Source organism: Globicephala melas, chromosome 13, assembly GCF_963455315.2.
Source record: "Globicephala melas chromosome 13, mGloMel1.2, whole genome shotgun sequence".
Taxonomy (NCBI): Eukaryota; Metazoa; Chordata; class Mammalia; order Artiodactyla; family Delphinidae; genus Globicephala; species Globicephala melas.
Genome location: NC_083326.1, coordinates 66,869,160 through 66,937,262, shown reverse-complemented (window position 1 = coordinate 66,937,262; position 68,103 = coordinate 66,869,160). Strand labels below are relative to the sequence as shown.

Genomic DNA, 68,103 nt, shown 5'->3' with positions numbered 1-68,103 from the left:
ACAAGTCTCTCTTAGAATGTCAGGTGGGGAAGCTGAGGCTCAGAGAGGTGAAGACACTTGCCCAGGGCAGCACAGAGAGTTAACAAGAGAATGAGGCCTGGAGCCCTGGCCTCTGGCTTGAAGGCCACAGCTAATGCCAGCAGCACCTCATGCTGCGATGGGAGCAAGGGGTGGTGAGCTGCATTCAGGCCGCTTCTTCCGGGAAGCCTCCCCTTCCTCCCACAGCCCAGGTTAGCTGAGTCTGCCCAGTCCTGCCCACTCTCCTTTCAAGCGGGAACAAGTCTCATTCCTCCCTCTTTGAGGGCTTGGTTGGGGTCTGATCCTCATTTGTACTCTTGACAGCACCTGGCTCAGGGTTACATCAGAGCAGATGCTAAGTATTTTCTAAAAGCATTTTAGTTTCCAAAAGCTGTCTGTGCCAAGTCTCTCATGGCGAGAGGAGTAAAGTCTGCTGGTTGGAAGCATGGACTTCAGCCTCAGTCAGAGCCGGGTTAGAGGTTTGGGTCTGCCAGTTATGAGCTGGGTGACTTTGAGGAAGTGACCACATCCTGGCCTCAGTTTTCTCATCTATAAAATGGGAATAATGACACCTGTGCTGTGGGTTTGCTGTGAGGGCTCAGGCTCAGCGCAGTTCTGGGAGCCCAGCCAACCCTCTGCTCGTCAGCATTGATCCTCCTCACCGTGGAGGAGTAGGGGTTCTTGTCCCCATTTTACAGATGAGGAAAGTTGGGCATAATCCAGGGCTAAAGGGGGAAAGCTGGGCAGGAGAGGGGCCTGTTCATTCTCTCCTGATGGATAATGGAAACAAAACACCCTCGAGCCTCCAGCTTCTGGGGTGCCCCAGGAAGATCAGATGGGTTGCTGGGGGGGCTGGCACGGCGGTGGGCTCTCTCTCCCTATGTCCTATCCTGGCCCGTGACCAATCGCACCCCAGGCTTGAGCTGAAGACAGTGGCTGACCCAGCCTCACCGCCCCCAGGAGCTGATTCACCCCCAAGGCCCATCTGAGAAGGAAGGAGACATAGTTCAGCTCAGAGGGGCTTGAATCACCAGCCGCCCCCTGCGGAGCCCTGGGGGAAGTTGTGGAGGTGGGGGACAGCCCCTGCCTGCCTGTCTGTCTCTTTCCTGGGCCCCGGGGCACTCAGAGGAGAGGGTAACATGGCAGTGGCCATTGGCAGGGGGTGGCAGGGAGGTACCCTCACAGCCAGGCATCCTGTGTGGGCAGCCAGGAGCAGTTACTCACCAGGTAAGCAGCTCTCTGGGCATCGGGGAATTCCCCAAGGCTAGTGACCCAGAAACTGAGTGCTCTGGGCAACCCCCATTGCCCAGGCCGGCCCCCCTCCTCCCTCCCCATCCCTCTTCCCTGTCCCCATCTAAGATCTCAGTTCTCTGAAAACTCGACCAGCAGCTGCTCTCAGACATCAGCTCAGGCCCCGCTCCTCGCCTTGACGCTCCCACCTGGGAAACGAGCACAGCGGAGTCAGATGGGCCCAGGGGAGGAAGTTGGGGGCCAGAGGGAGTGGCCCAGGACCAGAGTTGGTGAGGGACAGCCAGAGGAAACAGGAGAAGCTCAGGAATTCCTGGCACAGCCCTGGCAGTTGGGTATCCTGTCCAAAAAGGCAAAAACACCTCATTATTCAGCACTTGAGAAAGGAGGATGTAACTACACCTGCAAGGCTGCCCACCTCCACCATCTATATGCTCTCATGTACTTTCCTGTGACCGCTGGCTCGGCTTTGCAAGTCACCTTTGGTCCCTTTGGGGCTAGGGTGGTAGTACCCATGAGTAAGGGTGTGTCTTACAGCCAGGCAAACATGGGTTTGATTCCTGCCCACACCTGTGACCTGGGGCAACTGGCTTCCTCTCTCTGAGCCCACTGAGAGTGGGGATGCGGTAGCGCCGGGCTCATGGGGCTGTCATGAAGATGTTAAGTGGGAAACACACAGTGCCTGCCACGTGGCAGCCATTCTAACCAGAGGTCGGGGTGGCCACAGGAGGGGCTCAAACCCCAGCCTGAGTCAGGGGCTTGGGTTGGGCCTGGGTCCAGGGGTCCATGCTGCACCCGTGATCTGAGAGTTAGGACAAGGAGGGCTCCTGGGTCCTCTCAGTAGACAGAGTGTGGCGTGGGTCCTGGGGGAACAGGCAACCTCTCAGAGCCTCTGCAGGGGAATAAGCAATTCTTCCCACCTTGGGAATAAGCAACACTTCCCTTCCAGCTGTCTTTGAGGCTCTTGAGGTCCAGCTTTGGGCCTATAGTCTGCCCTTCTCACCCTCACCCCATCAGATCTCTGGCAGGGACCAGCTACACACCCTCAGGGCCAAGTGGGAGCCAGAAGCCAGTCTGGCCTCCTGCCAACTGTCCCCAGCATCACCCCGACATTTCCTGACTGGTTCTGCGTCAGGAATCACACCCCTGGAGGTGAATCAGAGTGACTGCATATTTTTTCTTCAATTCTGATAGAAATTGCAAGGGAAGCAGCAGCCTACAGGGCTCCGATCATCAGTGGGGTCAGAGGCCTGCCTCTGAGGTCCATGCCAAGTTGCATGGGGCCTGATTCCACTGCAGGCTCTGTCCTCAACGTCTCCATCTTTAGAATGGGTGTCTCTCCTCCCTGATGGTTCAGGCATCAGCCCTTAATGGATCTGGCATTTTAGCCTCTGCAAGCACTCTGACCTCCCCCAGGCTCTCTCTGAATCTTGAACTAGCTTGAGACCATCGCAGGCAGAGGTAAAGAGCGATATTTTCACACTGTAATTATCTGCCTCTTAGTGGATCATGGATTAAATTTAGAGGGTTGCCGCCAGCACTTTTAAAAGAAAATAGAATCGCAAAATCACCCAGCATTGCCCAGAGCGAGGGCAAGCGCCGCTCGGCGGAATTTTGTTTCCGTCGTCTGGATGTGTCAGCGTGTGCATCACCCTCTGGTTGCAAGGTGCAATGTGTTTCTAACTGCGGGTCTCAGTCAGAAACGTTTGTAAGCCACTGGTATCAGTGATGAAAACCAGGCCCTGAGGGGCTGAGGAGTGACTTGCCCGAGGTCACTCGGCAGCTGGCAGCGTGGGGTTCCTGACTGCTCCTCAGCTGCCATCCCTTGCAGCCCAGGAGTGGCAGGAGGTGCTGCGGGCAGGGTGGGGCTGGGCAGGTGCTCACGGTCGGGGGTGGAGGCCTGGCATCACCCGATGCCAGGACAAAGGCCCTCCCACGGCCTGGCCTCTCACCATCCACTCCCTTCCGCAGCCTCAGATCCCCGGGCTCCCCACCCCGCCCCGCCCTGCCCGGGTGGGGCCCGGAATAGTCACAGGCCTTCCTCACTCTGCCACCGAGCTCTTCATCCTCACTCGGGCAGCGGGAGGGGGAAGCGGCTGCAGTCCCCGCTCCAGGGTAGCCCGTGGCCCAGAGGCCCAGCCCATTTCTGGGAGTGCCCGCCGGGCTCCCCTTGGGTCTGTCTCTCCGGCCGAGTGGGCATTTGCATGTGTGTGCGTGCGTGTGTGGTGAGGTCGTTTGTGTGGCTGTGTGTCTGTGTTGGGCTGTGTCTGGCCGTGTGTGCGTGTATGTGTGCGTGTGTGTGTGTGGCGGGGAGGGAGTCGGGGTGGACACACCTCTGGCTGACTTTGTGAGCCCCCTGTGTGATTGTGTGAGTGTGTGTGTGACCGTGTGCCTGGATCCTGTACCAGTGGATGTGAGTCTGTGCGTGCCAGGGGTCTCTGGACACGTGTGGGGAGGCGTGACCCTGTGTGTGTGTGTGTGTGTGTGTGTGTGTGTGTGTGTGTGCACGCGCCCCCGACTGTGTCTCCAACAATCCCTGCTCCTCACCCTCCAGCCCCCGCCCCTGGGAACTCTGTGGCAGCCTCACGTCACGGGGGCCACCAGCAGCTGGTTTCCTCCCCACCCCGCCCCAGCGCCGCCCCCCTGCCCTGGCCACCCTGACTCTTGGCTCAGGGACTAAGCTGATGTCAGAGCTGAGCTGACAGCTTCCTTCTCCCACTGGATTTTCCAAAAGAGAGAGACCACAGCCCGGCTCCTATTAAATAATCTCGGGGTTGGTGGGGGGAGGGGGGAGGATGTTTCACTCAGTGATTTCCTGAACTCAGAGGCAATAAACAGAACAGGAAGCAGCCCCGCGGACCCACTCAGCCTGAAACCGGCTGGCCCTGAGGTGGGGACTGGCGTCCCCTCCCCCAGACAAGCTCACTGGGGCCACCCTGACCCGACCCCAGAGCTGATGTGAGGGAAGCAGCCAGGCCCTCTCCCCAAACCGTCCTTCAGCGCCAGCACGGACTGAGGAAACCGTTCTGAGGATGGTGGGTGGGAGGTGATGTGAGCCTCAGGCCTGATGATAAGATGGAAAGAGTAGAGTAGCCCAGTCCCAATGGGCAGGGAGGATAGAGGGGTTGAGGCCCGGCTGAGGTTGGACCGTCCTCCTCCTGGGAAGAGAAGAAAAGATGAGCTCCCTGAAGTCAGGGAGGGACAGGACCAGGTAGGGGAGGAGCTGGGGGGAGCCGAGAGGAGAGGGCCAGGCTGCCCCCTCTGTCCTCCAGGTAACCTGGGTATGACACCCGTCCCCACTACCCTGCACCCTTGAGCCACTCCAGCCCTGCTTCCCATGCTTTCTGTGGCACGTAGCTGGCCCATCGCTGACCCCAAAGGCCTTATGAGCTTCTCTCCTGCCTGCATCCCCCAAAGCAAGCAAAGCACTCACGAGAGTCCCCTGTTATCTCCGGTCCTAACACCCATCCCCACGGGAGACACTTTAATCCTGGTTTTACAGACATGGAAACTGAGGCTCAGAAAGTTGAACGATTTGCCTAAGGTCACACAGGGTGCGATGGAGCGAGCTCTCCAGCCCACGACCCCACAGCCTCCCTCAAACTGGAGCCAGGAGGCCAAGTGTGGTCCAGGACTCACTGGCAGCAGGGGGCCAGGGGGGTCCCCAGGATGAGTCAACCCCAGGATCCCCTCCTTCTGCCTGGGCCGGCCGCTCAGCTGCTTATCAGCTGCAGGACTCCATGACACAATCCCGCTCTGATCTCCTGCCCAGCCTGGCCTCCTCCACCCCTGCCCCACCCCTGGACCCCGTTTCCGCTTCCTCCCTTTCTGGGTGGGACCACGCCCGCCCCAGGATCACAGTGGACTGTCTAGAGAGCTGGAGTCCCGCAAGCCCCTCAGTGGCTGTGGTCTCCCCAGAGTCCACTCTGGTCAGCAGGCTGGCAGCAGGAGACCCTCACATAGAGGGAGGACAGTGGCCTGTAGTTCCTGACCCTTAGGCTCCCCTCCAAGAGCCCACCTACCTCCTAAAGTGGTGTTAGCCTGGGAAACTTAAAGACCACTCTGGCCTCTGCCACCTCCATGTTCCCACTTGCAAAGGGAAAAGATCAGAAATAATAAGGGGGGTGTCAGGGGGTTGGGGCTGGTGGTCTCTTCAATCAGCCAGGCCTCAAGGGCAGTCCTAGCTCTGCCACTCACGGCCTCAGACATGTGACCTCATTGCTCAGACCCCAGTTCCAAGAGTATAAAATGCGACACAATGTTGTCAACCTGAGAGGTTAGCATCACCCTCTGGGAAACCCTGCAGCACAGAAGACATGCCTGAGTGACTGATAGTATTATTATCTTAGCTGTTAAAACTTCACAGGTGGGGCCCAGAGAGGGGAAGTGACTTTTCCAAGGCCACAGATTAGTGGCACATCTCCAACAATATGTGGGCTGCGTGCCTCCCTCAGGTTCCCAGACAAGGAGTCAGGAATCCCAGGTTTTATTCCTGATTAGCAGTGGGGATTCCAGAAAGAGACTCCTTTTAGGAGTCTCGGTTTTCCCGTCTGTAAAACCAGCCTAGAGAAGGCCATCCGTCTCCAAGGATCCAGAAAGGCTCTTTGAGGTGTAAACTATGGGATGGGGTTGTAGAGGATAGAGAAAGCCTCCCAGGCACCCTGGAGCGCTGGACGCAGCGGAGGTGAGGGCCAGGTCCGGGGCTCGCGGCTCAGCGCTCGCCAGCACTCAGCCACTGAGTTTAGCCCCAAGCCGCGGGCTGCAGCGCCCCCCACTGACCAGTGGGCAGCAGGCACCGTGGCAGGGGCACCTCCAGCCCTGGGTCCACCTGACTGGGTCAGTGCCTCCCCTAGGGCTGGGCAGGGCAGGATTTGGGGATTGAGGAAGTTGGGGTAGATGCCTGGGGCTCGGAATGGAGGGTAGGCCGAGGCCGTCAGCCAGGGCAGGGAAGGAGGCCAGCAGAGGGGTCCTGGAGGGGCCTCTGCCCTGCTGAGCACCTGGCGGGGAGGTGGGGGGGTGGGGGGGTGTGCATTGAGGACTGGCCACAAGGGGGAGCCAGAGACCTCATGCAGCGGGCCTGGGGTGGGGGCTGCGTTCCTCCATCCAGTGGGAGCTCTGGGAGGAGGGGCAGGGGTGGGGGGGGTAGGAGGGAGAGGAGGGGGAGGAGGGGGACTTCTGTCCCTTCCCACCCCCCTCAAGCCCCAGGACCACCTAATCCCCACCCAGGACAGGTTCTGGGGACAATGTCCCTGCCATCCCAGGAGCCTCTCCCCAGTCCTGGGGAACTGCTGATGGCAAAATTGGGGTCCAACCCCTTCTCAGGTTATTTATGCCAAGGTGCCGCCCGCCCCTCTGCCCCCCGGTGCCAAACTCTGTGAAGACTTTACTTACATTTCTCCTTTCTCCCTGCATGGTCCCATGAGCTGGTGCCCCCACAGTTAAGCCCATCTTACAGAGTAAGCAAAGCACAGAGAGGTCGAGTCCTCTCTGGGTCAAGGTCAAAAGTGTAGGGGTCATGACCTTGACCAACCACACACTCCAGAGCCTCCCTTGAGAGACTTCACTTTAGCAAAGACTCACTCTCTTTTCCCGAAAGCAGAGGCAGGCGGGGGCCACCCTGTGACCCACCACAGCCCCTTCTGGGGGGACAGGGACCCTCTACCTGCCAGGTCTCCATCCCAGGGAAAGCTAGGCTGCCACGAACTCAGAACCCTCCACTGCTCTGGGGAAAAGGGAACTTGAGGGCCCCTTGGGAATCCAGGAATCAAGACCCCCAGGGGTGACCCCTTCGGGATGACAAAGCCAGGACTCCGGCCTCCCCATCCAGTACTCTCTCCTCTGCCCTCTAAACCTGCCATGATCTTTAACCCCTCAGGTGTCCACATGACACTTTCACAACTGGTCTGAACTCTACCTCCACAGGCTCAGAGAGATGTGCAGGGCACATCTTACCATGCCCATTACGCGGTCGGGGAGACTGAGGCCTGGAGAGCCGGGTGGGCCATCAGGTGCCCCCGACACATGAGGGAAAAGGTGATGTTTGCCTGTGCTGAGGATAAATTCGGGGAAGCCTACCGTGGTCTGTGCCGCACTGGACCCTCCAGCGTCTGGCGGGGTGCTTGCTGGGTCTTCAGTGGGGCACCATCGACGTTGGGCCAGGCTCCTCTGCTTCTCTCTCCTGCTGAATCTTCTCTGGAGACAGCTCCTCACCCCGCCCCCGACTTGACTTCCCGTCCAGGGCCGGGTAGCCCCGAGGCTCCCCCCACTTCCACCCCACCCCCTGGCTGAAGGGTTGGGGGCAACAGGGGCCGGGAAGCCCAGGTCCCTGGCCAGACTGCACCTGACACAGGTGGGGCAGGGTCTTCAGGCTGGTTGAGGGGAGAAGCAGGGCCAGGGGTGGGGAGGGGTCGTCCTTGGGCCCGGCGGCCCCTGCCCTGTGCTGCGTGGCGAGGCCGCCGGGGCCTGACTCACGGCTGACTTGGCCGCGCCCAGCCCGCCAGGGTGATCCAGGCCGGCATAAGGCGATGACTGGGCAGCCCTCCACATGACCGGCCGGGGTCGGCCTTAGGTGTTTTGACTCAGACCTGCCACAGGCCGTGTGCACCAGGGCCATGTCCCCTTGTCCCCATCCCTGGAAGAGTCACAGGGCTGCAGCCAACCCCCCGGACACGGTGCCCCTCAAGCCACCACTCCTTGCCCTGGCACCCACCTCAGAACCCGGGAGCCACCTGGCCCATCTGGTCCGCCCTCCTCCACGGGCTCTGGGGCCCCACCTGCCCAACCCCCTCCCTCAGAGACCTTCGCCCCTCCCCGAGTCAGTGGAGCCCAGCCCTCGGGGACGCCCCAGGAAGCAGGGAGCGGGGTTGGCTGAGCCCAGGGCCTCCCCACTCTGACCGTGGACTGTGACCCTTTCCTCAGCATGGAAAAGGGGTTCTGTGGGCACTCCGGGTCCCAGGCCTGGCGTGGGTGGTGGCGGTGAGAAGAGGGGACAGGAACAAAGACAGAAGAGCTGTGAAGAAAGAAACCAACAAGGAAAAGGGAAAATGAGGGAGAGAAAATAAAGAGGACGTGGCTCGGGCACCTGTTCTGTGACAGCTTATGACGGCAGCGCCAACAGACCCTGCGTTGCATTGTTTCCCAGAAAATCTCTGCTCTGGCCTGGGAGGTGTCCAATTACCTGAGTCTGTTGTGCAGACAGGGAAGCCGAGGCTCAGCCCGGAGGTTACACGGGCCACGGGGCTGGGGTTTGAAGTCATTTTGCTGAACTCCCAAGTACTTTCCTGTCCCTTGAGAGAGAGAGCGTTCAAATCACATCAGAACTGGCGGGCAGCGAAGGCGCTGAGGCTATGGAGGCCAGAGACCCAGATCTGCCGTTTGCAAGCCGGGAGTTTGTTCTTTAGACAGACTATAAGTGCTGGCACCCCATCCTTGCCTTTTTTCCTGCAGTTTCCCTGGAGGGCCCCCCCGTCCCAGGAAACTTTCCATCCGTGTGTGTCATGTTCAGGGTTGACTGAGGGGCTGTGACTGTCACCCTGAAAAACTTGAGAAAGAAAAGAAAACCCAGCTTGTGGTCGATTCCAGCAGCAGGGTTGCCCGAGGACTCCTTATCTCCCTGACCCTGTACCAGCTCGCCCATGGCCTGCGGCTGCTTTGTCCCTTCACATGAGCCACTTGGGGGAGCATATGCTATTTGCAGGCTCACAGGACATCGCCACTCTGGGAAAAGCATGCCTTGTGGGGGATCAGCTTCACACTGTGGCACAAAAGCATTATTAGAACCCCTCCCCCGCTACCCCTCATGCCGGATGGTCATGGGAGCCCTGATCTCACAGCAGTTGTCGCTGTAGTGGGGGGGGGGTGATGATCCAAGAGGGTTCGTTCTGACTCCAGGTGCAGACACCAGAAACGACCCCTGCAAGCTGCCCTGCCCAAAGCCCCAGGGAAGCCCCGCCAGCCACTCTATGGGGAGTTAAGGAGGAGGGGCCTGGGAGGGCAGGAGGAGGGGGAGGGGGAAATGCAGGCACTGGGAGGTCAGGATGCCTGGATGTGTTGGGGGCCAGCTGAGCATGTAGCAAATGCAGAGATGAGCTGGCAAAGTTGGGTGGGCCTGAGAGCAGGGCCCTGGCTGGCTGTGCTGAGGAGTTTGGAATCGATGCCTCAGGCAGCAGGATGGGAGGGAGTCATCGAAGGTTTGTGAGCAGAAGACGTGACAGTGAGATGTGTCCAGGGAGTCAGGACCTGGCTGGCGGTGGGAAGAGAAGGAGGCACGTGCCAGGGATAGGGTGTTGGAGAAATCACAGGATCAATGGGGAGAGAAGAGGTTGAGGCTAAGGGAGGTTGAGGGAGGTGCGCTGGGGTTCTGGAACTTCAGTGGGGGCGATTAGGAAGCAGAAAGGTGTGGGCTTGGGGCTGAGTTCAGCCTTGAGGCACCCACAGGGCACCCAGCAGATGCTCTGGCAGCTGGGTCTGTGGATCTGGGCCCAGGCTGGAGATGGCACCTGCAGCTGTGGTCTCATCAGAAGACAGCGTGGAATTGACAAGTCCTCACTGATAGGACCCCCAAGAACCCCCCCCAGAGTCTGGGGCTCCCTGATCTGCTTCCTGCTGGGGGGGTGCAGCTCCAGTTCAAAGCAGCCCCAGACACCTCTCCCGGGGCTTAGCCACCTCTCTAGAGGCTGGCAGGGGGCCCAGGCAGGGGTGAAGAACAACTACCCTGGGCTTCCCAGCTCTTCCTCCGCAGACCAACTTCTATCCTCTCCGTGGGCAACCACATGCTGCCTTAGTGCCAACTCCCCTTCTGCTCCAGGAACCTGAGGGTGCCTGGCTTTCGGTGTCTGCCACCTCCCACCCAGAGGTTCCCAGCAGCCCAGCCCGAGGAAAGTCCCCCACCCCCATGCTGGGGGTGCAGCAGAAAAGAGCAGAGGCCAGCCCCTGCCCTTGGCCACACGTGGGTAGCGCCTGTCTAGGCCAGGCTCCCTGCCCTGCTCCTCACTGAGCTCCTGCTGGGTGCCAGGTACTGTGCTGAGAGCAGAGCAAGGCAGATGTGGTTGGTCTCCATCCTTGGAGACTCCAGGCTAGCGGGGGAGGCAGATGGCAAAGCAAACCAAGAGAGGCCCCCCACGCGACAGTTTTGAGGAAAAAAATAACCAAGTTGTTAGACCCAGAACACGGATGGGGTTAAGAATAGCCGAGGATGCATTAACCAAAAACCAGAGCACAGCATTGCAGACAGAGAGAAGAGCACAGGCAGAGACCTTGTGGTGGGAGGGTACCCTGGGCATATTGGGATCCCCAAAGTGGCTGGTGTGGCAGGAGCCCGAGAGCAAGAGAGAGCCCATTGGGGGGCAGTAGAGACCCTTACTAAGTGCTTGGTAAACAGCCTGGAATATATTGGGCGCTTGTTGGTTGGGAGTAAGAGACCTGGAGTTCTAGCCCCAGCACTGCACTAACTCGCTCCGTGACATTGAGCAAGATGCTTCCCCTCTCTGGGCCTTTTTGATAAATCAGCAATGCTCTCACTCACTATATCCTCATCCTTGAATGCTCGGAGCCTTTGCCCTAGCTCTTCCTGCCACCTACAGGCTCCACCCCTTCTCCTGTGCGTCATTCAGTCCTCAGAGTAGACATCACCTCTTCCAGGCACCACACTGACAACCCACATCACCTGACTCTCACTCTCTATTACATCACCGCTTTGCTTTTGCCAAGCTCAAGCTCACACTGCAACCTCAGATGCTCCTGTTGGTTCTTTTGCTTGTCTGTTGTCTGTCTGCCCCCACACTTGGGAGCTCCGTGCCCCCGGGGACTCGTGAAATTGTCAGCAGAGTTACAGAGGCTGAAAGGTGACAGGAGGATGCTCCTGCCCTGGCATCTAACGGGCCTGAATTTAAAATGTGCCCGCCCCCAGTAAATTTGCTCTGAGGACTCAAACTCTCTGAGCCTCGGTCTTCTCATCTGCAAAGTGGGTTATATCTATTGCGGGGAGTCCCACACAGGACTCTCTTCCACCCCATGTTAAATCCTGTTCCCACCAGAAATGGGACTGATCCAGGTCACGTTCATCGGCTTCTGTGAGCCCTTCCTTTGTAGCTGCTGCCTCAGCATGTCATCAGCCTATAGATGACCCTTCCGAGGCGGGGCCCTGAGCATCCGGAGAGAGCCAGGTGGAATCCCTATCCACCCTGGGGCCCTTCAGGAAGCAGTTTCAAGCACCTACCAGGTTACAGGCCACATGTGAGGCAGGATCTATTATTATCTTGTCTGTTTCACACAACACACATCAGCACACATACCCCCAGCCAGACACCCACAAGGGCCCAGAGCAACCCATACACTCCATCCTTCCTCCTTCCCCTCTGGCTCCCAAACCCCAACACCCCTGGTCCCCAGCTTCTCAAGAGAGACCCATTCAGAAACAACAAACACCTTGTCTGTGTTTAAGATGCCCCACAGTCAGAGCCCCCAGCTGACTGGGGTGTGCGACTTCCTTTCCTGGATAGAGCAAGGACCCCCCAGCCCAGGCCCCAGGTGGTGGATGCTTGTGGCCTTACCACATAGGGACCCCCCGCCAAGAGGCTCCCCCAAATCCTGTCCCACAAGGCAGCAGAGAGACACAGGGGCTTTAGAAACCAGGCAAGTTTTAAATATATGTTGGCACAATATTAACATTAAATACACATTATAAATAAGCCTTATAAATAGGAAACAGATAAAAACTGATTTAAAAAATCTATAAATTAGTCATGTCCCTCCAAGGAATTGGCCCAGCAGCTTCTGGGACCCCCTCCAGGAGGGCAATGGTTTCAGCATAAGAAAATACCATGATGTACCACCAGGGGGAGCAGCCAGCACCCAGGACCCAAGACCAGGCGCTTCCAGGTGCTAGCTAGGAGGTCTCTTCCAGAGAACTCAGTCTGTGCCCAGTGGCCATCTGTACTGCGTATCCCCATGTATGGAGAGAATTTGATATCCACCCTATGTCACAGAGTCCCAGCAACTGACAGGCAGAGAGGGCTTTACATGGCCCCCAAGCCCTTCGAATCACAAAGAGAAAACTGAGGTACAGAGAGGTAAAGCGGCCTTGCTGAGGCCACACAGCAAGTTAGGGACCAACCTTGGACCCCCCCAAATCAGTGCTCTTTCTAGTGCACTCTGCCCCATCACAGCTGCCTAAAGTGAGGTCATCCAGACATCCAGGGGTCTGGCCCGAGACGTGATGAGGCATAGGAGGCCAGCTCAGGCCCTGACCTCCCCGTCTTGGAACCAGGCCACTAGGGAAAGGAGGAAGTATGGGGGCAACGGCCCTGCAAGTCATGAGAGGGACAGTCCGGCAGGCCTCCGGGCAGCAGAGCAGGGGGTGGCAGCCAGTCTGGCCATGAGTCATCCTGTGTCATCAGACCCCTGAATCAATGGAAAGTTGGCCCCGTGTGGACCTGACCTGGCCACCCCACCAGACTGAGGAACTCAGGGCTGGGGGGCTCAACAGCCTGACCCTATGTCCCTAGCCCAGCCCAGAGGAGGTAGAGGGGCTGCACGGCTCCCACCCCTTAAAGTGCACTTCTGAGAGGCGGGGAACAGAGGGGAGCAGGATGGCAGGCCCTGGGGCTGCGCCATCCTGCAGAGTACCTGCTGACCTTTCACCCTAAGGCTACCGGGGAAGCTGTCCCCTCGGCATGAGTCTCCTGTCCCTCCGGAAGGGCCACGTCCTGCGGGCCCCCCCTCTGCAGGGCCTGGCGAGGGCTGTGTCTCCAGGGGCCCGGCAGGGGCTGTGTCTCCGGCTCCGGCTCCGGCTCCGGCTCCGGCTCTCCCCCCACTCCTGGAGGACCTGCCCCACAGAGTGCATGAAGCGGTGGTAGCCGTGCAGGAACCTGCAGCTCTTCAACTTGTGCTGGAAGGCGTCTGAGGGCGGCGTGGGCGGCGGCGTGGGCCCGGGGCCTGGCTGAGTGGGCTCAGGTGTCTCTGCCTCTGAGGAGCTGCGCAGCAGCTGGGACATGCAATGGATGTTACTCCTGAACCCGCGGATGTTCAGTCCCACCAACTGCTGGGCTTCAGGGAGGTCCTGATACAAAGCAGTCAGTCTGTGCAGGACGAGGCCCAGCGTGGCATTGAGGGTCTGCAGGAAGCTCTGTCTGCTGAGCCCCCGCAGGGCGTCCTCGCTGGGGAAAGCCCCGGGGCGCTCCCTGCAGTGCTCCTTCAGTCCTGGCGTGTCCAGGCCTTGGATGCGGATCTGTGGGGAAAGGACAATGCAGGGGTGAGAGCTGGAGCCCCCACCACACACACACACACACACACACACACACACACACACACACACACATATGAACCTGCTCTGCTCAGCCTTGAACCACTGGACCTCATGTACCCCCCCTTTCCAATCCTCCCATTGTACAGATCCAGAAACTGAGGCCGAAGAGGGGCGAGGACTCCTGGATCACTGCAGGTGAGGTTAGAGGTATGCCAGGGAGCTGGAGGGGTGACCACACAGGTGGTGATTGTGGCATGAAGTGTGTCATTGGGGAGGTGACGGGAGGTGACATGAGCTCAGGAGGGTGGGACTGTTCACTGCTACATCCCAGTGCCTAGAACAAGGCCTGTGGTAGGTGTGCAATGAGCACATGGGGCAAATGGACGAATGAGGCAATGGAGTTGGGGTTCACACTCCAGGCCCACTAAGCTGGGGGAGCTGCACTGCCTACTTGGCATCTCAGGGTTAGGCCTGGGATGTTCACCATGGCCCAGGAATAACACGGAGACTCGTTTTCCCCCCAGCCTCAGATTGAGTAGGGTTTGGGCCTGTCCTCTCTGGGACTCACTGCTGCCCTAACCCCACAGTTCTCTGAGACTCAGATGCCCCCAGGGGCCGGTCACTCACATAGGGGTCCAGGAGCGTGCTGGTGTCCTGCATATGGCCCGCCTGACGCCGGAGCTGCAGGAGGAGTTCATGGTACTTGCCCAAGCACTTGCTTGTGGCCGTCATGCTCAGGAACAGGAGTCCGAGGATCACACCTGGGGCAGAGAGGGGACATGTCACCTGCCTCAGTGAGGAAGCCACAGGTGGGTGCCTTTCAGAGAGGAGGTCACTCAAGCGGGCCTCAGAGGGCACAGCCCATCATCCCCAGCTTTTTGCCATTGGGGGCGGGGCTGGGCACGGTGCATGCACGGGGCTACCTGCTGGGGCCTCCACCACCTTCCCAGCGAGTCACTGCCCAACACCCAAAACAGTGGTTGCAATTCACCAAGTAAGACTTTGAGAAGAGGTGGTGGGGCCTGGCTAGAGTCAAGCCTGCCAAACTCAGGAGCTGACCTGGGGTGGCCCAGGTGGGGCTGCTCCCTGCAAGTCCTCTGGGCTAAGGGGTGACCACTGCTGCAGGCCCTGAACCTGCTGTAACAGACCCCACCCCCCACGCAGGTGCGCTCTGGAGGATTTTGCAGCCCAGGACAGCTAGACACCTTGATCTATGTCTGCAGAACCAGGAGAGGCTGCCTTTCCACCCAAAGTTTCCATATGGAAAGGATACGTGAGACCATCTCGTCCATGCCCCCATTTGACTGACAGGAAAACCAAGGCTCCAAAGGAGAAGGGCTTGCTCAGGTCACCCAAGGCCAGCCCGTGACCCCATCTCTCAGGCCTCCCTCCTCTCTCCGTAAGTGGCCACTTTTGTCAGGCCCACCAGAGATGCTGTGAGCCAGAACATTCTGGGGGGCGGGTATAATTACCACTCCCCTGCTTCCCCCCACCCACCCACAAGGCCCTGGCAGCCACGTGGTCGGAAGGGCCTGTGGCGCAATGGCCCGGAAGGCAGTGACACCACCTTCCCTTCCTAAGAACTGTGGCCCCTTGGGGAAGATGCTGCTGGGGAGGCCAAGGGGCCAGGCGCCTAGGCACAATGACTACCAGGCACCCCTCGCCGCCCCCCAGGTACCTGCTGCTGGGCTCGGGCAGGGGGGCTGGTGTGGGCACAGTGCACGTGGGACTAGGGTGCCTGCATGGGTGTGCGTCTAGATCTGTGCGAGGCTCGAGGAAACAGCTGGCCACACACAACCGTTGTGTCCCATCCAGGGCAGGGGCCCCGGGCTGCATGTGGGGGTTCCCAGATTGGTGAGATCGAGGGTTCCAGATGACGTCACGTGACTGTGTGCATGTCATCCTGTGGGTGTGGCTATGTGCGCTGTGTGATTGTGTGGGCTCCAGGGCCCCCAGGCCCGGCTGACAGTGTCCATTCATCCCAGAGCTTCCAAATTGGGGCAAGAAGGAGGCTCCACAGCCCTTCCAGACATCACACCATGATGCTGCTCAGCTTCTGCGGCTTCCTCCTCTGCCCCAGCACATCTCCCACCTCCCACCTGCTTCCCTGGCTTCTCCCGCAGTGATCCCCTTCCTTCACTCCCTTGCTCCCAGAGTTGACTGTACATCACCCTCCCCGTGGAAGCCCTCTGGTAATATCCTTCTCTACCCTGTGAAGATGCTCTGTTCTCAGTGGATCCCTCTCTTTGCCTGACCCCCTGGCTCTCTCCCCTTCTCAGCATCCTCTGCCCGGCGCCTGGCCTCCCCTATTCCTGGAGGACAGAGGGTGCCCTTGCTCCCCGCTGGCACCTATGAGCACAGCAAGCAGGTGCTGGTGGGGAGGAAGGAAGTACTTACTGAGCGGTGTCCTCCGCATACACTGTGCCCGCATGCTGGGTGACCGAGCTCTGGCCTGCGCCTGCCGGGGGTGACACCTCCAGGCTTGGAGCCCTGCAGGCTGGCAGCCACTTTATGCCCGCCGGGAGGATTGGCCAACACCTCGTGAGGTGGGTGGGGAGGGGGAGGGGGGAGGGCAGGCCTTCTGGGAACATGACCCCAAAAACCAAAGTTTCCACAGGCGGCCAATGGGCGCTGGGTGCGGTGGCATGCCTGCTCCTCCTCCTGTTTTCTTCGAATTCGTTCTTCGAGGTCAGCCCCACGCCCAAGGATGATGCAAACCGCAGCCTCAGCCTTCCTGGGGTGAGCAGGGAGCAAGGGGGTCCATGCTCGCTGCAGGGGGCTGTGCCCGGGGTGGAGGGGAGAGTCCACCAGCTGGGCTCCTGGAGGGCGCACAGCCCAGTCCCAGCCCAGGAGCCATCGGCCTCACAGGCCTCTGTGGTTTGGGGCTGAAGGGAGCGAGACATCTTCCTTCTTGAGTGCCCTTCCCGCCCTCCTGCCAGGGCTGTTGGGACATCTGTGAGCGGAAACCACCGGGCTCTGGGCACAGAGCCAGACCCAGGCTGGCAGCCCCGAGATTGTGGTTCTGGCCCCAGGACCTGCATCCTCCAGTGGGGCTCTCAGCCATCTCCTTTCCCCCACCAGGCACCCCTCACATAACCAGCCTTCCCCATCCCAGGCCCATTGCCCACAGCCAGGCTCTTTTTCTATAGACAGGGCCCTCTAGGGAGAACCAGGCACTTGAGGCAAGAGAAACAGGAGATTAGGGTTCAAGCCCACTGACATGCTGTGTGATCCAAGGCAAGTCGCTTAACCTCTCTGGGCCTCAGAGCCCCACCCACCCACCGTAAAATGAGGATTCGAAAAGTATTTCCCAGCCACCTCACAGGGCTGCTGCAGTCATGGACATACAAGGCAAACGCCCTTTGAAGGCAAAAGGAAAGATGAAAGTCTGATTCTAAGTACTAGCTGTCGGGAGGTGGGGTGGGGGGCCGGAGGAGATGGGGAGTTGCTGCGGCGACCGTTGGGGACCAGGTTTCACTTTCTCTGAAAGATAGTGATCTTGAGTCAGTCCTCTGCTTCTCACAGATGAATGAAGGGGCCAGAGACAGCGCCTCCCGAGCCAACCTGCTGCTTCAGCGCAGGATAAACTGAGGCCTAGGAGAGGGCGATGAGGGGGTGGAGGGGCTGGCCCCGGCCTGCATGCCATGCCTGTCAGCCCCAGCATATCCAGCAGACCTGGACGAGGGTCCTTGGCCTGCACCCTGAGGAGCTCGGTGGGGAGGAGGATGTCAAAGGCTGAGGAGCCAGGGTGGGGCCCTTGGGGGCTGCCAGGGAGGCCTGAGCTGCTCAGGCCCTGTGGAGCCTGGACTAGGAAAGCCAAGGTGGCCAGAAGGAGGAGGGCCAGCCAGGCACGCTCCCACCCATCACCACCCCGGCACCCATCATCACCACCAAGGCCGTTCCCACCAGCCCTCCCCTCTGCAGACACACCCACATCGCTCATTTATGCAGTCAACAAACTTTCACTTGGCCGCGCGCTTTGCCAGGTGTTGAGGATCTAGCAGTGGGCAAAACCAGAGGCACCCCACCGCCAGGAGGCTTCTCCTCACCCCCACCCACTCCCTGGTGCCCAGCATGGTCCTCATCACACCGTTGCCACCCCTGAGGGTGGATTCTGCCACCCCTGAGGGTGGAATCCGCCACCCCAGTTCCGGATTCTCCTCCCAAGAACATCACTTCCGCTCGATTTCTCATCTCGGTGCCCACCTCCAAGAGGCGGCTTCCTGGGGCCCCGGCCAGTCCGGGATCCTGCTTCATTTCACATCCCTGATCTCATCTTGCTACAGCCCTGGGAGGGAGAGCGGCCGGCAGGGATGCCTCAGCTCTCTTTAACGAGGAAACGGAAGCTCGGAGAAGCTCAGGGCCGGGCTCCAGGCAGGAGAGCCAGGTCTGGCTGGAGAGCTTCGTGCCCCTCTCAGGGGCTCCTTGCTGACCGGCCTCCACAGTCGTGGGACAGCCCGGTGCTTTCACCCCTCGGTCCAGAAGCCATAAGATCTCCTCGGTTTAAAGAGGCCTCCAAGACCCAGAGACGTTGAGGTCGCCCCTCCTTCAGTTGCCCTTTGTAGAAACCTTTAAGAGGAGGGGGGCATTCAAACTAGGGCTGTCACATCTGAAAGACCTCGCTCTGAGCACGAGGCTTTAAACTTATATATTAGTTTGCTTGGGCTGCCATAACCAAATGCCACAGACTGGGGGGCTTAAATGACAGAAAGGTATTTTCTCACAGTCCTGGAGCTAGAAGTCTGCGATCAAGGTGCCGGCGGGGTTGGTTTCATCCTAAGGCCTCTCTCCTTGGCTTGTAGACAGCCGCCTTTTCATGGTCTCTTCCCATGGTCACCCCTCTGTGTATGTCTGTCCTGATCTCTCCTTATAATGACACCAGTCATGTTGGAGTGGGGCCCACCCAATAGCCTCATTTGACCTCGATTACCTCTTTCAAGGCTCTATCTCCAAAGACAGTCACATTCTGTGGTGCTGGGGGTTGTGACCTCAACACACGAATTTGAGGGACACAATTCAGCCCCTAAAAGCTTGCAAGAAGAGGGCATGGTTGGAGGGCAGCAGGGAGCGGGGACACTGGCAGGGGGAACCCGGAGCCGTGATGTGCAGGAGGGCGGGGAGTGCCCCCAAGGTGAGGAGGCCCCGCTCCCCATCCGAGCAAAGCGTGAGGGGAAGATGCGTCAGCGTTTCTGGTGAGGTCAGCGCCCGGTGACGTCCCTCTCGCCAGCAGGAAGGGCTTGCAACACGGCCCTGCCGGTATAAATAGGTTCCCCGACCACAGGGTCCGGGCTGTCCCCTCTTCCCGGGCCACGTCAGGCAGGTCCGCGTGATTCGGAGGGGAAGAGAGGCCTGGCTTGGTTCCTCAGAGCTGCTGCTTCCTTGCCTTTCCGGCCCACCCTCCGGCTGGGGAGCCCTCCATCTTTAAACGCAAGGACAGGATTCGGCATGGCCTGAGGGGCAGGCCAACACTGGAGCAGGGGGTCACTGGGCTGGATGCAGAGGCCGGCAGGGTGGGGGGCAGAGATCAACCCAGGTTCTGGTCTCCATCTGCTTGTGGGCCCAGTGTTCTTGGTCCAGTCACACCCCCTTTCTGAGGCTCAGTTTCCCCTCTGTAGACTGAAGTGCCACAACTTAGTAATAAAGAGACAAAACAACCCAGGTTTTAAATGGGCAAGTGATTTGAACAGACATTTCTCCAAACCAGACACAAATGGCCAAGAAGTACCTGAAAAGATGATCAATATCATTAGGAATCCGGAAAATGCACATCAAAACTATGAGATGCCACTTCACCCCCACCAGGGCAGCTATAATCAGAGACAGACAATAAGTCTGTCTTGGAGAGAACGTGGAGGAGTCGGATCCCTTGTGCACTGCTGGTGGGAATGGAAAAGGGTGCAGCCACTTTGGAAAAAATATGTCTCTTCCTCAAATGGTGAACATAGAAATGTCATACAACAAACAATTCCACTCCTGAGTATACACCCAAGAGAACTGAAATCATATAATCACACAAGAACTTGTGCACAATTGTTCACAGCGGCATTTATTCACAAAAGCCTGAATGTTGAAGCAACCCAACTGCCCATCAACAGAAAATGGATTTTAAAATGTGGTCTATCCATACAATAGAATATTATTCAGCCACAGAAAGGAATGAGGTACTGATGCATGCTATAATGTGGATGAACTTCAAAATCATCATGCTCAGTGAAAGAAGTTAGTCACAAAAGGCCACATAGAGACTCCCTGGCAGTCCAGTGGTTAAGACTCCACGCTTCTACTGCAAGGGGTGTGGGTTTGATCCCTGGTCAGTGAACTAAGATCCCATATGCCACACGGCGCGGCCAAAAAAAAAATTGACGAAAGGCCACATAACATTCTGTTTATAGGCAATGTCCGGAATAGGTGACTCCATAGAGACAGAGAGTAGATTAGTGGTTGCCATGGAGTGGGGGATCTGGGGAACAGGGGTAGTAGCTTATGCGTACGGGGTTTCTTTTGGGGGGATGAAAATGTTTTTGAACTAGATGACTGCACAGTCTTGTAAATATACTGAAAACCACTGAATTATACACTTTAATGCATTTGATGGTATGTGAATTGTATCTCAATTTTGAAAATGCAGGAGCAAATGCTGCCTTACTGGATGGTCAGTGTAATTCAGTGAAGAGTGCACGCCAGTGCCCGGCCCATAGCAAGTATCCGATGACCACTTATCCCTCCTGCCACTGGGGCAGATGAAGGTGCGCATTTGCTTATGTCACAGGGTGACTTTGAGGGCGGTTGGGAAACACGTGTTACATAAACACCGGGTGAGCAAGGATCTTCCAGGGCCCCCACGAGGTCACTGAGGTCACTGTCAGCTGGGGGGTCATTTGACTCAAGACCTGCCACAGTTCTTCTGGGACCTGGTATGTCCATGGGGATGAGACTCCATGCCCTCCCCTGCACCCAGTGGCTCCGCCCAGTTGGGTAACTGACTGGTCCTCCTTCCAGGGGCCTGAACACCTATTCAGGGAAGGGCAGAGGGGGGGGGAACTGGCTACTGTGCAGGAGCTTCACGCCAGCCATCGGCCCCCAGACCAGGCCCTGCCATGGCGAACCCCTAGGCCGCGAGGAAGGCAGGTGGGGGCTGATTCGTCTACTCTGAGGTGGGATAACCAGGAGCTGAGGGTGCAGACGGCCCCCACCCCCAGGCCACCCTCTCTGAGCCCAGGGCCCCCTCTGTAAGATTTGGGGACAGGCGAGATGACCACAAAGAACCCACAACCCTATAACGCCCCAGGGGTCCCGTGGCAGCTCTAAACACTGAGATGGCTCTGTAAAGAAAAGAAAACCTAATCATTAAACTGGATCAGGAAGTCCAATGGAGTTCTGACTTTTCTCATAATGACAACATACGACGCCTATTTTGAAACATATTCTTTTTTGTTTTTAAATAAATTTATTTTTGGCTGTGTTGGGTCTTTGTTGCTGTGCACGGGCTTTCTCTAGTTGCAGCGAGCGGGGGCTACTCTTCGTTGCGGTGCACAGGCTTCTCATTGCGGTGGCTTCTCTTGTTGCAGAGCACAGGATCTAGGCGTGAGGGCTTCAGTAGTTGTGGCACGTAGGTTCAGTAGTTGTGGCTCGCAGGCTCTAGATCTCAGGCTCAGTAGTTGTGGCATGGGCTTAGTTGCTCCACGGCATGTGGGATCTTCCCCGGGCCAGGGGTCAAACCCATGTCCCCTGCATTGGCAGGCAGATTCTTAACCACTGCACCACCACGGAAGTCCCGAAACATCACATTCTTGCCAAAAATGTCTTGATGTCACAGGAACGTGCTGTCTGCCCAGTGGTGACATTCGAGACCATTTCTGCAGCTCTTCTGGGTGCCGGGCCCAGTTCTGGCCCTTTCACGTGGGCCAGATCTCTGAATCCTCAAAACCTCCTAATGAGGCAGAAATCATGGTCTCCGCCCAGTACGTGGGGAAACTGAGGCCTGAGAGGTGGGGAACTTGGCGGAAGGTCACACAGCTGGGAGGGAGCAAAGGCTCAACAGAAACAAAAACCAGCGGCTCCCAGAGCCGGGAGAGGGGAGGTTGGCTCTCATGGGGGTGGCTGCCTGGGGAGGACTTGGTGACGGAGGTCAGTATTTCTGCAGGTTTGCAAAGACAACGTTGGTTTCATTGGCGGAAAGGCAGAAAAGAAATGCTACAAATTCCACGTTGAGAGAACTGCATGAGCTGATGGGCAAATAGGACCTCACTGGACCAGTTTAGGGAACAGCTGGTGTGGCTGGAAGTCGAACAGGGAGGGAAGAAGGCAAGGAGGGAGGGGAAAACCAAGCCACCACAAAACCACTTTGCTGCCATTGCAGCCCCTCCGGAGGGGCTTGTACAACACAGCTTGGTCCCATCCTCTTGCTCAAAACACTGCCTGGCTTCCTGTTGCCATTCAGATAAGGCCAAAGTCATCACCTCAGTCCCCCAGGCCCTGCCCACCTCCCCAGCCTCACCCAACAGCTCTCTAGCCCACCACTTTCTCTGACCTTCCTCAGCCCCACAGAGGAGCTGAGCTCTCACCCCAGGGCCTTTGCACATGCTGTACCCACTGCCTGAACACTCCACCTACTGAACTGCCATCAGACAACAAGTTTCAGTCCAAGCTTCACCTCTTCCAGTGACCTTCCTTTACCCCAGTCTGGTTCCTGCTCCCTGACCCCACCCCAGAGTACCACGTACCCGTCTCCGTAGCATTTTTCAGAATTGTAAACTCTTACAACTGTGGAGTTGTCTCCCCAGCCAGACTGTAAATTCCAAGAGGGTGCCTGTCTCCAGAGCACAGCACAGGCCCCAGAACGTAGTAGGTGCCCAATAAATCATTAGTGAACGGATGGATGCATGGCCATCTGCAGAAGCCCCAGGCTTCAGGGCCCCAGTGCAGCCCCATCCCATATCCAGTACACCTGCAGCCAGGCCTCTGAAATTGCAAGCCCACCTCGCTGCCAGGTGGGAACAGGCCCTCTTGGAGCCTTTCTCATGCCCTCTCCCCAAGGACATCAGAATCATATCACTCACAATACACCAAAGCATGTGATCTCTTTTTTCAGGAAGCCTCGACTTTAAAGACACTCACTTTTTCTTTTATGATGATTTTTCTAAAGCGAATTCAAAACCTATTCTTTAGCCACTGCAGATTTCAACACTTTCCTGGAGAAACAAACTGAAAAAGAAAAAGCCAAGGCATTTCTCCTGCTTCCTTTAAAGAATTCATTTCAGAACAAATTCTACATAAGCGGCACCTGACAGTCTCGTAGAAAGGGGCCGGTCTTCACTGGAGGAGACAATCGTACAGTCCCTCATTCAACCTGTATTTAATAAGTAACAGTGGGGGGGGGGGCACCAGGCCAGGTGCCAGGGATAAATCAGCAAGAAAGACAAGGCTAACCTACAGGAGGGTGAAGTTACCGTGAAGGATGAATAAACACACAGGCCGATATCCAGCACATGGAGGGGCTTGGAAGACCCATTTGCCAGGCTGCCCCTTTCTTGCCCCAGGAGGGGTCCAACCCAGCCTGGTCTTCGTGGTACCCCGGGGTTTAGCAATGCACCTGCGTCCTGAGCAGGTCCAATCAGAATCCTTCCCAGGAATAACGGCAGACCCAGGAGACACGCCTCCCTCACGTGGCTGGGGTTCCTGCGCTGGGACGTCACGAGGCGGGGGTGGGGTCCTGCCGAGTGGGCAAGAGGGTGGCTGGTGCAGCCAGGAAGGCCAAGGGATTTCCCTGAGTCCCTGGTCCCTGCAGAAAGCCAGGGCCAACCACATGGCAGGTCCCAACTACACAGGACGTGATGAGAGTCCCGTTTCTGCTAGTTGAGCCGGTTTCCCGGCACTTGCCATGGGGAGTCCTTAGTCCTCACAAGCATGAGGTTGGGGGCAGGAGGGGTGGAGGGCACGGAGGGAGGAAGTAGGATGGGCTGCGCCTGCTCTGGGTGCCAGCTGCAGACAAAGCTCAGAAGCTTTGATCAACAGAGAATGCAGCTGGAAGAAGATGGGGGAACAAGCCAGGGTCCTCATGGGGCTGTCTACAAATTGGGACACAGAGGCAGGACTCACTTGCAGGGATGCCGATTACTGGTCTGGAGGAAATGACCTGGGACAGGTGCTGGGAAGACTTGCTTTCTTCCTCTTCTTGTTCTTGGGGACACGCTAAGGAAACTCTGAGCATTTATCTTGATATGAAAAAACAAACCTCCTGCAGCTCCAAGGGGAGAAAAGGCCATCAAAGCTTGCTCTGTCCAAGGGCCAGCTGGTGGCCATTCAATGGGTGATGGGGTGTGATCAGCTGGCGCCAGGTCACCCTGTCCACAGACAAGTGTGTAAGGAAGAGAAGGGGGACAGTGTGTGGCATTAAACACAACTGCGGGGCATCCCCACAGTCAAGAAGGCAGAGTTTAACAGGCAAAATGTGGGAACCCAAATGTCCATCAACAGATAATGGATAAAAAAAGTGGTTATGTCCATACAATGGGATATGATTCAGCCATAAAAAGAATGAAGTACTGACACACACTCCCACCCAGATGCACTTCAAAAAACATCATGCTGAGTGAGAAGGCTGGACACCAAAAGTCACATATTAGATGATTCCATTTACAGGAAATGTCCAGAATACTGAAATCCATAAAGACAGATTGGTGACTGCCAGGGGTTGTGGGAGGGGAGTGGGAAGTGACAGCTAAGGGGTATAAGGTTTCCTCTTGGGGTGATGAAAATGTGTTGGGAACTAGAAAGAGGTGATGGTTGCATAACACTGTGAATGTACTAAATGCCACTGAGGTAGCTATTCACTTTTTTTTTTTTTTGGCCGTGCTGCGCAATCATGCCCCAACCAGGAATCGAACCCTGTGCTCCCTGCAGTGGGAGCGCAGAGTTTTAACCACTGGACTACCAGGGAAGTCCCACTATTCACTTTTAAATGGTCAACTTTATATTATGTGAATTTCACTTCAATTAAATAAAAATTTAAGGCAGAGTTAAGAACACGACTCCAGGAAAACCAAGAGGCTGGGAAGCAGGAAGTCGACTCCAAAGGGGCTGGAGAGTCAGAGGGTCTCCCACAGCCCCTCCTGTGTTATTGCCCAGTGAGCACCTGTGCATGGGCTTTTTTTTTTTTTTAAATAAATGTATTTATTCATTTATTTTTGGTTGGGTCTTCGTTGCTGCACACGGGCTCTCTCTAGTTGCAGCCGGGGGGGCTACTCTTCGTTGTGGTGCGTGGGCTTCTCGTTGCAGTGGCTTCTCTTGTTGCAGAGCATGGGCTCTAGGCACACGGGCTTCAGTAGTTGCGGCACATGGGCTCAGTAGTTATGGCTCACGGGCTCTAGAGCACAGGCTCAGTAGTTGTGGTACACGGGCTTAGTTGCTCCACAGCATGTGGGATCTTCCCGGACCAGGGCTCGAACGTGTGTCCCCTGCACTGGCAGGAGGATTCTTAACCACTGCGCCACCAGGGAAGTCCCTGTGCATGGGCTCTTGTCAACTTAGAAAAGGCACACCTAAATTTAAAAGGCCAGGGTATGCCAGCTCAGGACAGGGCCTGGAAGCTGCCTGGAGTGGAGGCTCCTGGTGTGAGGAGAGAGCAAGCATAGGTGAGACACTGGAGGGGGAGGGGGGCCAGGGGTGGGGTGGGGGTGGGGGTGCTGGTCTCAAAGACAGAGCAGGGGGGCTGCGGAAGGCTGGAGACAGGGGAGGGAGGGAGCACACTAGTGCTGGGGAAAATATGCTTCTGCAGCCAGAGGAGAGGGAGACCCAAGCAGGGAGACCAGCGGGAGGTCTGGGGTGGCCACACAGGCAAGGACAACCGTGGGCTGACTCAGGACCCTGGGAAATGGGGGGTGCTGGGCTGCAGAGGGCACTGGGGCTGGGTCACTGCAGAGAGCTCAGGCTGAGGGGCATATGCACAGGGGGACAGAAAGCAGGGCTAGGCTCCCTTTGGGCTGTAGACAGAAGAGGGACAGAGAAGTGGGCAAAGAGGGAAGAGGGAGACGGGAGAGGCTGGGGGGAAGGCGGCCAGGGGCGGAGGGCAGTGGTGAAGAGGTAGGGCTTGGGGGGCTGGGCAGCACAGCCCACCACTCCCCAGGGGACGGCAGGGAGCTGGGCCTTCTGCTATCAGGGAGAGGGAGAGCAGGGGGCCCTGAGGGAAGTGGGTCCCCAGAAGGAAAGTGGACAAGAGGGTGTACACGGGCACAGGTGTGAATGTGAAAACAAAAGATGCAGACGTGTGCACGCACACGTGGACATAGAAAAACTGCCCCAGCCACAGACAAAAACAGACACACAGAAATACATGCCACAAATGCTCACACACAGGCATAGATGCACACACCAGCCACACATACACAGGACACATGCAGACACGGAGCCAGGCACACAGCTGATGTTTATAAGAAATTGGATGCATGCACAGCCACAGACATCCAGACCTCCGACATGGAGCCATAAGTACAAGGACACATGGACACTGAGACACACGGACACTGAGACACACGTGTAGACAGACACACATACACACACTTTCTGGCCAAAACAGACTTGCCTGTAGATGCCCATGAAGGCCTGCACACTGTGAATGCACACACCAGTGCAGCACACCCATCCATGTGGCACCGTGACCAACCCCCTGGGAAGGGAGCTCTGGGCACCCCCATTTAAGATACCCCTGGCTCGGGAACCCCAGCACCTGGGCCTGCCTGGGAAAGTGAGACACAAACCCCGCCTGCTGCCCAACGGGCTCACCCAGCCCAGCCCAGGGTCAGGGAGGAGGCAGGGCTATGCCTCACGTGCCCGCCGACACACCCATTGCCACGCACCCATTGCCACCAGCGGTAGACACTCAGTCACCAACGCAGACAGCTGGGATTGAGAGGGATCTTGCAAAATCCTCCCGGTCCCTCAGGGTTCAGCTAAAATATCCCTTCCCCCAGGGAACCTCCCCAGGCCCCTAGGGGCACTATTGATCTTCTTTGTGAATAATGGTTCTGCCATGCCCAGCTGTGCGACCTTGGTTAAGTCACTTCACCCCTCTGTGAAGTGCTTCGTTTCCCCTCTGTAAAAGGGGGATAATGAGAGCGTGTGTTGAATACATGAATTAATGGAACACACCGCTCCCCTCTCCCACATACGGATGGGGAAGCAGCTTCCCTGGGCTCACAGTCAGTCAGCTGCAGACAGCTGCCCCTCCTTCCTCCTGCTTGGACCAGTCCCACCCGGTGGGACCAGGTAGAACATGGAGAGGGCGTGGCCTTATTCTCCCCTCTACGCAGGAAAATAACCCCGCTCTGGAGCAACTTGGTGAGCGTGGGACCTCACGGCCCTACCCAGCTGGGGTGGGGGTGAAAACCTTAAACCCTGAATTTCTGCTCAAATGCCTTCAAGGAGGGCTGAAGAGGTCACTTCTTCTGTATGAGCATGGAGATCAGAAAGGGTAGAAATGAGCCTGGGACTCTTCACGCCTGAGGTTTGCTCATCTCCCGTCCCCACCCACCCAACAGCCCCCCACCCTGCAGATGCCGGACGTGGGGTTGAGGGGCTGAGGGACTGCGGGTAGGGCCCTCCCCGGGCATGGGCTGCATCTTTCTGAGAACAAGCGCTTAGGCTCCGTGGTCCTCGGCCTCATGCTCAGGAGTGGCCGCGCTGAGGCAGACAGGTGGACTGGGGCTCCAGGTGAGCCAGCAAGCGCCCCCAACCTCAGTTATAAATGACCCAACCCGAGGCCTGGGCTGACCAGACCGACTTCCTTTTCCCTAGAATTCTCTGGAGCCTGGGTGGACAAGGAAGTGGCTCTGCGAGTCCCCCTCCCCTGGCCCAGGACAGCTCAAGACCTACCTGTCAGACAGCACCCAGCGCATCAGCTGTGCGAGAAGGCCAGGGTAATATCCCCTTCCCAGAGAAGCTGTGTTCTCCAGGCACTTCCCAAGCCCTGTGCCCCAAGCCCTGTGCCCCAACCCCAGGGAGGTCTCAGTCTCCTGCACTCCCTGAGCAGGTCTCCCCATCTGTAACCTGCCAAGAAGGCCGAGAGCCGGCCCAGTGACCCCCAAGGACCCTAATGCCCTGGGAGCTAACAATTCCACACACAATTGCATGTGTGTGGTGGAGACGCAGGTGGACATGCTGGCCTCTAGGCCTGGGCCTGAGTTGTACCAGCCCACCGGGGCAGGCCTGTGGCCTCGCACCCAGCCCAATCCCACGGGCAGCCGCAAGATCTAACCATTGCCAGGTTAGGACCCAGTGTGGGGGACCAGGTGAGACCTCACACACTTGGGAAACTGGGATGACAGAAACACCCAAATCAGGCAGTGACTCACAAACTGACAGACAGATGGACAGACCCCCAGAGCTGGACGTGCGGCCAGGAGCTCTCTAGCTACAGGTCAGGCAGCCCCAAGAATTCTGGTTCTAAAATCCCCATCTCAGCCCAGGACATCTCTCGAGCCAAGGCCCAGGGCGGCCCCTCCAGGGAGAGAAGCAGGACCCTCCTCAACCCAAAGACAAACTACAAACAAACACCCCCTTCCCAGGGTCCAAGGGTATAGGATCCTGAGGGAGTTGCCTCCTAGGTCTCAATGCACTCGGGGAAACGGAGGCCAAGGGGAAGGGGCTGGCCCAGGGCGCCCGACCGCCACTCACCGGGCTGGGCTGCGCTCCCTGCTCCTCTGATCTTCAGCCCCCAGGTTCCCAGGGGCAGGGTGGGCGCACTGCCAGAGGTCTGGACCCGTTCTGGCTTTTCTGGGGAGCCACCACGACCTCTGAGTACGCTGAAGTCACACCCTTCTTCCCTTCCTGAGCGCGGGCGGGTCTGGGCTGAGGGTACCCGATAACCTCCCCAGCACATCTGTGGGGCCCCATCGGGCCACAGCGGAATCCCAACTCACAGAGCAGGGAGGTGGCCCCTCTGTGACAGGAAACCCCGGCCCAGATGTGCAGAGCCTCTGGCCCCAGCGTGCAGCCATCGAGGGGAGAGGGGGCTCCAGGTGGCCTCCAGGCCCCTGTCCTGTCCCCCCAGCCAGGGGAAGCCCAGTGTACAGACTCCCAGGTGCACACTCTGACTGGCCCCCTCCCACCCCTGCCCCAGGAGAGCCCTAGTTGCAAGAACTGACTGCTCCCGTGAGGGACAGAAAGAACTCAGGCGTGGTCCAAAAGAAAGCAGGCAGCAGCCTGAAGGAGAGGTGCTTTAGGGCTCCCCTCCTTGAGGGGATTCTGCAACAGGCCAGCCACACCCAAGGTCCAGGGAGGCTGGGGGACCCCCAGGCAGGAGGGTCTGGGAGTCTCTTCCCTGTTCTGAACCTTCTGGGCTGTTCAGAAGCAGCAAGTAATGAAGAGAAAGCCTGGACCTCAGAGCCAGGCAGCCCTGGACAGGAATCACGTGACCCTGGCTAAGTCATTCCACCTCCCAGCGCATAGGTCCTTTGTCTGGAGAACAGCAATAGCTCATCTACGCTCTTGAGGTGAGAACTGAGGGAGGTGAGGCCCGGAGCCGGCAGAGCGGGGAGAGTCCAGGACCTCAGGCAGAGGGGCCCTGGGGAGCTGTGGGGCAGGCATGGCCAAGGCCTGGACAACCCCAAGGACCACAGCCTGGCCTGCTCACTACAAGCTCTTTATTAACAAGTTGATTAAAAAAGAAGAGAGATAGAGATGTAAAAATACTTTTTTTGGAGGCCCCAGGAAGGGAAGGCACTGTCAGAATTCACTTGGCCAGGAAAGGCAACAGAGCCAGAGGCAGAAGGGAGATCAGGCCTTCTGGGGAGCAGCCGGCCCACCCAGGGCGCTGAGAGGGGGAAGGCTCTGGCCTCAGGCAGGGAATGTGCAAATGCCGAGGCCCCGCAGGGAGTGATGGGTTGAGGGGCTTCCTGGAGGAAGCCCTGAGCACCGTGTTCCCCTGCGATGGGCAGACACGCGTGTCCACGTGAGAGCCAGTGTCTGCACGCAGCTTACATACACAGAGCGGAAGGAGGAGTCCCCCGACAGGAACATCCCAGAGCTTGAGTAAAAAGCTTTGAGAAGTCTCTGGAAGCTTGAGGACAAGGGGAGAGCCTGGAGGCTGCTGTTCCCCTCAGGGCCTCAGGAGCCCAGACCCTCCTGCCGATGCTGGAGGACCTTGATGACACTGCCAATGCCATCCTCAGGAACCTGCAGGCAGGTGGACAGAGGGAGGGGTCAGGGCTGCCCAACTTCCTGGGCCAGCTGGGGCCACCTCCTGCCACCCCACCCCCTCAGCGTCCCTCCAGGGGCCCTGGCCCCAGCCAGCAGCGCTCACCAGGGCATGGTCGAAGTTGAAGGTACTGATGTAGTAGGCGGAGATGTCGGCCGCAGCCAGGGGACCTGCGATCTGGGCCACAATCCCACACTCATCTGAGGGTTGAGGAGAGGCCCATGTGGATCGCCCTGATCCCCACCCCCACCCCCAGCCCTTCCCAAGCCCCCGACACATGAGGTGCAGCCCTCACCAAAGCCCAGGGGCTGTCCGCCGATGCGCACCATCCTCCACAGCTCCCCTGAGGAGCTGGTCAGCAGCAGGTCACTGGGGAACCTGGGGAGGCAGGTGGGCAGTGGGCAGGGCACCCCTGTCCCCTCCTTGCCCCACTATGAGCTCCCTGGGCAGGTCAGCCTGGTGACCTCGGAGTCTGCCGCTCTACCCCCTCCCTCCCTGGGGCTGACTTAGGGCCTGTGGCCCACCTAGGGTCAGGGGTCACATACTTTTTCTGCGTTTCAGCATCCATGACAATGGAGATGTAGCCCTCAATGAGGGAGAAAGCAAAGAAGGTGATGGAGCTGGATCCAGGACCACCGGAGGCTGCCTCCTTAGGGGGACTGGGGAGGGAGAGTAGGCTCAGGTGCTCTGTCCACTCCACCTCCCTGTTGGCCTCCACACCTGGGAAGGGACTGGCACAACTGGCCCTGGGCAGACCCTCCTGTCCCTGGGCCACTTTCTCCCCTTCCAAGCACCCTGACCTCCTGCTGGTGTAGGTGGGGATGGGGGAAGATGATGAACCCTGCTTTTGCCAAAGACACAGAACCCAGGGCCGGAGGGCCTGCCAGGGCACAGCTCAGGGGTGGCTCTGCCCACACCAGAGGGGAGGGCTCCAGCTGCGGCATCAGGACCTTGCCTGAACCTCAGTGCACGATACATGTGCATCGCAGGCTGCCAGGAACCCCAGATACAGAACAGGGCACAGAATCCGCAGAACCAAGGGATGGGCGGAAGGTGGTGGGAAAGAGCACGGGGAACAAGATATGAGGACAAAGAGACAAACGCAAACAAGGCCCACCTGTGTGAATAGAAGAGGACATCAATGAGGGTGGTGGCGATGGCTGGCAGCGTCTCAGGGTCCAGCGTGAGGACACAGAAACGGTTCTCTGGGCTCTGGATGGGATGGACCGTGGGGCTGGGCCCTGCTCCGGAGGGACAAGGTGGTGGCAGGTGAAAGGGCGACTGTGGGCTGCGACGCCCCCTGGTGGCCAGCCAGAGAGGAGGCCTGGGCTGGGTGCCGGGTCACGGTCTACATGCAGGTACCTGCCTGAGTTTTCCTGGCCCCATCTCCCTATCTTATGAGGGGGTCAGTGTCAGCTGGTCTCCCTAAGCCCACAGACCCACCTGCACAAGGGAAGGGGCCCAGTGGGAAGAGGAGACCCTGCCCAGGCCTGGGTGTCAGAGGGCGGCCCTCACCATGCTGGGCACGGGGAAAGCCGTTGCTGGAATCATCCCTGGCAACGGGCACAGGCTCCCCGCCCACCTCTCGATAAATGTCGAACTCCTGGGCCAGCGTGTGGATCACCACGGACAGGTCCTGCTCTCGCACCTGGGCCACAGGAGATGGCACAACACATGGGTCCCCAGGCACCCATGCCCACCCTGCCCCGCACCAGCACCTGCAGGAAACTCACCAGGATGAAGTCTGTCTGGTAAGTGGACAGCATCAGCACCGACACGTGGTGCTCGGCCAGCGGTGCAATTACTGAGCGGGCGATCTTGGTGACCCCAGCAGCCTGCACTGCTGCGCCACTGTGGGATGACACGTTCAGCACCAGCCACGTGGCCTCAGCCACTTGCAGGAACTCAGATGGGGGCAGCTCTGTGGGGCAGGGGGCACATGCCCAGTCAGGGCCTACAGGGCTGGACCCTGCCCTCAGTTTCCCTGTCTGAGCCTTGGAGAGTTCTACCAAGGTCAGGTCAGGTCTGGAGACTGGAGCTGTCTTCCTCCCCCAAGTTCTGCTCCTGAGACCTGCATGTCTGCAAGGACTGAGAGGTGCTTCAGGTGTTGGCCTGTCAGGGATTGTAACTTCCCAGTTAAGATCGGAGCTCCAAATCCAGACAGAGCTGGGTTCCAATCCCAGCCTCACCATTTACTTTTTGCTGACCTGGGGCAAATGATTTAACTTCTCTGAGCCTTAGTTTCCTCCTCTGTAGAATGGGATGACAGTGTCCTGTGGGATCACAGATGCCTTATACCACATGGCACCACCAGGGGGAGCCAGCAGACCACGTTGGCTGGGGGACGCCCTTCCCTCTGAGCAGACCCAGACTTTTCTGCTGCACAAATAGGGAAACTAAGGCCTGAAGTGGTGCTATGCGGGATGGACCAAGCCCCAGTTGGCTGGCCTGAGGCTCCAGGCCTGTCAGGATGGGTCAAGCTGGCAGGAGTAAAAGGCAGATGTCAGCTCCAGGGACCAGGGAGGGACCAGGCTGGCGTCCAGTCCAGAGCAGGGGCCACAACCAGGCGGGCTGCTAATCGCCCAAGCACAGCTAGGAGGCCGGCCAGGATCCTGCCCTGGGCTGGCTGCCTGCATTCCTTCCCCAACCCTCAGACTCCTGGAGTCGCCAGACCAGTCCAGGAGGGGGTGACCCACACCAGGGAGAGAAGTCCAAGGAGAAATAGTCCAAAGGCAGATGGGGGTGGTGGTGAAACAGCCACAGAAACCCGATTCTTGCTCCAGAACTGTAACTGAGGCCCTGTTGCTGGCCTGCGGCTGCTAAGTGTCCTCCACACACAGCCCCATTATAAAGCCCTCGTGGGACCCTATAAGATCAGAACCGTAACTATACCCACTTTACATAAGCGGAAACAAACAGCTCAGAGAGGGGAAGTGACTTGCTCAAGGGCACACAGCCAGTGAATAGTGGAAATGGATTCGAACCCAGATCCATCCTCCTTCAAGGCCCCAGCTCTTGCGACCTTGGATCCTAACATTCGGTGAGAATCTGGCAAAGAACGCAGTTTCCTTCCCCTACTCCCCCTCCCCAGCCCAGCCCCCACCTTTGAAGCCCTCCTCGTCCACCATGAGCGTGTAATCCTCGGGGGTCTCCGTCAGGCTGAAGAACTTGCACCTGGTTGGGGGGCGGGGGCATCTTCAGCCTGGGTGGGGCGGAGGGGGCGGGTAGACCCCCGCCGGGCACCTCCCTGCCCCCTCAAGCCTCAGTTTTCTCCCCAGGACAGTGGGGTGTGTGCCTCATCTCCGGAACTGCGGACTCCTTTCCGCCTCCCCGACCTCTGCAGGAGCCCCCTGCCCCTCCATTCCGGGAAGGAGGAGAGGCTCACCCGCGGCGACAGTCCCGGAGCGTCGGACCTTGGGCCCCCAAGACCAGCCCCTCTGACCCGATGGGAGGCATCTGTAAAAAGCTCCCCGCGGTCGCCAGGAAGGAATGCCCCCACCTGACACCACTAGGAGTTAAGCATTGACCATCCCAGGCTGTTTGCGCCTTAACCGGCCCTGGGAGGGGGCCTCACGGGGCCGGATAGGCGGCGGTCCCAGGGAGCGTAGGCCCAGGCCGGATGGCGGCCGGGGGCGGGGGGAGGGAGGGTGGCAGAGAGGGCTCTCCCCGCCTGCTGTCGCTGGCCCCGCGGCGGTCCTAATCTCCCGACCCCGTCCCAAAGCGACAGTGGAGCCCACCCCCATATGTGCCCCGAACCCGGGCTCGCACCGGCTTCGGCGGGGCAGGAAGAGCAGCTTGATGAGCGGGTGGGTGTAGAGCCAGAGACCGGGGCGGGCGAGGCTCAGCACCCGCACCCGGTGCTCTAGGATGTGCAGCTCCATCGCTGCCCGCACAGAGCCGACCCCGCTGCCAACCTGGCCCAGGTCGTGCTGGGGGCGGGTCGGTGGGGGCGGTGCCGGGGGGCTTAAAGGAGCCGGTGGGCGGCCGAGTCCACGCCGCCACCTACGCCAGCTCCCTGACGGCCACGCCGTGCGGGACGGGCGGCCAATCCAGGGTGGCCACGCCTCCTTCTAACGCCGGAGCCACACTCCTCTCCTTCCAGCCCGCCGAACTCCGCCCCTGCTGCCTCCTCCCCCTCGTCAGTGGCTCGGGAATCACCCTCTGACCCCACCCGCGTCGAGTCCTCTAGGCCCAGCCCGTGCCTCGCCCCCTCTCCGGGCTCCGCCCTTTCCGTTTGACGCCCGCTGCGGTGGGGTCCGGAGCCAGCGGATGCTTGGGGTCATTTCTGTCCTTGCGCCCAAATCTTATGATTAATTTCACTGAGCCTTGGAGGGCCACAAGACGAACCGGGGCTGGGCTGGGACAGAACGCTGCCCCCAAATCCGTGGAACACGGAGGGGTGGGGTCCACTGTGCAGCCCAGGCGACCCTGTGGTTCTCAGCCAACAGTGTCCTGGCGTCTTTCCCCCTCCTTCCTCTCATGGCTCAGCATGGTGCAGGGCCACCAGAGCTGGCTGGGGTGGCGGAGACAAAAGACCCCCAGCAAGGGCTGTCCAGGACTGGTGTTGATACGTACCCCTCCGTGCTTTGTGAACCCTGTCAGTGGACTGACAAGGTGAAACCTAACCTGGACTTGGTGGCCCCCACATCTGTTCCTCTCACCCAACTTTCAGAAAAGGGAGGGCTCCAGCCACCTCTGAGCAGCATGCTGTGGGGTAGGGAGCTGAGGGTGGCCAGGCCTAACACTTGCCCAAAACTCAAACTTTGGGGGAACAGGGCTATGCATCTGGGGCTCACTGGGTACTCAGCTCTCAGCAGAGACTTAAGCCTGCAGTCATTAGCAGAACTTACGTGGCCTGAGCACATCTAAACTTGCTTCATGCCCAAGCAGGCCCCCCCCAGCACTGGCAGACACCCCAGATCTGAGGCTTGATAGTGCCAACTTGGGCTCATTTCAACATTAGGGCTGGCCTCCTCAGGTCTACGAAAACCCCAGTGCTGAGCAGGCACCAGCACACCTAGGCTGGCTCCTAGCAGGATGGAACACGCTCCAGGGGCCCTTGTCTGGCCTGAGCGTCTGCAGGCCTCAGATGCGAGGCTTTGAACCAAACAGGTTAAAGCAGGCCTCAGGTCTGATTGGGATCCAGCAGGCCTGAGCAGGCCTCCTGCCTGCTCGGGGGCCTCTACTGTAGGCGAATGAAAGTGGAGCAGCACCTTTCCCGCTGGACTCTCCAGCATGGTGGATCCCAGTGGAACACTGAAGCCACCACATCCTGGCCAGTTCCCTGGAGGGCCAGGGGGAGGGGAGTGTCCTCTGAACCCCTCATCTCGTTGATGGCAGGTGCAGATGGGGTAGGGAGCCACAGGGGTGAGGGGTAGGAGGTAGGATGTGGATCGCTTGCTCTGACAGGTTCATGCGACCCTTGACCTCCTCAGGCCTCAGTATCCCCAGCTGTACCAGAACAAGATGTTCCAGGCTGAGGCCCTGCAATGCCTAAAAGCTCCCAGGGAGGCTCTACTCCTCTCTCTCCCCCCTCCCCCATGGCCTGGCCCAGCTTGGTGGCCTGCCAGGAACAGCCACTATTGTTTGACTGGAAAAGCTGCTTCCTCAGCAGAAGGGGGGCCTCTCCCAGGGACACCCTGTCCTCGCCCTTCTGGTCATCAGTTGTGACCACAGTGCCTGCATGGGTCCTCGATGGCAGAGTCCGGTCACCCTAGTCAGGAGAGGTAGTGAGGGGCTCTGGGTACAAATCTGGATCAGCTTCATCTTTCCCACTCAGCTCCTCTGTTTCCTCATCTGTAAAATGGGGATAATAATAAAGCCTACCTGATCAAACACGTGACACAACCAGTGCAGCCAGGCATATTATAAGTGCTCAGTAAATGGCAGGCGACCTTTTATCACAGATCCAGATTTTGCCCCGCACCCCTCTAACTTTGATGGAGGCCTGGGCTGAGCATGTGAGGGCATTCATGATCACCCACCCTTGGCACCAGCACCTGACCAGAATGAGCACTCAGTACCTTACTGGGGCCCGAAGTGGCATCCAGGCCAGCCCCTGGAGGAGGAAGACCCTGAAAGGACCTCCTTAAGGAGCCCCTCCCCTTCTGTGATGGGTAGGCATCAAAGCCTGGGAGCAGGCCCTGCTTTGCCCCAGCACTGGTGACCCTCCCTCATCCATGGCAGATGGTGGCCATGGGGCAGAGGGGATGGAGTAAGGGGATACAGGGGCCAGGAATAAGGGCTGGCCCTAGACCTGGCATCTCCTCTGGCAAAGGTACTTCTCAGAGAGGTTCTAGTGCTGGGCTGTGACCAGGATGGGGGGCTCTGGAGGGTGTGCAGAAGAGATGCTGAGCACCAGGGTTGGCACCCCCTTCCCAGTCCCTAGCTGCACAGCAGCTCTCTATACAAGCGTTGTTTTATTTCTGTACAAAACCATGTTTCTATTTTACACAAAGAGCACCCCACCCTTTTCCCCTCCCTTTCCCCTCACGTCAGTGCCCTAGCCCTGGGGAGCATCCCCTCAGGAGGCGGGTGCTGAGTGAGGCCCCACCCATCGGCCCTCACTTCTGCCTGCCCCAGCTGGGCCGGCCCGAGCTCCACTCTGGAGAAAATAAATAAGGAGGCTCAGGCAGAATCTGTGCTGGGCCAGCTAGACTCTCTGCCGCCCAGGGGCCAGGCAGCCAGGCCCTCAGAGAGTGGGCAAGCCCTGGAGTGTCAGTCCGTGAACCGTGTAGGTGTGTGGAGACCCCAGCCCAGGGGCCTGAGCTGCCAGGGTTACAAGTAGGTGTCCTCACTCTCCTGGGACGTCAGGCTCTCCTGGGAGCAGTGGTAGGCTGAGTCCTGGGGAGCTGAGTCTTGGGGGTCCTGGTAGACCGGGTCCTTTGGGTGCACATCCCGTGGGGGACATGCGTCTCCCGCAGCAGCTGCCACCTTGGCTTGACTTGGGGTCGGGGGCTTGTCCCACTGCCCACTCGCCTTCGCCTGCTTCCGTTGCTCCTTCTGGACCTGCTTGGGCGGCTTGTACTTGCCTTTGGAACCAGGGAGTGGGGCATCTGGGGGCAGGCGGATGGACGGTGAAGGTTGCAGGGTGGGCCACGGGCCTGGCTCTGCCTCCAGGATGGCCTTGGCACCGTGCAGCCTGGGTGGAGAGTGGCACTGCAACTCACCCCGGGTATCCTGCCAGCGCCGCAGCTGGATGAGGTGCTCACGCTCTATCTGACGCTCTGTCACTGGCAACTCTACCACCTGTGGGGGCAATGACAGGCAGGTGGGCACCAGGAAGAACCTTCCCTTTCTGCGTCCCAGCCTGGGCCCCTGCTCTCCCTCAGCTCCCCAAGCCCTGGTCACTAAAGGCTGACCACGGGAAGGGTGGCGGGTCTGGACCCTGTGGTGGTCACAAGTCCCAGAAGTGAGTGCCAGGTGAGCCAGGCACTTGAGACCCATTGCCTTAGAGGAGAAAGCTCATGAGTCCACTTGCCTAAATATGTGTCACCTCATTACAGCCCCAGAGAGACAAAAATCCACAAAAGAAAGAAAAAAAGGCTGGGACTTTGGTGGTGGTCAGTGGTTAAAACTTTGCCTTCCAGTGCAGGGGGTCCCTGGTCGGGACCGCTTCCCTGGTCGGGAAGCTAGATCCCACATGCCTCGGGGCCAAAAAACCAAAATATAAAACAGAAGCAATATTGTAACAAATTCAATAAAGACTTTAAAAATGGTCCACAAAAATAAGAAAAGAAAGCCAAGGCCGTGGTTGTAGGGCCAGGGAGGATGCGGGTGGTGGGTTGCACCTACTTTTATTCCCTAGAACCTAGGCCTGTTCCCCCTCTTCTTGTTCAGACAGAAGAATGGGGCCTGTCCACACTGCTCTGGGCTGCTGAGCACAAGGCCTCAGGGGTAGAGGGCTACCAGGCCCCCCGCCAAAGGGCCCTCAAGTCTCCCCCTCCCTCCCGGTGGCGAGGGGAAGGTGTGGGCTGTACCTCCTGGACCAGGAAGGCCTCCTGCATGATCTTGGGGCTGAGGCTCCGCAACCGCTCGATGGTCTCATACTGGCCTTGGCAGGCTTTGAGCTTCTCAGGGGAGCCCAGTGCGTGCTTCAGCAGCACCAACCCCACCCGGAAGATGATCTTGACTCCTGCATGGGGGAAGCGGGCAATGAGTGCAAGGGGTCCTTTAGAGAGTTTCTCTGGAAACAGAGGCCTCCTGTGGGCTGGGCTGGGGGCAAGGGTGCTCCCCTGAGCCCAGCCCAGTACCTTCGCAGAAAAACATGTCCCAGACACGCAGCACGGAGCTCCAGGGCAAGGTGCGCGAGAAGGCACACATGAACCACTCTGTCATGTAGAGCAGCGGGTCGATCTTCTGCTGGCTGAGGTGCTTGTGGGCCACGGGAGACACCTTCTGTAGCAGCGAGAAGAGGATCTCCCCATCCAGCTGGATGGCCTCCTGGGGGGACAGTGAAGCCACAGGGCCATAACCATGGGCCCACAGCAGCCAGGGCGGGAACTATGCCCGGCCCCAGCTCCAGGCAGGCATCCATTCGTTCCTCAGGCGGCTAATGTTGCAGGGTGTCAAGCTCATGCTGGGTGCTGGGATACAACAATGAGCCAACCAGACACAGCTAAGTCCCCCTCATGGGGCATGTCGTGCAGAGGGCCAGACAGACATGAATTACAGAAGCAATGAGACCAGAGGGAGGGAAGAGGGAGGGGGCTGAGTGACCAGAACATGGCAGGAACAGGAACACTGGGGGAGCGTGTGCCGGAGGTGCCACCTGTCAGAGTCAAGGACAGCTCCGGAGGGCTGAAAGCTGAGGGAAAAGTAGAGTTAGAAGTGGAAGGAAAGGGGCAGAGGTTTAAGCCTATGACAAGGCTGAGGCAGGGAGGAACTCGGTGCACTGGAGGAACAGCGATCCTGCCCAACAGCCTTGCGGCTGGAGGCAGCAACGGAGGGAGTGTGGGACTGATGAGGCTGGAGCCTGGGAGCCCTGACCCTGGCAGGCCTTGGGACTTCAGCCTGAAAGCAACAGAAGGCTGGGAAGGACTTAAGCGGGGACAGGAATGGCTTAGAGAGTTAAGGCCTAGACAAAGGGCATCCAGGCTGGGGCGGGTCTGAGGCCAGGGCCCAGGCCCAGCAAGTACTCACCAGTTTCTCACTGTAGTAGCCGGGCAGGTACTTCTCACAGATCTGCACCAGGCACCAGAAGGCTTGCTGTGGGCAAAAGAGACGTGAGGCCTTGCTGCTGGCTGTTCCCTGCCCGCCAGCCGCTTGCCCGCCCGAGGCCTGGTGGTACCTCAGCAGGCATGTGCATGAGCAGGACGGCGGCGATGGGCGCCTGGGCCTGGCAGTAGCCCTCCTCAGGTCGGTACAGTGTGTAGGCCTTCAGCACACGGAATAGGTCCTGCTGGCTGTGGAGAGGCCAAGCGGGGCAGGAATGACAGGTGTGACTCTGCCACCCACTACCCTCACCTGTGCCCCACCAGATCGGACCTGTCTCAGAATTGCACTTCCCTGGAGAGGGATGTGACCTGATTGTGGTCACCAAGGGGTCAGTCTCCCACTGTAGCACATCGACTCTCACCTCCCCCATTTGACAGGTGAAGGCAGCGGCTCAAAAAGAAAGCAGGGGTCAGGGCCAGGGCAAGATGCCAGATACAGGGTAAGGATGTGTCTGGGTTGGAAGTGTGGGCCCCTCACTCAGCAGCTGTGGCCTCTGAGTCAGACCAGCTTTGTTCCAGATGTCTGTCTTGGTCCCAGGGCCTGGCTTGCCATATCTCTCCTCTCCTACATACCCTCTGCCCACCCAACTCTATCCTTCTTTCTCCCCACCAAAACCTGTTTCCAGAAGAAGGCAAGGCCAGGCAAGCCCTAGCACTCTGGGGAGTAAATGATGAAGTTGCCTCAGACGTAAGAGGAGAAACTAAGAGGACCCATCAGACTCAAACCAAAGAGGGGAAACTAACAGTGTAGTTTGGGGCCCCCAACTCCTGGGACCCCAAGATACCCTCAAACTCATTTTACCTCCTCTCTCCCCCTGAGGGAAAGGGCGAAGAGCCACCTCCAGCCCACAAGGCCCAGCCTGCTCACCCATGGCCCCCCCGGGACACAAACATCTCGTGGAAAGGGAACTGCCGATGCAGGTCACGCTCAATCACATCCAGCCACTTGGGGTCCCCGGGGGACATGTCCAGCTCCTGGAAGCAAGGTCAAGAGCATCTCTTAGGAGTTAGGGATGGCTAGGAGGATACAACTGTCCCAGGTTTTGGAGGAGCACCCACCACCAGGGAAAATGTCCACCCGATCCCATCAGAGACTGGGTCTTCCCAAGGACAGGTCAGAAAGCTTGGGCAGGGGCAGAGACAAGCAGAGCAGAGTCCTGGAAACCCTGACAGGTGATCCAGGCTCCAGGAAGACCAGTGTGGGTAAGAGTGTCCATCATAGCTGTGGCTTGAAATAACCTCTAGGCACTTCATTCAGGACTCAGACACCTTATGTTACACTCTTAAGATGGAAGGCGACTATCAAAGCAATGGCTACCACCTGGAAGCACCACTCTGAGCACAGTTTAAGACGGCACCCGTGGGCCTCACTGACTGTCCTCCTCAACCCCCAAAAGGCAGGTCCTATCATTACACTGTTCACAGATGAGGAAACTGAGGATCAAAGAAAAGCTACTTGCCCAATGCCTCGTGGTTAGAAAAACGGTGTTGCTGGGCCTGGAAGCCAGGTTGACTCAGAGCTGTCAATCCCAACTCCTCTGCTGCCCATCTCCCTGTACAAGTGGTGCCACATATTCAGGAAGGTGTGTGTGTGTGTGCCCTGCTGCACTGAACACTGTAATGACACCTGTCAAACCATTAGCCTTGGAGCTATCTCTGGGTGCTGGGGTTTCAACAAACTTTTACTCTTTTCTTTGAACTTCCGTGAGCATTTTAGCATGAGTTCCATTTATAAAAACAAAGCTACTACACACAAAACAGTCACTACTTGGTCATTTGAAATGTTCTATATCTTGACTTGCTTGTTGGTTACATGGGTATTTATTATTTGTCCAAACTCTGAACTGCATGGTCAAGATCTGTGCATTTTACTTTACGTAAGTTCATACCTCAACTTCAACCAAAGAAAGAAAAAAATCAACAGGAAGGAAACCTAGAGGGCTGAGCAGAGAAGCAGACAAAGTACTCATAGCCTGCCATGCTGGGAAGTGTCAGGAGAGGCCCCCAGGAGGAAGGCTGGGTCCTCAGCAAACACATGGATGGGTGTAGACCCAGGTACCTGCCCAGCAGGTGACTTCATATAAGTCCCTTTTGCCTTTTGTGCCCCCTCAGTGGGGGTGTCCCAGCACTGAAATATGGACCCTCGGGTGCCAGGTAACTTGACATGAGAGAATAAGTACTGAGAGAAAAAGCTGACGCAGTGCTGGAGGCTGGAGGGTGGAGGGAGGGGCCAGGCGCTTCCACGGAGGGCCCTGGAGCAGGCACATGGCTGAAGAGGTGGACGTGCAACCTGTAGAGCCCCGCACACCCTCAAGATGGGGGCCTGTGTGTGTCCTATGCACCCTGCAGGTCAGGCCCAGGGCTGGATACTGTCTGAGTACAATGCAGGTTTGCTTTTGTCGGAGGGAGAGGAGGGTCCCACAAGTTCTCCTGAAGGTTCCAGTGAGGTGGGGACCTGGGAACCCAAAAGGTCAGTTGCTAGGATATGCTCACCGGCTACCTCACCAGACCAAGGCACTCGGCCACACAGGGGTGGGTGAGAAAGGAAAAGGTGTAGCTGAAGGGCCTGCAGGGAGAAAGGGTACGGGGAATCAAAGGCAGGTGTGGGCCACTGGGGATGATGCAGGTACCGCAGCCCCCAGGGAGCCTGCAGGCGCTGGCGCCATCGTGAAGTGAAGCCAGAGAAGAAAACCAAGTAAGAAAAAGGCTGGAAGGTCCTGCTCTGCCTAAGGAAGAAGGAAGAAGTAGCAAATGCTGAGAAGAAGGAGCCACCAGGGGCTGAGGAACCCTCCCTGACAGCTGAGGTTGGGGTCAGCTGCCTGGGTCTGTGGGGGAGCACAGGAGCAGGATATGCTGCCACCACCAGCCCCATCACTGCACCCTTGCCTCTGGGCTCTTGTGCTCACAGCAGCCAGAGGGAGCTTCTCATCCCCGTCCACTTCCTCTACCTCACCCACAGGCAAAGTCCTTCCAGGTGTGTTCACAAACCACTGTTCTGGCCCCCAGGACTGCTTTGGGGACCCACCACTCAGCTTCAGAGCATCTTGAAGGCCTTTCTTGGCAAATCTACCTCCTCCCACAAGCAACCTTCAAGACCCCACAGAGGTGGTCAATTCCTCTCTGGACGTACCACTCCCCAGACATGTAAAGCACAGAGAACTGCGTGCTCCGCTGCTCACACAGGATGCGTTCATGTCTGCTAACTGTGGAACCAGGAGGCTGACTGGGCCACCCAAGTCTTGGCTCTCATGCCTGTGCTCTGGCAGCCAAAGGTAAGCTATGGGCTTGGGGTGAGACTCCCACCCCTGAACCTCCCACTCTGCCCAGAATGCAGCCCCCTGAAATGGAAGAGATGGAAGACTCTGGAGTCCAGAGGCCACCTGAGTGGGGCACAATATTGGTGCTCTGTGGGACAGTCCAATCGCCCTGATTCAGGTCTGACCCCGGCCAGACACTCCACCAACCCCTGATCCCCCGGGGCCAAGTGCTGCCAGCAAACAGCTTTCACCTCCTCCAGGTCAACGGCAGAAACTCTAGGCTGCCCTGCCTACTCTTCTCAAGGAACAGGTTTGGCGGCACAGGAGTGTTCACTGAAGCATGAAGCATGTCAACAAAGAGCTGGTGGCTGGCAGCTCTGTCTCATTGCCTGTTACCAGCTCCAAGAGCCTGGGAGATACCCTGATGCCTGGGGCCAAGTCTGGCAGGTGAGCCAGGGCAACCCCGGGGAAGCCAACTGACTCCCCTAGTTCCCTAGAGGAGCAGGCTAGAGGAGCTGCCCAGCCCACGTGGGCCCCAAGAAGCCCCATGAATGGCGGTGGTATTCTTCACACTGGCAATCATGGAGCCAGGGGGCAGCAGGAGGGGAAGGCATGGCTTCAGAGGGTAACCTCTCTGACCCTGACTGGCTTCTAAACTATAAGGATACTGGTTTGGCTCTGCCATCCCTAGTGCAGACAAGCCCATAAGCAACACAGGTGAACCATGTCTAGCTGGCTTGGACAAGGCAGCAGAAAGAGTAGAGGACGGGAGGCCAAGAGGTGTTAGGGTTCTGTGGCCCTGCTGGGCAGGCCCCCAAAGGCCCAGAGCACAGGGCCCAAGGCAGTCTGGGAGGTGGCCCACTGAGTCCAAGAGAGCAAACCTGGGCGGTTGTCAAGAGGAAGAGCTGGAAGTGGGGAGCTTCAAATCTGTCCATCCCACTGAGGCCTTCTCAGGGCTGGAACCTCAGATGAGCAGTACCCCCAGGAGTCAGAGACTGACCAGGCCTGGCAGTCAGGCTCTTGACAAGTGATCTCATCAATCACTCATACTGCTGAGGTCCAGGTGAGCACACAGAGGATCACTGCCACGCAAAGGAAGTCAAGAGACGAGGAAGGGAGGACAGGGTGAAGGAAGGGCAACTCACGTCAAACTTTCCAGGGTTCTGCTGCAGCTTCACCTTGCCTCCAGACAGGTATTGCCAAGCACGGCCCCGCAAAGAAGGTGGGATGCCCTTCTGGCACCGCAGACGGATCTGAAAGTCAAAACGAGGGCTGTGCCTATGCATCCCACTGGGCTGCTCCCCCAGAGGCTGTGTGCTAGCCCACCCCTTCTGCTGGTGCTTGTCAGGCCTTCAGTGAGCATGTCAGCAAGAGCCGAAAAGGGGAGAAAAGAGGACTTCTCCCCTGTTGCTACAATATTGCAATCAGATATGCTGCCACCAGGTGATGGCAGAGTCCCCGTGTTCCCTGGTCCAGTGATAACACAGGTATTCTTTTTATTTTTTGACCACGCTGTGCGGCTTGTGGGATCTTAGTTTCCCGACTACCAGGGATTGAACCCGGGCCCTCAGCAGTGAGAGTACGGAGTTCTAACCACTGGACCGCCAGGGAAGTCCTCAACACAGGTATTCTTGAAGCCTACCACAGGATTATGAATCCCCATCACTATTTACTGAATCAAAATGGAACCATACAAGTTAGAGGATCCCCATGGGATGTCACCAGGAAGGGATCTGCACAATGTGGAACACAGCTCAGCCATAGGGTGAGTAGCTCACGAGATGACCCAGAATGTGCCCAGACACATGGCCTGGGCACTTTCATGGGAGTGTTTGTTTAAGCAGCTATGTGGCAGGACACATCCGGCCTAGAGAAAAGACCTCAGCAGAATTCAGAAGGAAGATGGGAGCTGATCAAAATGGCTCCCTCTTTGTTTGGTCAAGAATCCCCTCTCTTCTGCTCTCCCTGACCCTAAGCTCCCAGGATTACCAGACCGCGGCCGAGGCAGCTGGCCTGGGTACAAGTCCTGATTCCAACCCTTGCTAAATAAAATGGCACAGGCTTTCCCCACTACTCACAGCTTTGACCTTACTTAGCCAATCACTTCTCATCAACAGTAAGATCAAAATGATAACAACTAGGATTCTATTAGAAGTGGGGTGGTGGCAGGGGGGACATGCCTAGCCTGACACAGTCTGAATTCAATAAATGATGGCTTCATCTCCACCCCTCCAATCCCAGAAGGATGCCTGACACAGAAGCCCTGGGCCTCAGGCTCTCACCTAACTAACTTCCCCTCACCTGGAAACCCCCTCAAAGAGTCCCAATGGAAGCTCTCAGAGGAGGGAGCACAGAAGGCCCGGGCTTCCTGATGACCAGCACAAACAAGGCAAAACTTTCCAAGGGTCAGAGAGAGTCAAGAACCAGGAAGGAGACAGGCAGACAGGCTGAGGGCAGTAGGGGAAGAGCAGAGTGGCTGGTCATAGGAGCCAAGTTGAGCTTCTGGGACTGCCTGCCAAGTGGGGAGAGGAAGGGAGCAGAAGGAAACTGCCCCAGACTCCACGAACAGTTTCCTGCTGCTGTGGGACAAGGGTCTCCTGAAGGAAGCCGCTTGGTCTGGGCAGGCTTTGGCAAAGGGAGGCCCAGAGCCACAGGCCCTTTAGGCTCCCCTAGGGCCAAGCTCAGCTGGAGCCAGCCCCCACATATCACAGCCCTATCATACTTGGCCTGCCCCAGGGGAGCCCAGGAATACCTTCAGTCCACTAAGTTCTCAAAGAGGCCGCACCCTCACCCAGGCCCAAGGCTGGGGAGGTGGGGATGGAGAGCCAGGAATACAGCCAGCCTTTCCCACTCTGGCCTCTGGAATCCTCCTCAGCACAGGGGTGTTGGCGATCATAATCTCCTCCTTAGGGAGGAGGCAAAGGTGGGGATCAGCAATGATAAAGCTAGAGACAGTGCTCAGCAAACAGAAAGCACAAGGGATTATCATTATCTGAGGTAAGGCCTTAGGAAAGGAGAGATGTGAAGCCACACCCAGCCTGCTGAACTCCAGGAGGGCAGGGCCAAACTTTGAGCAGAGCCCTACAGGGGAAGACAGAATTCCAGCTAGAGCCTGCCTCCCTGCAGGGCCTGGTCCCAGTCCTGGGGACTCAGGATAAGTGCAGTGGGTCTGGATCCACTTCCTGTTGCAGGTGTTGTCCTTCCTGTGCCACAACTTCCTGACCATGGGGAAAGCCTAAGCCTGCGCAGCAAGGCAGTAAGAGCTCCCAGGGCCAGCACTGCAGGAGAGAAGCAGAGGGCTAGGGCCTCTGGGGAGGGGAGGGTGCAGCCTCCTGCAGTGGCCCCTGCTGGGCAGGAGTAGCCTTGGCCTCTAACCACAGTGCCAGGGAAGCAAAGGGGAAGAGGAAGTGATGCTGGCTGCTCTGCTGAGAGGAGCTCCCCAAGGCTCCCCTCTGGAATCCCCATCTGCGAGGGAGGCTGGGGTGAGAATTCCACAGCCATCTCCCTGCCAGCCAGTAGTCACCACAGCAGAAAGTAGAGAGGGAGCTGAAGCTCAGCATAAAAGCCCGAGAACTGAGGAAGCAGGAAAACTGACCCCAGAGTCAGGCAGGAAGCAGCTGAAGAACAGCTGCTCTAAAAAAAATTTTTTTTTAAAGTGAAAGTTTTTCTATATTAGCAAAAAATGAATGCCCCAAAGCCCACACAGAACAGCAAGAAAGAGCCCTGGCCTGGGTGCACCTTTCCTCCCATGGGCTCAGGGCTTTACAGCAGAAGCCTTGCAACAGGATTGTTATTCCCACTTGACCAGGGAAACTGAGGCTGAGAGGGTGAAGTGACTCATCCAAAGTCACACAGCTAGCCACAGGCACGAAGAGAGGGAGGCTGTGGGGCTGGGCCCAAGCCGTTATGTGACCTTCGGTCCTGGGCTTTCTGCGAAGCCCTGCAGCCAGCTGTGCCAGCCTGGAGACCAGCATGTCAGCAGACAACAGCAGGCCAGCGGGGTCACTGTGCACTGGGTACTTGTGCAGAGAGACCCAGCTGTGGGACTGTGGACAGGCCTCCGCTAGGCCAGGGAGTAAGTAGACCCTGTTGAGGTAGACAAGAGTATCAACACGTACATGTGGTGGGCAAGGATGTTCCTACTGGGTGATAGAGCTAGTGCCTAAATATAGCCCACTAGAAAAGGACCACAGGTTATTTTCATTTTTATAAGACCATTAAACTGTGAGGTTACTTTTCTTTCTTTTTGCTTTGTCCAAGGGGTTAAGAGGGAACTCATCAAATTAATCTAGAGGGTAAAGAAGGCCCCTTATTGTGGTGGTGAAGAGTGCAGGCACTAAAGTTAGACTGCCCGGGTTCAAACCTTGATTCTGTAACCATCCATAAAGTGCGGATACTACCACCACCAATCTCACTGGGGTGTTGTAAGGATTATCCAAGTCAAGTGCCCAGCACACTGCAAGTGTATAACATACATTGGCTATTATTAGTGTTATAAAGTCCTCCCTGATAAGTGGTGAGCAGCAGTAAGGACTTCCCCCAGGAGAGCTGAAGAAAGCTGCCTGAAGGGCTTTTGGCTAAGAGCGGCTTTGAAGTTTGACTCCAGGACAAAGTTCTGTGAGTGTCTGAAGTCATCTAGGAGGACCAAGTGAAACCTGGGACCTGCCCTCCAGCCAGCTTCTGTCCCCATTTCCAAGCTGGCAGGTGGGGACACCTAAGGCAGCTGGCGGTTGGAGAAGCTCCTGCTCCTCCAAATTGATGCAACTCTTCCCTCTTTACTTCCTCCCCGAGCTGTGACTCCCAGCCTGAGGCCCAAGGCCAGGACCCTCACCTTTTTGTGCTTCTTGGCCATCCACTTGTCCCAGTTGTTGAGCATGTCCAGCCATTTGGACTCCCTCTGCCTCAGCACCTCCAGGGGGACTTCCTCTAGCCTGTGGAGCAGAGGGCAGGGCCTGTCAGAGGTGCCAAGAGAAGCAAAGGCCCTGGCTAAGGCCCCAGCCACCAGCCTGGTCGGTCTCCATTCCTCCCCCTGCCCTCCATCCCTGCAGTTCCCTTTGGAGCTGCTAACTCATGGACACCCTAACACAGATGCGAGGGAATGCAGCCCCCTCCCTGGAAGGCATAGGCTGGAGAGATACTAGGTTCAAGTGCTCAGTCCCCCAATGCATCAAGGGGCCAGGAGTCACCGTGCCTCTCTGGGGCAGAGGCCTGAATGCCTGCACCTGTGCACCACAGCAAAGCATTCCCATGCTGGGTCTGTCCCGATAAATAAGCCTCTTTGCAGGGCCAGCATGCAAGGTTCAGAGCTGGATGAAAAAACTAGTCAAACAAGTACAGAAATAACATGCTCACCTCTGCACTCTACAAAACTAGTTACTCATAGTTTCCCCAATTATGCCCTGGCCCTTCCCCACCTCTCAACCTTTGCTCATGCCAGTCCCTTTGCTGGAATGCTCTCTGAGTTGTCTCTACCTATCAAAATCCTAAATATACTTCAAAGCCCCACCAAATGCCACTTGTGTTTGTACATCTACTAACTGTGCAGTTGTCACAGCTACACAGGCATTGTTCTAGGGCCAGGGTACCTGACCCTAGAAGCACTCCTAGAAGAACTCCTGTGACAAAAACAAACTCCCAGCCCTCCTACTGGCCTCTGAATGCCCGCTAGAGCTGGTGGGGAAAACAGCTCAGCATGAAGACCCACGCCAGGCAGCACCAAAGCAGCTGAGGTAGGCTGAGGCGAAATCCCTGGCTTAGAGGGCGCTTCAAGTGAGTGAGCTTCTTCCAAGGAGTGAGACCCTGGAAATTCCTGAGTTCACGTAACTAAGGGGCAAAGAGAAGAAGGAGACTAGTGTTTGTAGGCTGCTTCCTTATTTAGCCTACAGAGCAATATTGGTAAGAAAACAACACCGAAAAAATATATATATGTGCACTTCTCTACACACACATACACACTCTCTTAAAATTATTTTTAAAGTAGTGGATTATGGATCTTTTAAATTACTTTTTTGTGCCTTTTTTTTTTTTTCAGTTAAAAAAGTACTGACGTTATTGAGAGGCAAGATACCAAGGGAGGGTATATTGCTTAGAGTCAAACAGCAAATCAGTGGAAGAACCCAGACTCAAATCAAAGTCAGATCCTAGTCAAGTGCCTGCACTCAGTGCTGCCTGACCTCCCAGGAAGGAGCTGCCTGACCTCCCAGGAAGGAGTTGAGGCACTCAGGCAGCTGGGAGGAGGCTCGCAGGAACAGGACATGGTGGGGCTAGAGTTTGGCCCAGGCCTTGATTCTCTGATTCTATTTCTCCCGGAAGGAAATGCACTGCTCTAACTTTTACTGGTTGGAAGAGCAGAGGGAGGGGCCCTGGCAGAGCAAAGGTCCCCAGACACAAAAGGGCAGGTCCTCTTCTTAAGTTTTCTTTATCTGGAGAACTGCACAGCCCTGAGAGCAGCCTTGGAGCTGAACAGCCAACGAGAGACAAGAGCCTTGGGCAAACTTGGCCCCTTCTACACAGGGACACAGGCTACCACCCTCTGGAACTGCTGACTCTCTCACCACCTACAGACAGAACCAGGGCACAAGGATACTCTCCTTCCTATCCCTCCCCATAGGAGAAAACCTGAGACCATACCTTTAGAGCAGGTAAATTACAAAGGAATGTAAATTATTCATATCTCCAGGCAGCCCCCAAAACACCCAGGGAGCGGAAACCAAAGGCCCAGCATCACAGGCAAGGTCCCCTCCCATCACCTACAAAGTACTCACTTATACAAGTCAGGGGATGAGCCTTCTAGCTGACTAAACAAAAGCGGTACCCACACTGAGTTAACAGGAAGTGCTGGCAGTTATGGATGTGGATAATATCTGATCCAATCCCTCCCTAGAGCAGATGAGAAAATGGAGGCTCATAAGAGGGCAAGGCTTTCGCCTGAGATTACCAGTTTCCAGAGAATTCCCATCTGATTAAATATACACCCATTTGATACCTCAACCCTCCAGTCTGTCTTTATTGATAAGATCTGACAGCAGGCCCTAGAGATACCCATTCTCCCAACTACAAATACACAGGAGAACACGTTCAAGTTCGGTGTTCTTTTAAATGATTCCAGATAACAGCTTTGGCAGTTTCAAAGCCCCAACATCAAACCTCAAACCGGAATTTCAAATGGGTACAAAACAACCAACCATATTTCCTGGATTCTAAGACACTACTGATTTTAAACTACACCACTGATTTGGTAAGATCTGCTCAGAAACAAACAAAAATCCCACCACTGCTTTAAATGTACATGTCAATTGAAAGATCCATTTTGATTTTTAAAATCTTAAATTGGGAAAAATCTGAGGAAATATGGTCATTTGAGTGCCTTCTCCAACAGCAGAGGAGTTTAACCCACCTGGAGAGGGTGGGAAGGAAGACACTAGAGGTCTGGAGGTCTGGTTGAACGGAGCACTCAGCACTTTACATGCTCTCTAACTACAGGTAAACTTCTCTTTACATACAGGATGTGTGCCTGAAAAGCTGCAGGCTACCCATTTTTTAAAAAATCAGAAGGTTCACATACCCTTCAGTCTGGTCAGTCAGGATCTCAGAAGGCATCTGATCAGACTGCTGTCTGATATAGGAATCCCTTCTACAATAGTCCCTTGCCCTCTCTGAGGCTATTTCCCTATACGATTGGATGGCCTGCATCGTGAATTGACCCTCAAAAGATGCCCAGAAAGGAGCCGTGAGATGGAGTTGGGGTCTGGGTATCCCTGCAAATGGCATAAAGGTGTAGAGGCCCTGAGGTGGCTTCCTCCTAACAGTGGGGGGAGAGCATGAGCCAGCATCCAGTGACAGGGAAGCTGACCAAATGGCAGTTTAAGGAACCAAATGGCCCATGGGGGATGCTTCAGGTCTGAGAGTTTCACTCACCCTTTCAGAAAACCCCTCTGACCTTAAGGTGACCTGACGGAGTCTCTGCAACCAAAAGAGCCTAATGAGAACAGTCTCTAGTGGCCCAGCCTCTGCTGGAACTCCTCCAGGGATGGGGCCTCATTATCTCTAGGTAAAGCCACCCTTACTGTTGAAGTTTTTACTGTTAAAACTTAATTCCCCCAAATTTTCCTGGTATCTTCTATCTATAATCTCAATACCCCCTTCTAAGGCTACACAATTCTCAGCCAGATCAGCCCCACACCAGGCACACATGTACTTATCCCTTGTCACCCACCCATCCCTACCTGGAATGCCCTTTCCTCTCCCCTCTCCAAGTCACAGCAACACTTTCAGGGCCCAATATAATAATAAAAATGACAACTTCAACAATAACAGCAGCAATAGTAGTTACCACCTGTACATCATTTACTACTTACCAACATCTTCCAAAACACTTATATATATCCATTTTCCAGAAGTAGAATCCAAGACTTAGTAAAGTTCAGTGCCTTGCTCAAGGCCATGTAGCTGCATTCAAACGCAGGCCTGCCTCACTCTACAGCCCATGCTCCTGTGTACTATACTCCTCTGCCTGCAAAGATCAAGCCCTTAGCCTCCACGCAGCCTCCATGCCTGCCCAGATCTTACTGGCTGTCCTCCAACCTGAAGACCTTCATCCTGACCTAGAACACCATTTCTCAAAGGTTTTAAACTGAAACTCCCAGTAAGAAATACATTTTAGACTGAGACTACACACACACACACACACACACACACACACATATAACCAAAATACATTTTATGAAACAATTTACTATTATATGTACTAATGTACCAGATATTTTCAGTTCAATTTTTATATTATTCTATTATTTTTTTTAATTAATTTATTTTTTTAAATTTATTTTATTTTTGGCTGCGTTGGGTCTTCGTTGCTACACGCGGCCTTTCTCTAGTTGCAGCGAGCGGGGGCTACTCTTCGCTGCGGTGCGCGGGTTTCTCATTGCTGTGGCTTCTCTTGTTGTGGAGCACGGGCTCTAGGCACACGGGCTTCAGTAGTTGTGGCACATGGGCTCAGTAGTTGTGGCTCATGGGCTCTAGAGCGCAGGCTCAGTAGTTGTGGTACACGGGCTCAGTTGCTCCGCGGCATGTGGGATCTTCCCGGACCAGGGCTTGAACCCGTGTCCCTCGCATTGGCAGATGGATTCTTAACCACAGCACCACCAGTGAAGCCCTATATCCTATTCTATTTCTTTTTTCTTCTTCTTCTTTTAATGCTGGTCACAATCCCTAAAACCGATTTCAGCACTAAATCACTAATGAATCAAGACATGGTCTGAAATGAGCATTTCATTACAACTTGGTCATATTGCTCAGCACTGTCCCTCCCTAACTGGACTGGGTCTTGAACTTCTGTAACTCCCACCATGTACCTCACAGGTGTTCAACAGATGCCTGCCTGGTTTTCTCCATGATATTATTTTCATCTGTATTGCCTTCAGGGCTACAAGTCACTGTTGCCTACAGCAATTTTATTTGTGCCCCTAATAGCCCAGTGAGATCCTCATAGATTAATTACTATTTCCATTAGACCCATGAGAAACTTGACCCAGTCAGAGAGACTGTATGACTTGGGCAAAGTCCAAAGCTATTAAGTGGCAAAACCAGGGCTTTCCTTTGCCATAGTGACTCATGTGTTGCTTCTCACTCCCCTGGGAAGGCTGTGAGGAAATCAGGCCGTTCTCCAGGTGCCACTGTGGAGCTCTATCTCTGGCCCCGAAACCCCCTATCTCTGACAGTCTAAACCCTCCTCTAGTGTTCTGACTGTCTCAGTGAGCGGCTTGCTCCTACGTAGCAATGCTCAGTGAGGCCAATATGCTGGATGGGCAAAGCTCGCAAGCACACCCTCGGCCACCACCTCCTAAGGGAGAGAGGCACAGAGGAGAGAGAAGTGGGCAGCCAGAGAGTGACTAAGCCCAGATTCTGTCGGGCTCTCAGGCTGAGCTAGGCTTAGCCGTGCTGTGCCATGCCATGGCCCAAGGCAGCAGTGACACTCCATCGACACCAGGCTCTGCAGGCTCCCTAGCCTTCTCCCCAGACCCAGAAGCTAAAGACTGCCAAGAGCTCAGAGGGAGAAGACCAGTTCCCAAGGCTACTCAAGACCTGGGCTCTCTCCGCCTTGTCCTTCCAGCCATGTATCAATACTTTCCACCCAAGCACACCTCAGCCCCTCCGGTTGGCAGACTCAGCCAGGTGTGGTGCCTGTGCCCGTGACCCCTTTATCGAAAGGTGTCAGATAAACTTTGGTCCCAAGGAACCAGTATAACCGCCTCCTCCAAGCCTTACTCTCTAAACCAGCCCAAGCAGAAGGCCCAAGGTCACAGACCTCAGGATTGATCCTCCTCATCTCAACCATTGGGAAGGCCAGGCGGAGTGTGGGAGAGAGTAAAAAGAGTGGGGACCTTGAAGCCAACCAACCTAGGTTTCCATTCCAGATCCTCCAACTGGGAGACAGACCTCTAAGTCTCAACTTCATCTTCAAGTGGGACCATACACATACCTCATACTTTATAAGGCCTAAATGAAGAATAGATGTGTATAAGGACCAAGCCTCGTGGGTGGTCAGCTAATGGTAGCTTTAGGTGACTGGTATTTGCAGCTTACCTAGCACTTTCACATCCCTTTTCTCATCTGACTGGTCCATACACACACGCAGCAGGGCACAATTATCCCCATTTTACCCATGAAGCAATTGAGGTCCCAAGCGATTAAGTCATTTACTCAATGACACATAGACTGTAACTCTTGGCTTCTGACCCAGCTCTGCCACTTTGTGACTACTCCACTCTCTGAGCTTCTGGTTCCCCACCTGTAACATGGGGGCAATACCACCCCTTCAGAGGGCAGCAGTAAAGACCACATGAGACAGTAAGAGCTGATACATTTCCAGCACTCGCTCTGTACTAGCTCTGCCAAGCACTACATAGGCACACAAGTCCCCAAGGAAGTAGTTTTTATTATCTCTACTTAATAGACAAGAAAACTAAAGCTTAGCACAGCTGAATAATCTGTCCAAGGTTACACAGCCTGGAAGTAGAGGCTGCCAACTGAGTACTAAACTATCCAATAAATATAAAGTGACCCACATGTAACAGGGCCTCAATACCTGTTACATTCCCTTCTTTTTCCTTTATCACCCAGTAAAGTAGAGAACCACTACCCGCTGTGCTAAGACGGCAAGAATGAGCAAGATGAAAGTGCAGAAAATTGGGAAATGGATGTGCAATCACAGATCCAGGGACAACAAAGATGGGGGAGCTCCCCTCTCCCACCCAGAGCTGGAAAAAGAAGTGAGAATAAACAAGAGGCTGACCTACTTTGCACACTCAGTAACAACCTCTGGAGTTCATTAACCTAAGAGGTGGTAATGACTAAAGTATAAATAGCTTTTATGCCAGCTCCATAATAACCAATGGCAGGAAACTGGAATCAAGAGAGGGTGGGTTGGTGGTGTGCAAATGGCTGATGGTCAGGGCTGGGAGGCCTGTGAGGTTACCTAAGGAGTCCACCCACTCCCCAAACAGCCAGGGAAGCCTGGAGACCAAAGGGTAAGTGATCTGCCCAAGGCGACGCTGTGAGTCAGGGTAGAAAAGGAAGATGGTCTGCAGCAGCCTGGTGCTCCCTCCTGCGGCCTGGCAACCCCTGACTTGGAGGTAGGGCAGTGTCCAGGCTGCCTGTCTGGGTGAGACAGAGAGTCTGGTTTGCTTCACTCTCCCCCACTCCTGGTACAAGCTAGTTCCGGGCCTGCCTCCCTTTCCCATAAGGAATTCCCTGGCTTTGCTCCTTCCAGCCCTGGGTCAGTGCACAATGGTAAACAGTTTCTCTCCACCCTTCTCTGGCCTCAGTGCCATGGGCCTCTGCCCAACTCTCCACTCTGCACAGCCCCCCCCTCCCCCCCTCCCCATGTCAGAGGCAAGAAATGGTTCCTTTAAGCACCAGCCTTGCTGGCTCCAAAAAGCAAGGAATCCCCCTCCCCAACCCCCACTCAGCTAGGGAAAGGCACAGACCTTAGCAAAAACTCCCAGGGGAGCTCTCCCTGACAAATGCAGAGAGGTATGGAGACTATTCTCAACAGAAGACATTCGTTCCCCAACCCCCCACCCCTATGGGGCAGAGTACCACTTGAAATTCCCCACCGGCAACTGGGTCCTCAGGTCACAATCTCACTGTGGGCACCTGGGGGCCCCCATGACTCAATTACAGCCCCCCTCACCCATCCTTACAAAACTGCTAAATTTTATTGATAGAGCTTATCAAATCAGTCTTGATTCACTGCTTATCTCTGCCAAGACTCCTTCAAGGCTCCCTACTGCCCTCCTTGTTCAACAGAAACCTCAGGCCCTGGCTCCTAGGCCTTCCTATTCCCTCTACACATCCTTCTTTTTTCCCAGCCCTATTTCTAGATGGCCGTCTCTCTGAGCTGCCCTCCCTCCCCCTCCCCCAACTCTAATTCAGTCCCACTCATCTTCTGAGGCCTCCTTCAGAATACCCTCTCATCTCTACAAAGCCTTTCCTAACCACTCCAGGAGCAGAACACAATCAGCACCTCATTACATTCCATACACATCTCTCTAGAGCCTGTGTTCCAGGCCCTGAATCTACAAAGTTGAATAAAATGTAGTCCCTGCCTTTAGGGAGGTCCATCTGGCAGAGGAGACAGACGGGTGAGTAAATAACTAGCACACACAGAGGTGCTATCACAGAAAAACTAGAAGGGTAGAAGGTGCTAGGAGACTGCAAGAAGCCCTCAGGGTGGGGGTGGGGGGAGTTAGGGAAAGCTTTAAAGGGGAGCTGACTTTTGAGATGGTCCTTGAAGGATGACAGGAAGTGGCCAGGGTAAGAAAGGGGAAAGAGCACATCAGGCAAAAGACCCAGTATGGGAAAGCACAAGTGAATGGAAAAGGGCCTGGCTTGTTTGGGGAATGTGAGCAGTCCAGTGGAGCGAGTCTGGCTTCTCCGCTCGACTGTCCACTCCACTGAGGCAGCATTCCACGAGAAGGTGCGCTCCTGGGGGACAGAGGCTCTGCCAATCACACTCTCCACAGTGTGTCCTGGCCCTAGAACAGAGCCTAGTACCTAAGCTGGTGCTCAATAAATGTGTGTTGACAGATTCATTTGCTTTGTGACCTCAAGCACTCTGAGTTTCAGTTTTCTCCCCACTGAGATGGGAATACTATCCTCTACCTTGAGATCAGATGGGAAAAGCACAAGCACAGAAAGTGCTTCATAAAGGGCACTCCCTCTCTGGCCTGATACCAGCTCTGGATCTTCTTTGAAGCCCAGCACAGGGCTGAGTTCAGATGTGCTTGATGATGGCCTTTTACAACATTATAATTCTATATTCAATTAACATAATTGAATGTTTGTTATAACACTTACCAGGTACTTGCTATGGACCAGACATGGTGCTCAACACTTAAATTATTTCATTTAATCCTGACAACAAGCACATGAAATAGATCCTCTAATTATCACCTCCTCTGGCTTCTGCAGATGAAGAAACTCAGGTTTTCAGCAAGCCAGTAACTATCCAATGTCCAGGGTGAGCAGAGGACAGCTCTGGGAGGTATACCTGGGCCCTGCTCTTCTGCTCTGTCACTCAACTCTGGCACTGACTGCTATCCACTAGGCTGGGTGAGCACAAGCTTTGCTCCCAGGGAGCTTGGAACTTAGTGACCTCAGAGCCATATACTGTGTGATGCTTGGCAAGTCACTTTACCACTCTAGGATTTGGTGTCTACCTCTGTAAAATGGAGATTATGATGATAATAACTATATCTCACAGAGTTAAATGAGGTGGTATTGGTGAAAGCATGGTCCACCATGCAGGCTCTTCTGTGAAATGGCATTACCATGTGATTATGCTGCGAGGTTGGAAGGGGTCACTCAGAGGCAGGACAGGAAGCCAAGGATGAAAGTCTACAAGGAACACAGGAGGGTGGTGGTAATTATGAAGCAAACTCTTACTCCTTCCCCAAGTGACTGCTACTACCCAAGAGGGCAGAGGCCCCAGGCAGCCCTACACTTGCATGCTTTGAATTGAATCTTTCAGGAGACCCAATTTTGTTCTCACTTCTGCTTTATCTTCACAGACCAAGGAGAAGATCAGGCCCTCGCATCAGAGTCTTCAGAGTCACCTGAGGGCTCTGTTCCAAATGACTCAATGAGGAACTGATTGGGGGATTCCCAACCTGCCCTGGCAGGACAGAAAGCTCCAGACCACAAGCAGAGTGGGATTGGCTCCCGTTTTACCCCCAAGGTCCAAGGGTGGGTAGGCAGAGCACATGAGGAAGTCTGGATCTTCACACCCACACTGCCTTGTTCTCTCACCATTATGCCAAAGGCCTGAAGTAAACCTTAGAGGATAATTCACACTCGAATTATAAGAGCCACCATGTACCACTGAACTCTTACTTTGTGGCATACACTGTGCTGGGTGCTTTACCAACATTGCCTTCCTTAATACTCATAACCATAACTGGTATGGGGCCAGTTCCCTCTCCCAATGCCACCACCTGGCCCATTTACAGACTCAGAGAGGTCACATGGCTAGAAAGTGACAGAGCCAGGGCTTGAAGTCAGGTCTGCTGGTGTCTTGAACCCAGGATCTCCCAGGTCCAAATTTAGTTTCTCCTTTTTTGTAAAACCAAGACAGAGAGGAAAGGGAAATATACAGCATCCTCCAAAAGAGGCTGGCTAAGAAAGATGGCTTCTGGACACACAGAAGAGGAGGAACAAGAGTTTTCCATACTATGTTCCTGGGCCCCTTACTACCCAGCTGCTCTTGCCTTATCTTGGGGTATATGTGAGGGGTTGTGTGTGGAGACCTGGGACAGGAAGTGTGCCATCCATTATAACAACTCAACAACAAAAACAACTCGAGAAGCCTACTAGGAAAAGTGTAGACACTTGGGGCTGGACTGAAAGTCCTAAGGCTGGGACAGAAAGAGGGAGGACAGGCCACACAGTGGCAACAAGCTTTGGTAAGATGGAAAATTGGGAAGAAGGAACCCTGGCTTCTAGGCACAATTCCATTACTTGTTCAGCTTAGGTTTCCTTGTCTGTAAACAGGGCAAAATAAAACTTACCCTACTGACTTCCCATTGCTCCTGTAAGGATTACTGCAAGGCAATGAGAAAGAAAGCACTTCGCAGAACAAAGAGGTAGACAAATCAAAGCATTCTTTGATTTGACTGCACTCCCAAAGACATGAGGGCCACTGGTCTGACAAAGGGAGGTCCTCTCATAAGAGGAACAGAGCATGCTGGAAGCATTGGCCTTTTGGGCTGTGCCCTGACGACCCCTTGCACTTGTGTGGTACCTGATAAAAAACTTCTCAAAGCCCCTTTCATATACTCCAAGGTCAGTCTCAGAATGTTAGAAGCAGAAGACCTCTTCAACATCACCCATTAAAACTATCTTAGTTTACATGTAGGGGAAACTGAGGTTTAGAAAGATTAAGCAACTTTCTCAAGGTCGCAGAGCTAGTTAGGGGCCCAGGGAAGCCCAGGGCTCAGGTCTCCTGATCCCTGTTCAGCAGTGTTTGTTTACACATGCTCCTAATCCAGTTATCTCATTTGATCCTCACAATCCTTTTGTACACAGACCACACCTTTATCTACTGTTGAATGTCTGACTTCCCTGCTAGGCTCTAGGTCTTGGGACGGCAGGACCAAGTCCCCAGAGCCTAGCACATGGCTGCACACGTAGTATGTGCTGGATGAAAAGCAGGGAGCATTAGCCCCATGGTCAGGTGAGAGGACGTGCTTAAGTCACACACCACCAGGGGCAGTGGTGGAGCCGGCACTGGCACCTTGACCCCTGGGTTCAGAACCCTTTCCCATATTAGCCTAAATCCACATATCCAGCCAGAATCATCTCTGAGAAATGGCTGGTGGTGCCCCGAAGGGCTGAGGGGTTCACTTTCTCATAGGCACTGGACTTGCTTCCACCTCCCAGCTGAGGCACCAGCTCCAGGAACAGAATAAAGGTGAGATGAAGTAGCCCTCAGCTGCCATCTACCTCCCCTTGATCAGCTTAGGCTGTGCCTAAAAGCCCCAAACCTACCCTCCCCAGCTACATACCGCCCTAAGGTAGGCTTTCCATGCCCTCAGGCCTTACTCCTCTCTCCTTGGAGAGGAGTCTAGCCCTTCTTGCAGCCTTCCTTGCCATCCAATATGTTTACTGGGCAGAGACCTCAAAGCTCAGTTCCACTCACCCCACCCCCTCCCAACCAGGCCAAACCCACTCTTACTGGAGAGAGACAAAGAAACCCTTGATGTGCCCTGAGCGTGCCAGCCATGCCAGGCACCTTGGGGAGCCCAGGGCTGTGACAAAGCAGAGTCAGCAGCAGTCCACTGTCCGCTTCAAAAGAAGGCCACAGATGGCCTTCCTTCCCTGTGGTCAGGAGGCCCCGGAATGGCTAGGGCCACTTCAGCTTGGCCAAAGCCTTCCCAGTTCCCCTCAGGCTACACAGCCAATCAGGCACCAAGCCCTACTTGCTGACTTCTTCATCCTTATAGCTCCAGGACTCTTCCAGGCCTCTCTACAGCCCTTTCGGGCTGTCCCAACCTCTCCCAACTGCTCTCACTGCCTGTGGCCCAGCTCCTCTTTATGCCATCTTCCATGCCAGCACCAGACTGACCTTGATGAAACACAGGAGGCCTCAGTCTGACATTCAAGGCTAGTCACAGTCTGCCCAACCTACTTTGCTACCCTCCCCTTGCTTCACGTCATCCTCCCGCCTCCCATTCTTCTTGTCACCTCTTGGCACACCACATTTCTCAAACAGCTGGCTTCTGGGGGAACTCTGCACACGGGTCCCCCTCCCATACAACAGAATAGCCTTCCTTGCTCCTTCTCAGGCCTGGATCAAATGCCACTTCTTTTCTCTGGGCTCCTATGGATGGAGCTTGCTGCTGCTTCTTCCTATATATTCCCAGAGCAACCACATGCCTCCATTACAGGCTTTATTGCTCAACATTGTAATGATTTGGTTGTGCTTCTATTTTCCAACCAGTCTGTGAATGCTTTGAGGACAAGACACAGATGTCTTGATCAACTCTGTATCCTTAGTCCCTGTCACAGAGGCTGGTAGAGTAGGGGCTCAATAAATGTTGGATAAATAAACTCACTGCTAAGATGGATAAACTGGTGAAAGTAAAGCCTTGGCTTTCTCTCCCAGGCTCCTGGGTCTGCTGCCTACTTCCCTACATGAAGAGCAGAGAAGAGGTAAGCTGTGCCAGCCTCTGAGGAACTGGACAGAGCATGGAATAGAGTAGGGTGGGGTGGGATAGAGAAGGGAAAGAGAACGATTAGAAAAGGAAAGCCTAAGTTGGCAGCTTCCCTAAAATCCTCGAAAGGGGGCTTCTAAGCAGGTCAAGCATCAGGAGAGTTGGTTTGCCAGTAGAGCAGCCAGGAGTTTTCTCCCTGCCAGGGTCTCCCTCCCTGGGCCCAGGATGGCAGCAGATTTGCCAGGGGCAGACAAAGCAGCTAAAGGAGGCCTCTTCCCCGTCAGGTGTGCTGCCAGCAGGATAAAGAGAGTGATCAGCTAGGACACTGACAATGGGTGGATGACGACTGGGTTCTGCTCTGGTGGGCAATGCATCCTGGCCTGAGGTTCAACTGGCTTGGAGTGAGGGAGAGAATGGGCAGGTCCACGTAGCTGTGGTAGCAGTGGGCTGAGAGTCAGAAGATCTGGGATCCCTCCCAAATCTGGCTCCACTGTTAACTAACTGCAAGGCTTCTCCAAGCCTCAGATTTCTTACCTGTACGGGGTGCATAATCCCTGCCTTACCTACAAAGAAACACTTCTTCCAAAAGGCACACACTAGATATCAAAGTCAGATGGTCATTACGCAGTATTTTGGGGTCAAGAGCAGTGTAGACTCTGGCCTATGGGAGGGCTAGAACAGGCCTGATCTGGCTAGGCTTCCAGGGCCTCCCCAAGGATCTTCACTGGGTCTTTCTCTGGCCTGGCTGGCCATGGACTTCGACTGTACTGAGAGACCTGCCTTGCCTTCCACACTGGGATGGGGAGGTAGCCAGGTTCCTGCTAACTGCTGCTCTGGGTGTGGGGGCCTCAGGGACTGGTGAGCACCTGGCGCCCCGCCGGCTTCCACCTTAGCAAGGTTGTCACTGGATTCAGTGTCGAGAAAGAGGTTCTAGCCCCAGTTCTTCCATTTACCAGCTGGCAAGCCTTGGGCGCTTTCTTCTTAGAACTTCAGTGTACTCATCTACAAAATGGGATAACCACCCCTCTCAGGGGAACGTAAGGGTTCACCATGGGTTAGGGTTCACTCCTGCCCACAGTGGATGGACCTCACTGACGCTCATCATCACAGCCAGAGATGGAAAGTAGGAAATGAAAAGACAGGACCGCTAGCTACTCCAGTCTCTATGAGGAGGTAGAACATTCATTGAGCATTCATTGACAACACCTATGGTGTTGTCAGGCTCTTTTCAAACATCAGTTCATTTAAACCTTACAACAACCCTGCAAAGTCAGTATTATCATAACCATTTCACAGTGAGAAACTGAGGCTCATAAAAGTGAAGCAATATGTCCAAGGTCACACAAACAGCCAGACTTCAGAGCTTAGGTGAGGAGGGAGCACAGAGCACCTTTTTTTCCCACCGCGGTGTAAACAGATTGCAAGGCTGAACCAGAGCCAGGCCTCACTGGCCCCCTGAAGGTCCTGTTTCAGACCCAGATGCTGGGAGGACAAAACATCAAGCAGGCCCACCGCTTTATCTCTTTCCCACAGCTTAGGATTTCCTAGCAGGCGGACACCCAGGCACCTTCCCAGGGCAGCAGCTAGTGTGCTGGCCTCCTCCTTCACCAAGTCAAGTCTTGTCTGAGGGCCTAGAACACCCACAGGGCTACCAAACCGGATTTTCCTTTGAAACTGGAGGAAGAGAAGGAGGAGAGAAAATGAAGGATCTGTGGCCCAGAGTCATAGACCGGGGCTCCACATGTGCAGCTGTCTCTTTCCAGATGGGCTACCCAGGGACCACTCCACTGCCAGCTCCACGCTCTCCTGGAAACTGTAATAGCTCAAGAAAAGAGGATGTTCTGAACTTACAAACTGGAGAAGGTGGTGGAAAAGCGGGGAGGCAGGCCCTGGCCTGTCAGGAGGGCCCTGGCCCAACAATAACTGGCACAGACCAAACTATCAGGATGTCAATTAAGCCAGTTCTAAGATTTCCAAAGTCATAGGGCTGCCATAGTTGGCTATGAGTAGTGGAGGGCCCAGGGGACAGGGGAACTAAATCAGCAAAAGACAATATTGCTGTTCCAGATGTTTCTCCCTGGGCCCAGTTCAGATCCCTCTATCCCCTAACAGGAAGCCAACACCCACGGGACCCCAGAGAGCATAGCTCCTCACCTTATCTGGCCTGAAGCACTGAGCAGACTGAAGCTGGGTGGGAAACTCCAGCTTCAGGAGGCCAGTCCTGGCAATCACATAGGAAAAGGAAAGGGAGGTCAGGGATCCACCCTTCTCAGGCCATCTTGCTCAGGCCAGAGACCTGGTATCCAACTGATATCCTTCTTTCCCCTCCTGACCAAGTCCTCTTTGCTGCAAAAGGGACCCCCCACCCCCCCACAAACAGGTCTGCTCTTCCTACCCCGAAGTGATAGGAATGGTAACATCACTCCTCCCACCCTTCCCTGCTGAGGATACTTCTTTCTCCTCCTCTGGTCCTTCCTGGGCTTCAACAACCAGCTCAGTTGCCAGCCAAACCAAAAGAACTAATGCTGCCAGCATTCCTGTCTGTGCCCATGCCACCACAGGGTCCTTCACTGGCTGGCTGCTTTCTTGCCTCTCCCCACTCACTGGCTACTGCTCAAGGGCAGGCAGGGACCATCGTGGGCCCAGCAAAGGTTCCCTGTAGAGTAGGCTCAACAGACAGACAAGGTGGGACTTCCCTGGTAGTGCAGTGGTTAAGAATCCACCTGCCAATGCAGGGGACACGGGTTCGAGCCCTGGTCCAGGAAGATCCCACATGCCGCGGAGCAACTAAGCCCGCGAGCCACAATTACTGAGCCTGCACTCTAGAGCCCGCGAGCCACAACTACTGAGCCTGCATGCTGCAACTACTGAAGACTGCATGCCCTAGAGCCCATGCTCCACAAGAGAAGCTACTGCAATGAGAAGCCCGCGCATCACAACAAAGAGTAGCCCCACTCGGCTCACCATAACTAGAGAGAGCCCACAGGTAGCAGCAACGAAGACCAAACACAGCCAAAAAAAGAAAAAAGAAAAAAAAAAGATGGACAAGGTGAAGTAGAAAAGGCCTAGGGCTGGAAATCAAGAGTTCTGGGTTTAATTCCTGGTTTTGCTCCTAATTGACTGAAGAGGTGAGGTTAATCACTTCTCTTAGGCCTCAGTTTACCTATCCATATGAGAATGGCCATCTCTAAGCTCACTTTCAGCTTCCTGATTTGAAATGTGTGCCGGTAAATGTCACTCAATAAATAAATATTAATTGAGCATTTACTTCTCTGCAGGCCTGAGGAAAAAGTGAATAAGCCTGGTCCCAGGGAATTCCCTGGCGGTCCAGTAGTTAGGACTCCACACTTTCACTGCTGAGGGCCTGGGTTCAATCCCTGGTCAGGAAACTAAGATCCAACAAGCCGCAGCTCCCCCGCAAAAAAAAAAAAAGCCTGGTTCCAGTCCTGAAGCTCATCAGTCTAATGAAGTGGTAATGACAACACAGCCTTATCCTTGCTGGGCCATCCCTGTTAGCCTCCCACACTGCTGAGGGAGTCAAAAGTGCTGACCTGAGCCAGGGAAGGTGAGGGCAGACAGGTTCTTCTAGGAACCTTCTATTATTCTACCTGTCCAGCACTCGATTTACTGCTGGGGCCATATGCCATATTAATGGGTGGTAAAGGCAGTGGAAACGGTACTGACTGGGGAGTCAGAAACCCTGGGTTCAAGTCCTGGTTCTGATACTAATGTGCTGTGTGATGTTTCTTTTTTTAATTTATTCATTTTTGGCTGCGTTGGGTCCTCGTTGCTGTGCGTGGGCTTTCTCTAGTTGTGGCGAGCGGGGGCTACTCTTCATTTCGGTGCGCAGGCTTCTCGTTGTGGTGGCTTCTCTTGTTGCGTGCGGAGCACGGGCTCTAGGTGCACAAGCTTCAGTAGTTGTGGCACGTGGGCTCAGTAGTTGTGACTCGCGGGCCTAGAGCACAGGTTCAGTAGTTGTGGCGCATGGGCTTAGTTGCTCTGCGGCATGTGGGATCTTCCTGGACCAGGGCTCAAACCCGTGTCCTCTGCATTGGCAGGCGAATTCTTAACCACTTGCACCACCGGGGAAGCCCTGTGCTATGTGATCTTAAGCAAGTTATTCTCTTCTCTGGACCTCAGTTTCCTCATCTGTATAATAAGTTAGGGTTAAGCTGGTCAAACTTGTAAGATCCCTTCCAGCGTTAACAGTCTATGATTTTATGATCTACTCATGCCAGGTACCTAGCAATCACCTGAGTGGGGTAGCTTCTGATCTGCTTTCTTCCCCCATCCCCCTAACCCCTGGCAACTGCCAAAACTGATAGTCTTGAGACAACCTTTGGCCCAGGATGGCTGAAACAGACCTTTAATCTGGAGCCAGAGTCCCTGCCATCTCCACTGCAGCCATCAGTGCTAATGTTTCACTTCTCTGGGATAGCACATGGTCTCCTAGCCCTCAACCACGAGACTGGGTTCAGGGCAGTCACCCTGAAACTTCCCATAACTTCCTCTTTTACGGTCTTGAGCAGGGACTTACTTTTGGCTTTTTTTGAACAACAATATAAACTATACAGGGAACATCCAAGCTTTCAGACACCAGAGATTTTAGGTTGACCAACAGGGTCAAGAAAGTGAGGCAGGCAGAGAGGAAGGGATGTGGAATCCCACCTCAGTCCCAGCGCTACAGACACCAATTATGCAGACGGTGTCATTGGTTTGCGGTTGGAGGGTGGGAAAGACAGATGTCTGGCTGCTTGGCTGGGGACTACAGCCAAAGGGAGGTGCTTCCACTGGGGCCTCTCTGTCCACAAATACCAGAGGTACGCCCTCATTTTCTCATCAATTTTCAGACCCTTAGAAGGAAAAGAAAGGAAACAACATTTTCCTGGGCCACTACTTGAGCCAGGCATTATGCTAGGCACCTTCGAATACTTCATCTTATTTAATCCCCATAGTAATCTTGGAAGTAGGTATTACTGTTTCCCTTTACAGTGACGAAGCAGGCTCAGAGATTCAGGAACTTGCCCAAGGTCACAAAGCCAGCAAGATTTCTTCCTAAATCTGGCCTTTTTCCACTATATCACACTGCTCTGTACCCTGATACCTGGTTAACTGCCTGATAAGCATGGAGTAGGAATTCTTATCTCCCAGAATTCACCAGCAAATCTGAGCTCTTCCTTCCAAGCACCCACAAATGCAACTGGGAACTCCTTTCCCACTTTTCTAGACCTCATGCCTCCCAGGACCCTGATCCCTGGTGTCTGCTCTTCAATTCAAAAATATACCCTAAGTACCCTTTGGGTTCTCACAAGCTAATCCCTGGGGAACTGTGACAAAGCTGCAAGTCAGGGTGAAGGATCAGAATAAGGGGTGCTCTCTGAGTCCTGGACTGGACTAGCCTTAGTTTGCTGTGAGCAAGTGGGAAGAGGCTGGAGGAGAGAGATCCAGTGGGTAAAAGAGAACTCTCCTTAGGGGAGGGGCCTGCATTTCTCTCCAACTCTCCAAAGGAGAAGGAGGCCTGGTGAATATGAGGCTTTGGGACTGCGGAAAATCCCAGAAGGGACCTTTATGGGGTGTGGGGTGGGGATCTTACAGATGGTTAAGGCTCTTCCATAAGTCATAAGAGAGCCTGATAGGACAGCTGGGATGGGAATGGGGTCTAGAGTCCATCTTTCCTAAGGGCATCACCAGCCCATACATACGATCTCTGTGAGGACTGGACTCAGGGAGTTCTGTGGGGGCAGAACGTGGCTGCTCAGCTTACTCCGCTTGGAGGGAAGGTGCTGCTCCACTGCCTCACATTGCTCTGCCTGCCAGCTGGGTGCCTGGGTGTGGGAGATCTGGGTGTGCTATGAGCAGGGACCCTGCTGTCTCCTTGCCTGCCCCACAGTCTGCATTTGGAGAGGAGGTGCATGTTTCCACAGCATACACAGAGACAGCTGACAGTCTGTCCTAGAGGTGAGGTACCATCATCCTGTGGGTACTGGGAAGGGGCAGTGCCTGCCCACCTGCTGCTGGTGACAGGGAGAAACCTGCCTCTGAGGGGGGAGAGGGGGGCACTCTCTGACCCTTCCATGAGGGGAAGGGACTGTCTGTCCCAAGCTGACCAATGTCAATTCATCCAGAGGTCCGTGTGTCTTGAGGTGAGGGTCAGTCTGTCCCGGAGTGCGGTGGGGGCAGAGCAGCCCGTCCCTCTGAAGTCTGCCTAAGGTGTCCCCCTGAAGTGGGGGTAGTGGGGTGTTGAGACAAGGGCGTCTGTGGGTCTTGTGGGAGGCTGGGTATGGAGAATAGCAGCCTGCTGGGGGAGGGGCGGCCACTTGTGAGCCTGTCAGGGGCTGGCTGACTCAGCCAGCCCTAAGGCGAGGGTGGCAGCGCTGGGGTTGGGACAGGTATCTGTCGACCAGCCCGCACTGGTGAGGAGAGCCCTGTCGGCCCTTCCTAGGGGTGGGTCAGTCCGGCTGGGGGGGAGGTGGGGGTGGGGCAAGGGAGACAAGGGGTCGGTTGTTCCTGGTTGGAAGGGAGACGTGTCTGTCCTTTCTGAGAGCGGTTCTGTCCGCGTCGAGGACCCCCCGCGGGTCCCGCCCCCGGCCGCCGGCCCCCCGGCTCCGAGCCCCGGAGATACTCACGCGCCCTCGGCGCCCTGCGAGCCCACGATGAAGCCGAACTTGTCGATGCGGCGCTCGGCAAAGCCGTTGGCCTCTGAATCGGAGCCCAAAGAGCTGAGTTCGTCGGCGGCTGCGGCGTCGGGGCCCGGGGCCAAGCTCTCCCGGGTCCCCGACAGGCTCCCCCCGGCTGCAGGCGCGCGCGGCCCGTTCTCTCCGTGGCTCTTCGCCATCCCGGCCGCGCCCGCCGCCTCAGCCTCAGCGGCCACCTCAGCCACCTCAGCCGCCCGACCTCCGCCGACGCCACCGACGCCCCGCCCATGAGCCGCGCCCATTGGTCGCCACAAAGCCGGGGGCGGGGCCCTAGGCCTTCCCTGGCACCTCCTCCCCCCCATGCCCAATGGGCGCCGCAGACCCCGGGACCCGCCCACCTCCCCCAGGCTGGCGCCAACAGGCCCGACGTGAGGGGGCGGGGCAGCCGTCACCCGAAGCCCTCCCCCCTGGGCTGCCAATCACTAGAACACCTGAAAAAGCTTCTCGGGCCTTTCCGGGTTAGCCCGGGCCTGGTCCGACACCTGCCGCACCGCCCAGGCCGAGACCGAGGGCTCCCTCTGGGAATTCCGCCTCTGCCTCCTGAACCCCCACACTCCTCGCGAGACCCTAGGGACGTGGGTGGGGATTGTCCTCCCATTCATTTATGAGGAGCTCTGAGGAGACGCGGGATGGGTCCGGGGACACGCCCAGGGACACTCGGCGGCTTAAAGACCTAGGCTGAGCTATAAGTTCAGCAGCCCCTTCCTTCCCCCTGCTCACTGTTTCTGGGGCTTTAGAGAGGCCTAATTAGTAAGATTAATGACCAACGACTATTGAGCTACTCGCTGCCCCGAGTTCTACCTACTTTCTCTTCTAATTTTTATTTTTCCAACAGCTTTATTGAGATATAATTAACATAACATAAAAATCGCCCGTTTAAAGTGTATAATTGTTTTAAGCATATTTATAGTTGTGCAACCATCCCCATTATCTAGTTTTAGAACATCTTCATCACCCCAAAAAGAAATTCCTATCTTTACCAGTCACTCCCCATCCTTCCTCCCCCAGTCCCTGGCAACCACTAAAATTTCTGTCTCCATAGTTTTGCTTTTTCTGGACATTTCATATTAATGGAGTCATACAGTATTTGGCCTTTGTGTCTGGCTCCTTTCACCTCGCATGTTTTCAAAGTTCATCCATGTTGTAGCATGTATCAGTACCTCCATTCCTTTTTGGGGCCAAAAACCATTCCATTGTATGGACATATCACAGTTCATCTATTAATCTGTAGATGGACATTTGGGCTGTTTCCACCTTGTGGTGATTGTAAATAGTGCTGCTATAAACATTTGGGTAGAAGCTTTCGTGTGGACATTTATTTTCATTTCTCTTAGGTAAATAGCTAGGAGTGGGAATTGCTGGGTCTTTAACCTTTTCAGGAACTGGCAAGCTGTTTTCCAAATTGGTCACACCAACTCTTATAATCTTTTAGCAAGGAGGTAGATACTACTTTTAGTCCCACTTTACAATTAAACTGAGGTGCAGGGAAGTGATGTCAGCTGCCTGAAGTCCCAGAACTAGTTTGTGGCAGAGCCAGGATTTGAACCTAGCTCTTACCAACATTTTCTACTGGGAAGCATAGGCCAATTGTATCTAGACTTAGCTCCCAGCAGCCTACTTCTGACCCCATGGATTATCAACTCATGGAGTCATGATGATAGCTCCTCACTTAGGTCCAGCACTTTTTGGCTCTTAAGTCACAACCATGTTGTCATCTGACACTCCCCTGTAGACCTATCAGGAGACAGGCCCAGAGAGGGGAAGGGACTAGAAGAGCCAGGCCTGAGCTGCAGAGCCTGGGACAGGTTGCTAAGGGGCCCAAAGCAGCCCTAAGAGGGGAGGTCTTAAGGCCTGAGTGATCTCACCAGCCGTTTCCTTAATGCCATGTGGCCCAGACATTCTTAAAGACTTCACTGTGCAGTCTTGACATTCCATAGGCTTCTGTTTTCCATAAACAGGGCAACAGCAGACACATGCTATTTTGGTCTTAAACTCTCAGTCTGGGAGGACGTGTTCCACCT

General features: G+C 55.7%; 3 protein-coding genes across 7 annotated transcripts; all 3 read right to left on the bottom strand.

Moving 5' to 3' along the window:
- Nucleotides 1-12,913: 12,913 nt before the first annotated feature.
- Nucleotides 12,914-15,941, bottom strand: OSM (oncostatin M). Its single transcript, XM_030860951.2, has 3 exons — nt 15,908-15,941; nt 14,138-14,271; nt 12,914-13,492 (listed from the first exon to the last, which is right to left on the bottom strand). Exons 1-3 carry the CDS (start codon nt 15,939-15,941, stop codon nt 12,914-12,916), a joined length of 747 nt encoding a protein of 248 aa, XP_030716811.1.
- A 13,089-nt stretch (nt 15,942-29,030) lies between these two features.
- CASTOR1 (cytosolic arginine sensor for mTORC1 subunit 1) lies at nt 29,031-33,730 on the bottom strand. Of its 3 annotated transcripts, none has more exons than XM_060310424.2 (9): nt 33,471-33,730; nt 32,806-32,876; nt 31,436-31,623; nt 31,218-31,350; nt 30,820-30,943; nt 30,248-30,361; nt 29,998-30,080; nt 29,808-29,879; nt 29,031-29,680 (listed from the first exon to the last, which is right to left on the bottom strand). In XM_060310424.2, exons 1-9 carry the CDS (start codon nt 33,581-33,583, stop codon nt 29,673-29,675), a joined length of 906 nt encoding a protein of 301 aa, XP_060166407.1. In that variant the 5' UTR covers nt 33,584-33,730; the 3' UTR covers nt 29,031-29,672. The 3 variants fall into 3 exon arrangements, with proteins under 3 accessions (XP_060166407.1, XP_030716653.1, XP_030716654.1); XM_030860793.3 differs by having other exon boundaries at nt 29,035-29,680; nt 29,808-29,902; XM_030860794.3 differs by lacking the exon at nt 33,471-33,730 and adding an exon at nt 33,088-33,433 and having other exon boundaries at nt 29,035-29,680; nt 29,808-29,902.
- A 2,443-nt stretch (nt 33,731-36,173) lies between these two features.
- On the bottom strand, nt 36,174-66,283 carry TBC1D10A (TBC1 domain family member 10A). Of its 3 annotated transcripts, XM_030860786.3 has the most exons (10): nt 66,014-66,283; nt 47,006-47,105; nt 43,320-43,427; nt 39,786-39,892; nt 38,992-39,106; nt 38,844-38,909; nt 37,955-38,144; nt 37,682-37,836; nt 36,872-36,950; nt 36,174-36,757 (listed from the first exon to the last, which is right to left on the bottom strand). In XM_030860786.3, exons 1-10 carry the CDS (start codon nt 66,220-66,222, stop codon nt 36,480-36,482), a joined length of 1,407 nt encoding a protein of 468 aa, XP_030716646.1. In that variant the 5' UTR covers nt 66,223-66,283; the 3' UTR covers nt 36,174-36,479. The 3 variants fall into 3 exon arrangements, with proteins under 3 accessions (XP_030716646.1, XP_060166780.1, XP_030716645.1); XM_030860785.3 differs by having other exon boundaries at nt 36,175-36,950; XM_060310797.2 differs by lacking the exons at nt 38,992-39,106; nt 39,786-39,892 and having other exon boundaries at nt 36,174-36,950.
- Nucleotides 66,284-68,103: the final 1,820 nt, after the last annotated feature.

Excerpts from the sequence above, each read along its gene's own strand:
- TBC1D10A (XM_030860785.3), bottom strand. The coding sequence starts at position 66,222 with ATGGCGAAGAGCCACGGAGAGAACGGGCCGCGCGCGCCTGCAGCCGGG. Across the intron at positions 38,145-38,843 it reads GCTACTACAGTGAGAAACTG|GAGGCCATCCAGCTGGATGG; the intron begins GTGAGTACTTGC and ends CTGTCCCCCCAG. Across the intron at positions 36,951-37,681 it reads AGGCCTTCCTGGTCCAGGAG|GTGGTAGAGTTGCCAGTGAC; the intron begins GTACAGCCCACA and ends TTGCCCCCACAG.
- OSM (XM_030860951.2), bottom strand. The coding sequence starts at position 15,941 with ATGCGGGCACAGTGTATGCGGAGGACACCGCTCA. Across the intron at positions 14,272-15,907 it reads TATGCGGAGGACACCGCTCA|GTGTGATCCTCGGACTCCTG; the intron begins GTAAGTACTTCC and ends TCTCTGCCCCAG. Across the intron at positions 13,493-14,137 it reads GCACGCTCCTGGACCCCTAT|ATCCGCATCCAAGGCCTGGA; the intron begins GTGAGTGACCGG and ends CTTTCCCCACAG.
- CASTOR1 (XM_030860793.3), bottom strand. The coding sequence starts at position 33,583 with ATGGAGCTGCACATCCTAGAGCACCGGGTGCGGGTGCTGAGCCTCGCC. Across the intron at positions 30,362-30,819 it reads GTCCTCTTCTATTCACACAG|TCCCCCTAAGGAGGCAGCCT; the intron begins GTGGGCCTTGTT and ends CTCCCTCCCCAG. Across the intron at positions 29,903-29,997 it reads CGGACAGCCCCTGGGCTTTG|ATGAGTGTGGGATTGTGGCC; the intron begins GTGAGGGCTGCA and ends CTCAACCCTCAG.